Genomic DNA, 72,089 nt, shown 5'->3' with positions numbered 1-72,089 from the left:
AATGCTGATAAGTGTGAGGTGCTTCATTTTGGTAAGAAGAATCAGAATAGGACATACGTGGTAAATGGGAGAGCATTGAGGAATACAGAAGAGCAGAAAGATTTAGGAGTGATGGTACATCGTTCCCTGAAGGTAGAAACTCACGTGAATAGGGTGGTGAAGAAGGCTTTTAGTATGCTGGCCTTTATCAATCATTGCATGGAATATAGGAGTTGGGAGGTGATGTTGAGATTGTATAAGACGTTGGTGCGGCCTAATTTGGAGTTCTGTGTGCAGTTCTGGTCGCCTAATTATAGGAAGGATATAAACAGAGTGGAGAGAGTGCAGAGAAGGTTTACCAGAATGTTACCTGGGTTTAAGCATCTCGAGTATAGGGAGAGATTGGACAGATTAGGTCTTTATTCTTTGGAGCGTAGAAGGTTGAGAGGGGATTTGATAGAAGTATTTAAGATTATGAAAGGGATAGACAGAATGGATGTGAATAGACTATTTCCATTAAGAGGAGGAAAGATTAAAACAAGAGGACATGAGTTAAGAATTAAGGGGCAGAGGTTTAGAGGTAACATGAGGGGGAACTTCTTTACTCAGAGAGTGGTAGCCATGTGGAATGATCTTCCGGGTGAAATACTGGCGGCGGAGTCAATTGTATTATTTAAGAAAAGGTTGGACAGGTATATAGATGAGAAGAAGATGGAGGGTTATGGGCATTGTGCAGGGAGGTGGGACTAGAAAGGGGTGTTTGGTTCGGTGCGGACTAGAAGGGCCTAATGGCCTGTTTCCGTGCTGTAATTGTTATGTTATGTTATGAGATTCTGGTTGTAAGTGTGGATGAAGAGGAGCACAAGAGCCACCTTATCTCATTGTTTCCAAGGCTTGAGGAATGTGGCATCGTGATCAATCCCAAACAAGTGTTTCTGGTGCTTCTGATCTTGTATTTTTGAGACCTAGAGTTATGCAACATGGTATTTTGCCTGATGAATGGGAAGTGCGTGAATTTTGAGAATTTCCTCCCCCCTTTAAGGTTGGCCAGTTGTGATGGGTTTTAGGTGTGAGGAATTTTTATTGCTGTTCCCTGGTGAATGCCACAGCATCTCTATTACCTCTTACTGAATGACTCAAAGGATCTGATGTCTGTTTCAAAAAGACCCTAACTTTGAAAGACGATGCCGTGTGTGCTTTCCATGATGTGAACACTGTTCTTACAAATTCCACTAAAGTTGTACATCAAATGCCCAAGGCCTTGCTCTCTTACCACAGATGCTTCGGTCAGTGCTGTGGGACCAGTGTTCGAACAATGAGTCTGTGGGCAATTGGAAACTTTGGCATTTTTTGTTCCAGCCAAGTGGTCACCAGCTCAGGACATTTGGCAATAACTCTTATCTATCTATCTCGCAGTGAAACATTTCAGTTTAAAAAAATGTATTTATAGTTTTATATACAGTTCAATATAATAATAGAATCATATCCAAATGATACTTACAATGATCAAAATAGAATAAAAAAATAAATGTTGTACTGTACATAAAAGTGAGAAGAGAAAAAAGTATAAAAGATAAAAAATGCAGATCTAGGTGCAAAGCTCCTGTGATAACTATTCCCTCCCAAAAGGAAAGGCAGGATATTAATAAAATAGTAGAATTAAACCAACATGATAAGGTTCAACCATTATGATTAAAGAAAAGTGGTTGTGGGGTGGAGAAGTGAATACATTAGATATCCAAACCCATATCTAAATATGGTTTCCATATTTTGATGTATGTATCATACCCAGTTCTAATATAATTCACATTTGCAAAGGGAATACAATTTTGCATTTCCACACAATCAAATTTAAGCTGGGATTCAGATCTAAAACATGAATTTGAAAAATTAGGAATAAATTAATTGATGTGGCATTAAATATAATTGATGAATAAGTTATAATTAACTCATCTATCAAAAACAATAATTACTGTGCCAACAAATGTCAGACCAGCAAAAAGGGTCAATTTCAGTTCCTAAATCCAATTTCCATCTTTCTTTTAATTTATTCAAGTCTGGGTTTGGGGATAACTGTTGAAGTAATAATAAGATATAATTTGGAAATGTTTCTTTGTAATTCCCTCATGAATCCCAATTTCCAATCCAATATTTCAGCTTTTTTACTGAAGGTCATCGTTTGACCATTTGTACAGACCACCAGTCTCTTATGCATACTGTATCTCTACTTGCCAAGGGAGATTCGGCACTTGCACTTCATCCTTCAATTTTCATCGGACACACATGACATCTGAGAGAAAGCGAATGCTGTAATTGGTGCCCAATCCAGGTGCGACATTACATACAACTATTGACATCAATTTCAATGCCATGGCTCATGCACGGTGCACTGATCCCGATTTCATCCGGTGTAACCAAATCTGGTCTCCATCTTCAAGATGTGACCCTGGATGAATCGGGTGAAAAGTTGGTCTGATTTTTTTATCCCCAACAGGAAGGACTAGGCTGTTTGTGTGGGCAGCTATGAGGCAGGAGATTTTCTCTTCACAATCTATCTCTTCATGGTAGAAGAGCATCAATCAAACTGGTGAAGGAACATCTTACCTGGCTTCGTGTTAAACAGAATGTTGGATTATGGGCAAGACCTTGCTTGCTGGGTCAACGCCCTAAAGTCTCCAGGCACATGAAATTCAAGCTGGGGGATTTTGTTGTTTTGGATTCCTATTTCCAGCAGGTGCACCTTGTGGCTTGGAAGGTCCACTTCCGCCATCTCGGCAATGTACGTCTCTGCTCACGGGTGAGGACAGGACTACCAGGTGGAAGGATGAAATTCCTATCATCGGCATCTCTGCAGAGACAATTGCTAGGGCTTTTTGGATCATTGGATTCCACCTTTTGGTGTTCTAGGCACTATTACAACAGATCGAGGGTCTCAGTTCGAGTCAGCATTGGTCCGAGCTCTCATTGATTCTCTGGGCACTACCTGAATTATAGCTAAGCATTTTAGGGCCAACAGCGTCTTTGAGCATTTTCATTGACAATCGAAAGCACCATTGACAGCAGGTGGCAAATCATCGACATGGAGCGAACGTTTGCCCATGGTTCTCCTTTGCGTGACTACAGCTGTTAGGGCAGATCATGGATGTTTAGCGGCAGAGCTATTCTATGGCTCTATGCTGACCTTGCCAGGTGAGTTTGTGAATCTGAGTCCAGACACAGTGCTCCATGAACAGGTCAATTATCTTGACCGTCTTCGAGAAAATGATAAAACTCTGATGTTCTCCTATGTGGCAGCATCATCTCCAGTGGATGTGCCAAATGATTGACAACAGTGTTCTCGTGTATTTCTTTGACATGATGTTGTTCGTAAACCACTTTAGCCCATTAACAATGGTTCTTTCCAGGTCTTATGGCACCATCCATAGTGTTTTGTTATTGACAGGAATGGAAAAGGTAACACTGTTTCCATCAACAGGTTGAAGCCAGTGTATTTCGAATGTCCACATTCTGCATCAGGGCCAGAGCGAAAGGACCAGTCATACCCCTGCATCGCCTGTCTTGCAGTATCATACAAGATCAGGCTGAACTGTCAATCTTCCAGACCGCTACACTGGGGACAGTTCCATTCAGTCGCCTCCTTGCATGGCTCGGAGGCTGGAGGTGGGGGTGGGGGGAGGGGGCTGTCACGGTGATGCATCTGCCTGCTTTGGGAACGGTGCCAGTTGCCGCTGATGATGTAATTGAAGCATCACGCTGGAGGATTAGCCCATGTGCGCAGGTGTGTTAAACATCAGTATATGGGTGATTGATCTCGGATGCAGGAGGAGTAGAGAGAGAGTGTCAGGATCACCATGTGGCACTGATCCAATGAGAGGTTTGGCTGGGTGGTGTTTGGGGAGTTGAAGAATGCAATGTTGTGTCTGAGGAGGATTGCCTTCTGGAAGAAACGAGTGAGGGTATTCTTTAATTGTTTGTAAATGGTGGTGTATCAGTGCCGTTACAAATCTAACCCTTCCCTACCTCACACTCATTACCCTCTATTATTTTTCCATCCATGTATCTTAGAGTGTTTTGAATGTCCTTATTGTACCAGCCCCGATCTCCACCCCAGCAATGCATCCCAGACCCTCACTGCTCTGTAATTTTTTTTTAAGCTTGTTTAGACGATCAAATCAAAAGATGAATGGAGTTCTACTGCTACATCTTGTGATCTCATCATCATTTCTTTGCAGATTATGGGCAAATTTAGAGAAAAATGTTTGTCTTAAATAAACACTATGAAGGAGAGGGGGAAGGGTGGATCCCTTATTATATCTGCTGTGCAAATACTGCGAGCTGCATTGTTACACCTCAAAACAACACATGTATCACCTCATCATCAGATTTTTAAGAATACCGGGGAATATTAATGATCTAAAATGCCCAAACTGGAGAAATAAGTCGAGATGAATGCCTCGTATTCCCAAATCGGAATGCAATTTGGAAGGCATCATTGGGTTTTAGTGACTTTCTCATGAACCAGAATTTCTCTCACATGGGTTCTTGCTCCTGAGACCATTCTCTTGCCTCCATTTCAATAAAGTGGCTACTTTCCCTTCCTGGCTCCCATGCAAGCTCGCTGTGGCTTCTTTTGTACTGACTGTCATTATGTTGTTGCAAAGTACTGTCCATCCATCTTTTCTCAAAATCTGGACTAATCCGTACCAATTCACGAAATATTGATGCTCTCCATTTATTGACTTTCTTGATTTGAGTTTCTTCCCATCCAACGTGGTTTGACAGTGGATGGCACAATCGCAACTCTGTGCGCTGCCATTGATAGGGATGGGGTTCAAATCTTGCTCTCTCTGTGAGGAGTTTCTATGTTCTCCCTGTGTGTGCTTAGGTTTTCCCCGGGGTGGGGGAGGGGGCTCCAGATTTTTCCCACTGTTCAAAAAGTGTGGGGGTGTTGAAGGTGAATTGGGAGGCACAGGTTTGTGGGCCTAAAGGGTCTGTTACTGAGCTGTAACTAATCTTAAAGTATCGCATTGACTCTGATATGTCACTAATGTAAATCTTGGTAGTAATGGCGTGTATGATTCTGCTTTGTCTTGATCTCTGTGGCTATTGGCCTCGTCTCTCATGTGGAACCCTATAACTTGGGTGTTTTGGAATTACCTAGTTGTGAGCAGTATATCTGAATGAATAGCTTCGCTAATTATTCACCATGTTCATGTTTAAAGTCTATCTATCCTTGTCTGCCAAGTCTGCACTGGAAAATTGCAAATGTTACTCCACTCTTTAAGAAGGAAGAGAGGCAAAAGACTGTCAATTTGAGACCACATCTTCACATTAAAAAAAATAATTATCACGTAAATTATGTTATCTTTTCCAAACAAATACAAGCCTTCATTTTGCCAACAATTCATATTTAAATCCACATAATTTTTCCACGTAATAACAATACATTCCCCAACCAATGCTAATGCGAACCGAATAAACTCAATTAGAGATTTATCCATTCTTAAACCCATTGTTAAAGTTGTAATATACCCCATTTAAAAAAAGCAGTGGATCTACCATTAAAGTAGTCTCTAATAAATCTGCCTTAAACTGTTTAATTGTTATCCAAAAAGATTTACATTATCACACAACCAGACAGAATTGAAAAAAAATGTACCAATTTGAGTCCCACAATGAATACATAAATCTGAATGACTAAATCCATATCTTTTTAACTTTTCTGGTGTTTAATTCAACTGATGTAGAAAATTGTAGTTCACCAAATTTAGTCACAATATCTCACACAGAGTAGTCCATCCTTCTTGGGATAATTCTAAGGATAAATCTTTCTCCCCTTTAAGCTTTGATTTATCTCAATCCAGTTTAGCCATTTTCTCTTGCAACAAAGAATACATTTCTGAAATAAATCCCTTTCTGCCCCATTTACAATTAAATTTTTAAATTTAGTTAACTTAGGCATGTTCGATTCCCGCCCAAAACTCTTCACTACTGGAGCATGTACTTGAAAATATGCAAGCAAAGAATTTAACAGTACCTCAATTTTTTCCTGAAGCCTAACATAAGAAAACAATATCCCATCTTCAAAACAATCTGCTAACACTTGAACACCTTTCATGTTGCAAATCTTTAAATACTGAGATTATTCATCGAGAAGGATATGTATTTATCCTGATATAATGGAATTTGTAATAAAACCTTATCTCCAGTTCCTATTGACAGATTTCTTTTATACCAAGTATCACATACATGTCATAATACTGGCACATTATAATAATGCAAAAGACGAGGAGTCCATCTAAATATACACTGATGTATAATAGAATGAGAAATCTGTGATAATAACATTTTAGCCCAGTGTGGAGGTTGATTAACATCGAACATCATATTAATAAATTTTAACTGATAATTAACTATTAATTTAATGAATAATTCTGAAAATGAAGCCATTGTCGTCCCTAATGCATATTGCCATGTTAAGTTTTGCAACAATACTCGAGCCAATGAACCTTTCTATAAAAATATTCTGATTGCTGCATTACTCTTTAAAAAATATGTTTGGACACGAACATGGAATTGATTGAAAAAGATATTGAATTCAAGGAAAAATATTCATTTTTAATACAATTCACATGTGCCATTCATGTCAAAGGAAGATCTTTCCATTTAATTCAATCAGCTTTAATTTTATCAATAGAGAAACATAGTTAAACTTACACAAATGTTGATAATCTGCATCAAACATTACCCCTAAATATTTAATTTTCTTCGTCCATCTAAGCTGTGTAATCTGTTTACAAGCAGGATAATCTTCCTCTGTAATTGGTAATATCTTCCTCTTATCCCGATTAACCTTATAACCAGACATTTCTCCATATTGTACCAAACAGGTTTGCAGATGTCATAACGATTACTGAGGATTTGTTAAATATATTGGTACAAAGGAACCTTATATTCTCTTCATTTATTTTAATCCCACTAATTTTATCATTTTGTCTTATAGCTTGGGCTAGCAGTTCTATCACCAAGGGTGACAAAGGACAAACTTCCCTTGTGGAGCGTGTTAAATTAAAGGTATCTGAAATTTGTCCATTTGTCACCATCCTCGCGAAAGGATTTTTATACAAGGCTTTAACTCAACCAGTTAAAAAAGGTCCAAACTTAAATCTTCAAGTACTTTAAATAAAAAGTACCTTTCAACTCGATCAAAGGCTTTTTCTGCATCTAATGCCACGATCATTGATTGATTCAAACAATGTCTTGACACATGAATCAACGTCAACAGTCTAACAATATTTTCAGAAGAAAATCTGTTCTTAATAAAACCTGCTTGATCAACATGTATTAAACGTGGTAAATATTTTGCAACTCTATTGGCCAATACCTTAGCTACTATCTTATAAACTACATTTTATAAAGATATTGGTCGATATGAGGCAACTTTGAATGGGGTCTTCCTTTTTTGCAATAACTAAGTCTAGCTCTAGAAAAGGTTTCTGGAAATGATTTTGCTCTTCTGTAGCTTGTTTAAGAACATCCATCAAAACAGGAGACAAGACTTCATAAAATTCTTTATAAAACCCTCCTGTAAACCCATCTTCTCCAGGTGATATTCAATATCGCTTCTTCAATTTCTAAATCACTGAAAGGAACTTCCAATTCTGTCCTATCTTTATCATCCAAAACCGATAACTCCAAACTACCTAAAAAAAACTCAACACGTTCCTCATCCTGATTTACTTCAAAAGAATATAAATTCTGGTAAAATGAGTGAAATTCATCATTCATTTCCTGAGGTTTAAAAGTGACTCCTGTATTATTTCTTATCGCATTTATTGTCCTTGATGCCTGTTCAGTCTTTAATTGCCGAGCGAAAACCTTATGCGCTCTTTCTCCTAACTCATAGTAACGCTATTTGGATCATTGTATTAATTTTTCATACTTATATGTTTACATTATATTATAACAGTTTCAACTGAATCAAAAAAGTCTTTTTATCCACAGTCGAATTTAGTTGGAATTCCTTTTCTAACATTGTTATTTCCTTCTCTAAACTTTGGCTCTCTGCCAAATGCTGTATCTTAATTCTTGCAGAATAATTGATTATCAGACCTCTTAAATAAGCTTTTAAAGCATCCCACGAAACAAATTTACTTTGTACTGAATATGTATTAATTGGCAAATAAGACTGAATATGGTCTTTGATATAACTTAGAAATTTTGGTTGCTTCAATAACATCCCATTAAATCTTCAGCGATATGGGGTGTCTACATTATGCAAACCAGAACATGTGCTGGTGCATAATCCTTTATCCAGAACCCTTGGGGGAGTCATTGTGTTCTTAATTTCAGATTTTTCTGGATTTCGGAAAGCCAGATTTAAGCCCACCCGAATCATGCTGCTGTATCCACGCTCACTCCCTTCCAGTCACGCTGCCATTTTTCCCCCAGCCTTCCCCCACCTGACTTGTGCTGCCGTCTCTCTCCCCACTTGCTGGTGTTTGGAGCTTTCTGGATTTTAGATGTCTGGATAAAGGATTGTGTACTTCTACTTAACAATGAGGAATGATCAGACAAATCCTACTCTTATACTCTGCATGTATAAATCCACCCTGTAATTGTACTGACATTAAGCAAAAGTCAATTCTCGAAAAAGAATCATGTCTGGGTGAATAAAAAGAAAAGTCTTTTTCTGTCAGTATTAACTTCCTCCAGATTTCCAACAAATTCAAATCTTTCATTGAGTCTAACATCCATTTAGCTATTTTGGTTCTTTGTAAAGTTTTTGGAAATTTATCCAACACACAATTAAAATCCCCACCAACCAAAATATTTTCATTAGCTTGACCCAGATTCCAAAAAGTTTCAGAAATCGCGTCTTCATTATTTTCATTGGGTAGATAAACATTCATCAAAGTCCATGCTTCAGCAAAAATTTTACAATTCACCAACAGCTCTCGACCCAATGTGGCAGAGAATGATTCCAACTGAAACGGTATCTTCTTATGAACCAAAGTAGCAAAACACCTCGAGCTTTCGAATTAAATGAAGATGCAAAAACATGTCCGACCCAATCTCTTTTCAATTTCGTATGTTCTTTCTCAGACAAATGAGTTTCTTGCAAAAAGGCAACATCAACCTTCATTTTCTTTATATATGCCAATATTCCCTTCCTTTTCATTGAATTATTAAGTCATTTAACATTAAAGGTCACAAAATTTAAATGAGCCATAACTTAATTTCCTCCTCAGATTGACACTTCACACAGCAATTACAATTAGATATATTTTTTTAAAAACCCATACACCCCTTTCAAACAATAAGAAACCTCTGTAAAAAATGTAAAAACCTAAGAGCCCAAGAGTCGGACCCCCCTCTGTGGACCAGGTGCAGTCAATACCGCAAGTGGCAGATGACTTTAGAAGTAGCAGAGTCAATCACCACCCCCCAACCGAACATTAAAACATCCCAATGGTAACACCCACATTGAGCTTGAGCTTCATCTTCAATATCACTCACCAATTCTGATTCCAACTTCTTTTTCCCGTTCCCTTCCCAATCTCATCCTCGGACATTTTCCCCATCGATTCCTTCAAATCTGGGAAGGAATTTGCAAAAGATAATGCACCATAAGGACTCTCAAAACATTGAGACTGATCTCGCCCATAAATCACCTTAAATATCGTCGGATACCGAAAAGTAAACTTATACCCTTTCTTCCACAGAACTGCTTTGACCAGATTAAACTCTTTCCATCACTTAATAATCTCCTGACTTAAATTATCATGAAATAAAACCCTATTGCCTTGATACATCGTAGGGCTTTGATCAAGGCGAGCTTTCTGATCCGCAAGCCGCAATATAATTTCTCTATCCTGATATCACAAACATCTTAAAAGAACCGCTCTTGACATTTGACCCAGAAAAGGTTTTCTTCTTCACGCCCTATGAGCCCTATCTAAAAAGACTCGACTCCCAACAACTCTGGAATCCAATTACAAAAATAATTTTACAGGATCTGAACCATCAATATCTTCCGGCAGAACAACTATCTTAATATTATTAGACAACTTTGATTTTCTAACGAATCAATGTTTTTTAACAAATCTCTCTTCTGTAAACAAATCCTCAATGTAATCCATTCTCTCTGCATAATGTTCCACATGGTCCTTCCAGTCAATAAAAATGTCTTCTATCTTCTGCAATTGATCTTGTCCAGTATCCATTGCAGTTAAACTCTTATTAATATCAACTTGAATAAATGTAATTTCTTCACACATACCAGCCATTATTTCCTTTATACCAGCAAATTGATCATTTAAAGTTTCAAAATTTTAGGTCATAAAAGACATAATCTTTTCATTTGGTTGGATCAGTTCTGTAGACATGAGGTTGACTTCCATCCCTGTTACAGGGGCTTTGAAGACTGGGGAAGGTGTCTGTGGTGAACCAACAGCTTTCATTGGAGAAGGAGATGTTCTTAAAGTCTTAGGCCACCCTTCAATGAGTCCAACTGCAGAAAGTAGTCATTCTTGTTCTTCTTCATCTCGAACTTTTGATTTGTCCTCCTCCAACTCATACCTGGCAGCCCTACTGCAGATCTGATCCAGAATTTCCTGCATGTGAGAACATCCATCCATACTGAGAAGCTCAGTAGCACGCAGGGGAGTATCTCCAGATGGGCTGCTGCATACTGTCAGTCACCTTCCTGCTAACTTGTGCTCGCATTTGGGCACCCACCCCCCACTCTCCTTAGTCAAGCCAGACTCGGGTCAGATACCACGCTCGCACTCCCCCTGGCCTGCCGCCAGGCCAAAGATCTTGGCGACATCTTGCGTCTCTGGAGGCGCAGAGGATGCGGACGTTTCTTCCAGCTTCTCCCGAGTTCTAAGTTGAGGTTTCGGATCTATATATAACTGTTGCTGAGGTTCCTTCTGGAAGGTCAGCCTTGCTTCTTCTGCACTTTTCACAGGTTGAAAACCTAGGTTTTTTCTAAGTTACTTGTAATGAAATGTTGTATGTACTGACCAGTACAGGCACGGGCTGCTCCCCCCACCCCACCCCACCGCACCTGATGGCATCCTCTCCTGGAATCCTCCCCTGTGACCCAGGGCATAAAGGTCGAGCCACCTCTTCCTTCCCTTCACTTCCCTCACTTGGACCCGGGCCTGCAGTCTTTTGTGTAATAAAGCCTATCGTTCCCCTCAGTCTTTGTCTCTGTGATTATTGGGGCAACTGGTCGTGCCCAACACTATTTTTTTCCCTTCTTCACTTCCAGAATCCTACAGTAGAAAATTATTGTTCAAAACATTGATAAAGTCAAAAAAGTCACTACAGTTCGAGTATTGAACAGTTCAGTCAGGGTGAGGTGTCTTCTCACGTTTTTTATTGATGCCATCTTTCCACGACACCCCCCCCCCCCACCTCCCCTCAGTTGACTCCTTGAACACCATCCAATCCATGGACTCTAGGCAGCCCTGCAGCTGTCTTCCCTCCTGTGACCACCTTCTGGTTGTCCTGATCTCATAAGTGTTGTGAGCAATTTTAGGCCCCATTTCTAAGAGAGGATGTGATGGACCAGAGGTGGTTTACAAGAATGATCCTGGGGATGAGTGGAATAATGCTTGAGGAACATTTGATGGTTCTGGGTCTGTACTCGCCCGAGCTTAGAAGGATGAGGCAGGACCTCATTGAAATCTGATGAATAGTGAAAGGGCTGGATAGAGAGGATTTTGCCAGTACTGGGAGAGTTTAGGACCAGTGGGAACAACCTCAGAATAAAAGGATGTCTGCTTAACACGGAGACGGAGAAAACTTTTCATCAAGAACAGTAATTTTCAAACTCCTCCTCCACACCCCCACCCCCTGGATCATATTCCACTTAATCCCTTTGCCAGAAGTGCTCTGTTAATAAGGGATTACTTAAGGAGGAATGTAATTGAAAAGAAAAATTTCAAAAACCACTTTTTTTAATCGTACCTCATTGACTTGTTCTGTGCGTGATTTCATAACTCCCGAGGAAATGGGCCAATGACAATTTTTCTCAAGCAAAATTTTCCCTCACAATTGGGTCCACTGCAGTCTTTCTCAGCCTTTCTTCCCATTCATATGCCACTTTAAGCAATCTCCTACCCATTTTTCGACACTCCAAGGAATAAAGTCCCAACCTGTTCAACCTTTCCCTGTAGCTCAACTCCTGAAGACTTGGCAGCTTCTTAGTAAATCTTCTCTGCACTCTTTCAATCTTACTAATACCATTCCTGTAGCTAGGTGACCAGAACTGTACACAATACTCCAAATTTGGCCTCACCAACACCTTAAACAACCTCACCATAACTTCCCAACACCTATTTTCAATATGTTAATTAATGAAGGCCACGGTGTCAAAAGCTGTCTTTAGAACCCGGTCGTCCTGTGACACCACTTTCATGGAATGATGTAATTGTGTTTTATCTCTTGCTGCCGATTTGTATAACTTGGCTGTTCAATTTCATAATGTTGGCTTCTGGACTATTTTATTGTGCCCCTTGATCTAGAGAGTTCTGGCAGAGCAAAGCAATTTTGTTTTCTTTTGTCAGCTCAAATTTTGTCACATTGATCCAAAAACAAGTATTTTCACCATTCCTTCATTTCAGATTCCCTGCAGCTGTTGTATTGTACCTCACAGTGACGGCATCATGTTTGTCTTGTTTATCCTTTTCTCCTCCATCCAGACAGATGTGCTGATCAACGAGTCGACTCCACTCATCCAGCACCACTGCCATTTCTGCTGCTCGGGCTTTTCATCCCATGTATTCAGTTTGTTATTTCCCCTCTTCTTTTTCACAGCAAATAGAATCAGGTTTATTTGATCATCTTTCTGAATCCCAGTGAAAGGTTATCGACCTGATGGTTTTAACTCCGATTATTTTTCCAGTAGATGATCTGCTGAGTATTTCCAGCATTGAGATTTTATTTTATTGCCTTGGTGTATTACTGAGTGCTTGAATGGGAGAAGAAATGTGGGTTGGGTCAAGTGGAGATGTTTCGATCATGGAGTGGATTTAGAAAAATAGACGTAAAAGGGGAGGGTGTATGGAAATAGTTAATTCATCTTTTCACATTGTTTTTTGAGCTATGATTGTTTTCTCCTCTTATTGCAATTTTGGTAATTCAATTTTAGCGAGAAACTCATCTATTTTGTCTTCTTTCCCTTCAATCTCAGTTCGGTATAATTGGTCCTAGAATTCCTTAAAGTTTTCATTGATCTCTGTTGGGTTTTATGTAATTTGTTTGTCTTTTTTCCTTGATGCCAAAACCGTTCTTTTAGCTTGTTCTGTTTTAAGCTGCCAAGCTAGTATTTTGTGCGTTTTTTTCTCCTCACTCGTAATACTTCTGCTTTATTTTCATTATGTTCTTCTCCACCTTATACATTTGTAGTGTTTCATATTTTTTTTTGTCTGCCAATTCTCTTCTTTTTGTTGTATCTTTCCTTGACACTAGATCTTTTTCTGTACTTACTATTTCCCTTTCCAGCTGTTCTATTTCCCGATTGTAGTCCTTTTTCATCTTAGTTACATAACTTATTATCTGCTCTCTGATGAAGGCTTTCATTGCATCCCATAATATAAATTTGTCTTTCACTGATTCTATATTGATTTCAAAGTACATTTTAATTTGGCGCTCAATAAATTCTCTAAAACCCTGTCTTTTAAGTAGCATGGAGTTTAATCTCCATCTATATGTTCTTGTTGGGATGTCCTCCAGTTCTATTGCTAATAACAGGGGTGAGCGTTCAGATAACAATCTAGCTTTATATTCCATTATCCTAAATCTCCCTTGGATATGGGCTGACAACAGGAACAGGTCAATCCTTGAGTATGTTTTATGTCTACTCGAATAATGTGAGTAGTCCTTCTCCTTTGGGTGTTGCTTCCTCCATAGATCCAAAAGTTGCATTTCCTGCATTGATTTAACCATAATTTGGCTACTTTGTACTATCTGCTAGTCTTTTGTCCAGTTTTATCCATCTTTGAATCCAAATTAAGGTTAAAGTCCCCTCCTATCAATATATTCCCCTGTGTTTTTACAATCTTCAAAAAAATATTTTGCATAAACTTTTGATCCTCTTCATTAGGTGCATATATATTGACCAAATTCCAGAGTTCTGAATATATCTGACACTTTATCATTACATATCTCCCTGCTGGATCTATTATTTCCTCCTCTGTTTTGATTGGTACATTTTTATTGATTAATATAGCTACACCTCTGGCTTTTGAATTATATGATGGTGCTGTTACCTGCCCTACCCATTCTCTCCTTCATCTCTTCTGTTCCACTTCAGTTAGATGTGTTTCCTGCACGAATGCTATATCTATTTTTTCAGTAAATTTAATATCCTCTTCCTTTTGATTTGGTTATGTATTCCATTAATATTTATAGTCATATAGTTCAACATAGCCATCTCATACTTTGTTTAAATCTCATTTCCGATTCCTCACCACCACCTTTCCCCTTTTCCCCATTTCCATTTCTCAGTTTTCTTTTTTTGAACGCACTGTATGACAACACTTCTAAAACATAAAATATTTCCACCATTCCCACATCTATAATTCCCTTAACCCCAACTGTCCCCCATCTCTGAGTCACCCCTTGTCCCTTGCTGGGCAACCACAACTTCCCTCTCCATTCAGACTGCGAACCCGTTCGCAAGTGTCAACTGATTTCGCAGTAACTGTTATTCTCTCCCACCCAACCCCCTCCAGAAAAGACTTTTATCTTCACATTATAACAAAGCTCCTACTCGTTTCTTCTCTTTTTCTTTTTATGTTTTATTTATTTATTTGTTAACTCCTCCTCTTTTCTTTCCCCCTACTCCCTGACTTCCCTTTTCTTCCCTCCTTAAGTTCTTACTTATACATTATTTTTACATCTTTATATATAGTTTATTGTTGTTCTTTGTTCTTGTTACATCTCTTCATCTCTCTGTCTGTCTTGCAGGTGTTCTGCAAATTCTCGTGCATTCTCCAGATCCGAGAACAGTCCGTTTTGCTGCCCCGGGTAACTATTTTAAGCACCGCTGGATATCTTAACATAAATTTAAATCCTTTCTACCATAGGATCGATTTTGCTGCATTAAACTCCTTCCTCTTCTTTAGGAGCTCCAAACTTAAGTCGGGGTAGAAAAAAAATTGACCTTTGTATTCCAGTGGTTTTTTCTCTTCTCTAATTTTATTCATTGCCTTCTCCAATATATTTTCTCTTGTCATGTATTTCAGGAATTTTACTAAAACGGATCTTGTTTTTTGTTGTGACTGTGGTTTCGGGGCTAATGTTCTGTGTGTGCTTTCTATTTCCATTCCTTCCTGCATTTCTGGCATTCCCAGGACCTTTGGGATCCATTCTTTTATAAATTCTTTCATATCTTTGCCTTCTTCATCTTCCTTAGGGCCCACTATCTTTATATTGTTTCACCTACTATAGTTTTCCATTATATCCAACTTCTGGGCTAACAACACCTGTGTTTCTTTAATTTTTTTGTCACTTTCTTCCAATTTTTTTTTTAGGTTGTTCACTTCCATTTCTACTGCCATTACACGTTCTTCCACATTTTCTGATCCTTTCCCTACATCTGTTATGACCAGCTCTATTTTACTCACTTTTTCTTCTGTACTTTTCATTTCACTAAATTCTAGTGTCAGCCATTCTTTTAATGCTTTCATTTGTTCATGAAAAATAATTTTTCTATATGTACTCTCCATTCATTTTACCTCCTATTCCTCTGTGCAGAGCTTGGTGTTCTCCTTCTTCTTCTTCTGTGTCTGCTCTTGGGTTTGTGTCTTCTATTTCTCTTCCTTGTATCTGTGTCTCTTTGGACTTTCTGGTTGAGCTGCTTGTCTCAGTTTTTTGCGTTTTTTTTTCCATGGTTTCTTGATGTTGGTCCTCTTCTTCTGGGCTGTTTATCTGTTGTGTCTCTTGCTTCCTTTTTTCTTTCTCATCCCTCCCTTTCTAGTTGCTTTCTTTATCTTCCAGCTGGGAGCCCTGCTGTCGGGCATCTCACAGCTGTTGGTGCTGTGGAGTTTAACTCCACAGCCGGTCCCCCTCCCGTCAGTATGCTCCTTGTCGTGCGCATCGTGCCTGCACGATTCTTCGCGTATCCGCAGTGGTGCACCCCTGTTTGGCTCCGTGAGCCATTTTTGCTGTCCCACAGTTGGTGGGTCGCGACCCTGCGGTGTCTCCACTCACCTCGGGGAGCGGGCTCCTCTTTCCACGGTGGGTCCCTGCTTTTTCGTGCAGGTAAGGCCTTCACTTTCTCTTCTGGTGTCTTTATTCTTTTCTTCCTGTTGTTTTGGCTTTTCTTTCTGAGGAGCCATTTTCTCCACACCTTTATTTTTTATTCGTTATGATTTGTGTGTCTGGAGCTGTAATGGAGGATTAAAACCATGTGCACAGATGCTTTTTGCTTATGTGGAACTGACGACATTGGGTCCACACGCAGGTCACCTTACTTTCAGAACTAGCAGATGTAATTAAACTCAGCCATGGGGATTTATCTGAAGATAGACTTTGAAATGGAATTCCACTGTGAGGCCCAGGGAAAGCAGTTGTCAAATGCAACACTCTGAAATTGACGAATTGGTCACAACCTGTCTTGCTCGAGAAGTTTTAATAAGTCTTTGTATCTACGAGATAAACCAGGAAATCATAACATCCTGGTTCCATAATAATTAATCTTCTAAATTGTAGAATATAATGTTCAATTTTGATTTTGACTGATAAATATTAGAAGGAGTAGGCGCATGATTAATTCTTTTTGGGGTATATAAGCCTGTGGTCCTGCTACTGAAGTTTAGACTCTCCGAGGGGTGGGAACACCCCTTGTCAAGAAGGAAGAACAGCCAGAGTCCAAGCAACGTCCCGGTCGGGGGAGGTGGAGAAGCTGCTACCGGCGCCCTGACAACCTACTACAAGTGTGCAGTTGTTGCCTCGCTTCGGCAGTTGGGACCAGCCCAGGCATTGATAAGTATAGTTGGGAAGGGCTTGCATATTGTAGTATGAAATCAGCTTTTGAATTAGTAATAAACATTTGTATAAACTGAACTGCTCTCGGTGAGTGTGTGTCTATTTTCTTTCGGTGGCTCAAACACTGTGACCAATCTAAAATGAACAAAATGAGAGGTATAAGTTTACCCAAAACAGGGGCTTTGCTTTTTCTTCACTTATTTCCTTTTTTTCTGGAGAGGGCTGGTATTCTCCTACCGGCCCCTACTCCATTACATGACTCTTCCAGTTTATCTTTCTTATTGAGGGGGATTCCACAATGTAACTTTGTTATTTGAATGAATTCATCAGAATGAACATGTGATGTGATTTTTACCCGCCGTCTAACCTTGTAAGTGAGTGAGTCCCACCTTTTGACCTTGTTTTCTCATTGGAGTTCGACATTGAAAATGTTTTGTTAGTGAGTTCGACAGTGTAACCTTGTGATGTGAGTGAGTTCCAAAGAATAATCATGTTTTCTTTGTGAATCCCATATTGTAAACTTTATGTTAGTGAGTCCCACAGTGTAATCATGTCTTCTTTATGAATCCCACATTGTAAATGTAATGTGAGTGAGTTCCACAGTGTAAACTTGCTTTGTGGGAGATTTGCACGGTATAATCTTGTTTACTTAGTGAATCCCACATTGAAAATGTTATGTGAGTGAGTCCCACAGTGTAAACTTGGTATGTGGGAGATTTGCACGGTATAATCTTGTTTACTTAGTGAATCCCACATTGTAAATGTTATGTGAGTGAGTCCCACAGTGTAAACTTGGTATGTGAGAGATTTGCACAGTTTAATCTTGTTTACTTAGTGAATCCCACATTGTAAATGTTACGTGAGTGAGTTCCACAGTGTAAACTTGGTATGTGAGAGATTTGCACGGTATAATCTTGTTTACTTTGTGAATCCCACATTGTAGATGTTATGTGAGTGAGTCCCACAGTGTAAACTTGGTATGTGAATAATTTTCACAGTGTGACCTGGTGATGTGAGTGAGTTTCAAAGTGTGACATTTTTATGGAAGTGAACTTCACAGTATCAACCTGTAAAGTTCTTGAGTCTCAGAGTATAAAATTGGGATTTTAAAATGGAAAGGAACTACAAACACGAAAATAAATGCCATTTTGGGAAACGTTTAATCTTTGTTTTCACAAGCTATGAACTGTGTTGTGTATAAATTAACAGCACATGTAAAACGATTTTTCTTCAAGAAAACAAAATGTACATCAGGAAATTCACATCGACATTTCAATTTTAAATATGTGCTAAAATGTAACTACAAACACTAAAATAAATGCTATTTTGGGAAAAGTTTTATCTTTGTTTTCACAAACTATGAACTGTGTTGTATATAAATTAATTTCATATGTGAAACGTTCTCAGAGGTTGGAAAAAAATACTTTTCTACAAGAAACAAAATGTAGATCAGGAAATTCACATCCTCATTTCTATTTTAAAAAAACATAATATAAATGCTAAAATGAAACTACAAACATTAAAATAAATGCTTTTTTGGGAAATGATTAAACATTGTTTTGACATCTATGAACTGTCATGTTTAAATATTAATAGCACTTGTAAAACAGTTAAAGAAGTTGAAATATGTACTTTTCAACCAGAAACCAGAATGTAGTTAGGGAAATTTGCATTTAAGTTTCAATTTCATCAAGGATTCCACAGTGTCAATCTGTCAGGTTAGTGAGTCTCCGGCGGCTGGCGTCCCTGCGGAGACTATCGACGACTCAACGAGGCAACCATTCCTGACCGTTACCCCATCCCTCACATCCAGAACTTTATGGCCAACCTGCACGGTGCGAGGGCTTTCTCCAAAGTTGACCTGGTGTGTGGATATCACCAGATCCCGGTGCACCCTGAGGACAGACCCAAGATGGCCACATCACCCCCTTTGTCAATATAAGCATCTGTATGAGTTAACCCTTGGATTACCAAATTAATCATCCTTTGGAATGTAGCAGGGGCATTTTTCATGCCAAAAGGTAACACGTTATACTCATATAAACCGGATGGAGTTACAAAAGCCGAAATATTCTTTCCTCTCCCAGTTAAAGACAGACACCAGTAACCTTTCAACAAATCCAACTTAGTAAGAAATTTAGCTTTGCCAATTTTATCAATACAGTCATCTGTTCTCGGAATAGGATAAGCATCTGTTTTAGTTACTGAATTAACCTTCCTGTAATCTGAACTGAACCTAATAATTCCATCTGGTTTCGGTACCAGAATACAAGAAAAAAAATCTTTCTGAGTTTGAAGGTCTAATAATGTCATTTCTCAACGTAAATTCCATCTCCTGATCCATGATTTTACTCCTTAATGTATATACTATATGGGTGTTTATTCATGGGACTTGCTTCTCCCACGTCTACATCATGATAAATCACTGATATGTTTATTTTGGCACATCAGGAACAAATCTGTAAATTTCAAAATTACTTCCTTCAATTGCATCTGTTTCTTGTGATTTAAGATGACCTAACTTTTCCTCCAAATTTTCCAAAATTGCTGAGTTCGACAGGCGCTCAGGAACCATGGTTTCTTTAAGGTTACCCTCACAAGATTTTGTTGCCATAATCTTATGATCGATAACTTCTTCAACCCTCTCAACAGCAAACACCTCTGAAACAGATGGTTCTCCACTCCCCTTATCCTCATCATAAGGTTTGGTGGTGGTGCACATCTCTGCGAATGAACCGGCCCTGTTTGTACCGCTGCGCTGGCGGGGCAGCTGAAGAAGATGGCGCTGTCAGGGCTTGCTTATTGCCTCGTGGCCTCAGTTTGTGTCCCGGGCCACTTAATGACGTCACCACTGCGTGGGGCAGAACAAACGTTGGCCTTAAATTGGGGCGCTCCAAATTCAATTAAACAATTGTCCTGGAAATTCCATCAAGTCCTGTGGTGTTTTCTGTGTGTAGCGGCCATGACATTGGTGACCCTGCAGAGCCCAGATGACATCTGGTCTCAAATCATGGATTCCTCGGCGATCAGCACTGTCTCTGTGAAGCTCCCCCATTCTGGACCCACCGGCCCCGCACATGGATCAGGCAGGTGGAGGCGGAGCTTCAACTCCGGCAGATCACCATGTGTGTTCTACCACATGGTGAGTGTCCTCAACAAGGAAACAGCAGCCAGAGTTGATGATCTGATCCATGATCCCTCTGAGGAGGACAAGTACATCGCCCTCAAAACCCTCCTCCTCAGCATCTTTAGACTCTCCTTGGTCACCATTATCCCTATCCATGATAGGCCGATTTAATGCTATTAAGATGATGATCTTACCTAAATTTTTATATATATTCCAAGCTATACCTATTTTTGTTCCTAAATCTTTTTTTGATAAGGTCGATTCTAAATTGTCCTCGTATATCTGGCAAAACAAGAATCCTAGATTGGGGAAAAAATATTTACAGAAATCCAAACTAGAGGGAGGGTTGGCATTACCCAACTTTAGAATTTATTACTGGGCAATTAATATTAGTTACTTAAGGTATTGGTTGAATTATTCAGAATTATCTCTAAATCCCCATTGGGTAAATTTAGAAATTAAACCGATACAAAATTTCTCAATTAGCTCTATTTTGGGAGCTGCTCTCCCTTTTTCTCTTACTAAATTATATAAACAAATTGATAATCCAATGGCTAAACATACACTACGTATATGGTTTCAATTCCGGAGATTTTTTGGCCTAAGTCATTTTATCTTGGAAACTCCTATTGTACTAAATTTCCTTTTTCATCCCTCTCTAATTGATCAAGCTTATTTACTCTGGAAAGTTAAAGGTATAACATGCTTTTCGGATTTATTCTTGGATAACTCTTTCATATCATTTGAACAATTATCCATGAAATATGATTTACCTCGATCTCATTTCTTTCGATATTTGCAGATTAGGAGTTTCTTAGTTTCGACTTTACCCTCTTTTCCCAATCGGGAGACTACGACTGTTTTAGAGGATATACTATATTCAAAATTCCCTCCAAAAGGTGTGATATCTAAATTATAGTTACAAAAATAAATTCTGGGACTTTTGAAAAGTTTAAAAATGATTGGGAAAGAGAACTCAACCTTCATATTTCTAATGAAAATTGGAATAAAATTCTGCGACTGGTAAACTCTTCTTCTCTATGTGCAAAACATTCACTAATACAGTTTAAAGTTGTTCATAGAGCTCATATGTCTAAAGATAAACTCCATCGCTTTTATTCTCATATCGATCCTATATGTGATAAATGTCAATTGGAAATAGTTTCCCTTACACATATGTTTTGGTCCTGTCCCTCTTTACAGAATTATTGGAAGGAAATTTTTTCCATTATATCTACTGTTTTGAATATTGATTTACAACCACATCCCATTACTGCAATTTTTGGATTACCTATGATAGATTTGACTTATTTATCTCTTCCTGTGGATCGTATGATTGCTTTTCTTACACTAATGGCTAGAAGATCTATACTATTAAATTGGAAAGAGGTAAATCCTCCCACTGTTTTCCAATGGTTTACCCAAACCATACTATGTTTAAATTTAGAGAAAATTAGAAACTCTGTCTATGAATCCCCTTCTAAGTTTGAGTTAACCTGGCGACCATTTATTCAATATTTTCATTTGTGGTGAGTTGATCTGGCTCTGTTTTCTTTTTATGATTATGTATGATAATTGGGCTGTAAGATGAGATCGGAGTGATCGGCATGGTTTAGCTATATCTGTAGGTTTTTTTTTTAAGTTTTTTTAAAATTCAGATTTGTTTTTTCTTCTTTTTTGGGTTTTTTTTTCTCTTTTTTCATATATTGTTATTAATTATATCTTTTTTTTTAGAGATAGTTCACACCCTAAACTGATCAAATTTTTTTTTATGATATATTTTTATTCTGTAATATTATTGTTTAATATCTCTGTATTAATTCATTACTTACTATGTATTTTTTTATATCTCTTTGAACTGTATGTGTTTATAAATTATAATAATAATAAAAAGATTGAAAAAGAAAAGAAAGACTCTCCTGTCGGCAGCACGCAGCCAGGCTGATGCACCTCAATGGCCTGGGGGACAGACCTATATAGTATATACATTAAGGAGTAAAATCATGGATCAGGAGGTGGAATATATGTTGAGAAATTACATTATTAGACCTTCAAACTCAGAAGTTTTTTTTTCTTGTATTCTGGTACCGAAACCAGATGGAATTATTAGATTCTGTACAGATTACAGGAAGGTTAATTCAGTAACTAAAACAGATGGTTATATTATTCCTAGAACAGATGACTGTATTGATAAAATTGGCCTTGATGGACGAGATGCTTGCACTGATAGAAGGTCACAGACCCTGCCTGATGCTTGAGCAAGCCTACCTCGAACAAATGCCAGAGGACATCCCGTTCCTGCAAGCAGACGAGGACTTCTCAAATCCCAGGACAGTCGCAGCCCATGCCGATGTGTTTGGCGGACAATGAGAGAACGAGGCCACCATAAACCAGGTCACAAGCCCTGTGCCTGAATGACCACAGCCCAGACAGAAGACGGAGGAGCACCAGTCGACCTTGTGCTTCTACAGGGGCACAGTTCCTACTTCTTCAAAGCCGCCACCATCGTCCCTGGGCCGAAGAAGTCATCAGTTCTTTCCTCAGTGATGGCTGCCCTGCCCCACTTACATCTACCATCATGAAGTGCTTTGAGAGTCTCATCATGGGGCACATCAACCTCCTGTTGCTCCCCTCACTGGACCCCCTGCCATTCGTATATTGATCAAACTGCTCTATGGATTATGCCATCACCACCTCCCTCCATTTAGCCTCACCCATCTGGAAGCAAACACAGGTCTGTTGGAATGTTGTTCATTGACTTCACTTCAGCCTTCAACCCAATCAGACCTCAGTACCTGATGGAGACGTTGAACCTGCTGGGCCTAAACACTTCCCTCTGCAGTTAGATTCTTGACATCCTGTGGGGGAGATCTTAAGCATTCTGGGTCACAATCAGGACTTCCCAGATCATCACCCCTCCCCACCTCCCCCGGGCTGTGGGCTTGTCCATTGCTGTCGACTCTGCTGACCCATGGCTGTGCAACTAGACTCAGCTCAAACCATATCCTCAAGTCCATTGATGATGCGACCGTGGTGGGCCTTATCAGCAAGAATGATGAGTCAGTGTTGAGGTGCAGTTGCTAACAGACTAGTGCAGAGCCAACAGTCTATATCTGAATGTTAATAAAACCAAAGAGATGGTTGTCCACTTCAGGGAGGCCCGAAGGATCACTGTTCACTGACCACTGACGGCTCCACCGTTGAGGTTGTGAAAAGGACCAGGTTTCTTGGTGTGCGTTGGGTGGAGAATCTCCCCTGGTCCTCAACACCAGCTCCATTATCGAGAAAGCCCAGTAGCATCTCTTCATCCTCTGAAGGCAGAGGAAAGTTCATCTCCCACCCTCCATCCACACGACATCCTACAGAGGATGTATTGAGAGGATTCGGAGCCATTGCATCACACTCTGGTTTGGAAACTGTACCACCTCAGACCTTAAAACCCTCCAGAGGATAGTGGAATCAGCAGAGAATATCATTGAGGTCTCTCTTCCTGCCATGATGGACATCTACAAGGCAAGATCCACGTGGAAGGCAAATAATATGGTGAAAGACTTCACACACCCTTCTTGGAAATGGTCTCCATTCTTCCATCTGGAAGGAGCGTTTGGGCCCACTCATCCAGATTGTGTAACAGCTTTTATCCGCAAGCCATCAGGCTCCTCTATTCCGAGAACATATGTGTACTCGTATATCATGGGTTTGTTTTCGTGGGTTTTTAAAAAAAATGTCTTATGACTTAATAGTTCATTCCGATTTATGTCAATATGCTCCTTGTTCCTGGAGAAACCCTCTCTCATCTTTCCTGTGATATTAATGGCAATGGTTTGAATGATAAATAAAGGTGACTTGACCACTTGGATTTCCTTCCCTTCAGACCCCAAAGAGTACGGATTGGTAAACTCATCTCCTCCACAATCAGGAGCGGAGAGTCACAGGGTGGCCAATTCCATCTCCTGCTCTATTCTCTTTGCACCTATGACTGATTCAGAAATTACATTTTCCAATCACTTATTAGCAAATGATACCACAGCAGTGCACTGTATAAAAAGGGTCAATGGGTCAGCACACAGGACGGAGACAGAAATCTTGGCTGAAGCAATATAACACCCACTGTCTGCGTCAAAGAGCTGATTGTGGACTTCAGCAATGTGTGACAGAGTATATAGATATGTTTTTGGGAGATCAATTAGAAAAGGTTTGTTAGAGCACTATTCAGGTGTCCCAGCTATATTCATCCTTTATGAGTGACGAGCCACCTGCTGGTGAGGGGTAACAGGAAGTCCTCCCTATGGCGCTCCATTCCATCCAGTCGCTACTATGTACCATGACCAACACTACTCGTCACAAGCTCTTACTCAATTTGGAAAGTAGGTCGAGATCGAGAACAACACTCCCAACCTGGATCACCACTCCGGGTCCAGTCCTTCTCAGGAAGCATGTGAGGAGAAGCAAGAACCGACCCCCTGGTGGAAAGGGTGAACCTGCTCCACACCAATCCCACGTATGCCTTTGTGGATACCCGGATGGGAGGGAGAACACGGTCTACATCAGGACCTGTCAACCACCAGATCAAAGGGTCTGTTGCCTCAGGTGCCCTGCAAATCACGGAGCTCATTCTCACAGACCCCAGTCAGGGCCTCGGGGGATCCAGTTCAGGAGGAAAGTGCATCCCCCTCCACCATTGAGCCAGAGGACTAGCCCACCTCTCCTCCCTCACAAGGGGACCAGGAGACCCAAGGAGCCTAAGGCCCCTCCCCCCCAGTGCTAAGGTGCTCCACCAGGATCTCCAGGTCCCCGCATCGCTTAATTCTGTAAATTTGTAAATGTATATTTTTCAACTTTTCTTCTGAACCCATGATCTCTGTCTTCATTCACAGACCCTAAATTCTACAAGAAGGGGTGAATGCAGTGAATTGGGATTCACTGGTAGTGGGTCGGGAAATGTTTGTATTGGAATATATGGGTCAGCACAATGTCGAGGGCCGAAGGGCCTGTGCTGTGTTTTGCAGGAAAGTGCACAGTGATTTTTTTTTCCAAAAGATAAGGTTGTATTTGACAAAATGTGTGGTGTTTTGGGGTCAAAAACCACAACTTTGCAGGGCCAAAATCTGGGCAGTTTTCATTTAAAAAGCCCAAACTGTGATTTACAAATTGTGTGTTTTAGTTTAAAAATCATGTCTGTACTTTGCAAAAGATGAGACAATGAGACCTAGGAGCAGGTCGGCCATTCAGCCCATCGAGTCCGCTCCACCATTTCATCATGAACTGATCCATTCTCCCACCGCCCCACTCCCCTGCTTCTCCACACAGCCTTGGTACCCTGACTGTTCAGAGAGCTGGGACTGGGAGAACATGGCAGCACTGGCAGAACTGCAGACCCATGGAGAGCGGAAACCCAGGGCTCCGTTGTGGGCTCCTACCATCCAGTCTGAATGCTGTTGGATCCGGACAGGCTTTAAAAACCTGTACATTGACCTGACGCTGGTTTTATTTGAAAAATACTGCAGCCGTGGGGGCCGCCTCCAGGATAGCAGGGCCTATGATTGGCAGCAGCCAGGAGAGGTGAGAGACTTCGGGGAAGCAGAGGACTGGCTCAGGGCACCAGGAAATGAGGAGCCCACCCCGGTTTAAGAAGGAGATGCAGAGGAGGTGACCCCTGGGACAGGATCACAGAGGCAGCCCAGAGAGGGGTTCTGTCGTTGAACCCACAGGCGGGGGGGGGGGGGGGGTGGGGGCGATTCGAGGGAAGGAAACTCCTCAGGCTGTGAGCTGCTGACGAGTGCAGTTGAGGGATTCACAGGACTGCAGGAGACTGGCTCAAGACTGGCCGAAGGGGATCCAGGGATCTGAAGCAGGATGAGAGAGGGGACCGAGGTCCCTGAAGGGTTCCTCATCATGATGGGGGCTCAGATCTGGAGCTCAAGCTGCTGATGGTTTGGACTAGATTCTGTGTGGTAACAGGGGCTATGGGAGGGTTGGAAGCAAATTGACGGACGCTCAGTGACTCTGGGAAGGTCTCATTTGCTTCTCTTTCTCTGACTGTAAAGAGGTGCTTCAAGCAATTTCTGCCAATGTCAAATCTGTCTGCCCTACAGCAGATGAAAAACAAATTTTGTGTAATGTTGCACTGTCTTTATTACATGGCAATAAATTGAATCTTAACTCTTGGAAATGTGAGAGAGATCTGACTCTTTCATTTGTCCACACAGAGAGTGGTGCTGCCTGGAATGTAGTGGCGAGGGTGGTGATCGAGGCTGGGACAACCGGGACATTGAAGACTCTTTGACAGGCAGATGGATGTAAGGATAATAAAGGGTGACGGGTGTAAGGTGGGGAGGGGTTAGATTGTTATGGAGTAGGTTTACGTCGGTCAGCACAACATCGTGGACTGAACGGCCGGTCTGTGCCGGAATGTTCTGTGTTCAATGCTGTTGAGCAAATAAGGAGGGTTCCAACAGTCCCAGTCAGGATGGTGATAAAGATGGGGACAGATGTGGCTTTGGTGAGGGCCCCTGCTTCAGCTCCAACTCTTCCCAACAAAGCCTGTGCACCGTGCACATGGCTCAATGTCCGTGGGACCTTCTCTCGTGGTCTTGTATTTCCTTGTGACAGGAAAGGAGGGGACTTGAGCTCTGCTTCCCTGTTCTCTCCCAACAACTGATCCTAATTCTCCTCATATTTTTGCTGAATCATTGCAATTAAACACAGTTTGAATTTCCAGACTTTACTGTGGCATTCCCTGAAAAAAATTATTTCCCGCCACTCAGATTTTTTCACAGAGTCATAAAGTTTCCCAGCGTAGAAACAGGCCCTTTGGGCCAACTACAGATTGACTGTCGAGTTCAGTGCATGACGTCACATTCAACCCTGAGATTCTTGTTCCTGTAGGCGAGGCAGAGTTATCACTTCTTGGTCATGCCAAAAAGAACCAACTCAACCTACGCAGGGAAACAAATAAAGAACAATTGGGAACAAATGGTGCCATATAGATTCCGATTTATTGGCAAGTACACACATAAAAACTCAGAGATTCATTTTTCCTCTGGACAGACACAAATACCACTTATTGGAAGTCTAAAAAACTGTACACAACATACACATGTAAACACATGAAGAACTGTAAACAAAGTGTACAATACATTGGAAAAAAATAGCTAAAATCTAAGCATAAGAGTCCTTAAATGAGTCCCGTAAGCCAACTACCCAGAGCCGACGTAACCCCACTACCCACAGCTGCCTTAAACCCACTACCCAGAGCCGCCATAACACCGCCACCCAGAGCCGCCGTAAACCCACTAACCAGAGCCGCCATAACCCTACCACCGAGAGGTGCCGTAACCCCACTACCCAGAGCCAACATAACCCCACTACTCACAGCTGCCTTAACCCCATGACCCAGAGCCGCCATAACACCGCCACCCAGAGGTACCGTAACCCCACCACGCCATAACCCCACCATCCAGAGCCGCCGCAACCCCACCACCCTGAGCCACCATAACCCCACTACCCAGAGCTACCATAACCCCACTTCACAGACCCACCATATCCAAACTACCCAGAATCACCGTAACCCCACTACCCAGAGCCAGCGTAACCCGACTACCCAGGCCACCATAACCCCACTAAACAGAGCCACCATAACCCCACTATCCAGAGCCGTCGTAACCCCACTAACCAAAGCCACAGTAATCCCCACTACCCAGCGCCAATGTAACCCCACTACCCAGAGCCACCGTAACCCCACTACCCTAGCCACCATAACCCAACCACCCAGAGCAACCGTAAACCCACTCTCCAGAGCCACCGTAACCCCACTACCCGGAGCCACAATAACCCGACTGCCCAGAGTCATCGTGACCCGACTACCCAGAGCCACCGTAACCAAACTACCCAGAGCCACCGTACCCACACTACCCAAGCCACCGTAATCCAACTACCCAGAGCCACCGTAACTCCACGACCCAGAGCCGCCGTAACCCCACTACCCAGAGCGACCGTAACCCCACGACCCAGAGCCACTGTAACCCCATGACCCAGAGCCACCGTAACCCCACTATCCAGAGGCACCGTAACCCCACTACCCAGGGTCACCGTAGCCCGACAACCCAGAGCCACCGTAACCCCACTACCCAGAGCCACCTTAATCACACTACACAGAGCCACCGAAACACCACGACCCAGAGCCGCCATAACCCCACTAACCTGAGCTGCCGTAACCCCACCACCCTGAGGCGCCGTAACTCCACCACCCAGTGGCGCCGTCACCCCACGACCCAGAGCTGCCTTAACCCAATGACCCAGAGCCGCCGTAACCCCATGACCCAGAGACGCCATAGCCCCACTACACAGAGCCGCCGTAACCCATTACACAGAGCCGCCGTAACCCATTACACAGAGCCGCCGTAACCCCACTACCCAGTGTCGCCATAACCCCATTACCCTGAGCCGCCGTAATCCCACGACCAGGAGCCACTGTAACTCCACGACCCAGAGCCATCGTAATCCCACGACCAAGAGCCACCGTAACCCCACAACCAAGAGCCACCGTAACCCCACTACCCAGACCCACCATAACCCCACTACCCAGCGCCGCTGAAACACCACTAATCAAAGCCGCCGTAACCCCACTACCCAGAGCAGCCGTAACACCACCACCCAGAGGCGCCGTAATCCCACCATCCAGAGCTGCCGTATTCCCACCAGCCAGAGCCGCTGTAACCGCACTATCCAGAGCAGCCGTAACCCCACTAGCCAGAGCCGCCGTATCCCCACTATCCAGAGCCGCTGTAACCCCATTACCCACAGCCACCGAAACCCCACCACCCATAGCTGCCGTAACACCACCACCCAGAGCCACCGTAACACCACTACCCAGAGCCACCATAACCCCACAACCCAGAGCCACCATAACCCAACTACCCAGGGTCACCGTAACCCGACTACCCAGATACACCGTAATCCCACGACCCAGAGCCACCGTAACCCCCACGACCCAGAGCCACCGTAACCCCACTACCAAGTGCCACCGTAACCCCACGACCCAGAGCCACCGTAACCCCACTACCCTGAGCCACCGTATCCCCACTACCCAGAACCGCCGTAAACCCACTAACCAGAGCCGCCATAACCCCACCACCCAGAGGTGCCGTAATCCCACCACACAGAGAAACTGTAACCCCACTACACAGAGCCACCGTAAACCCACGACACAGAGCCACCGTAACCCCACTACCCAGAGCCACCGTAAATCCACTAACCAGAGCCACCATGACCCCCACTACCCAGAGCCACTGTAAACCCACTACCCAGAGCCACGGTAACCCCACTACCCAGAGCCACTATAACCCCAAGACCCAGAGCCACCATAACCCCACGATCCAGAGCCAGGGTAACTCCACTAACCAGAGCCACCTTAATCCCACTACCCAGATCCACCGAAACCCCACTAACGAGTGCCACCATAACCCCATTACCCAGAGCCACCGTAACCCCACTACCCAGAGCCACCGTAACCCAAGTACCCAGGGTCACCGTAACCCGACTACCCAGATCCACCGTAATCCCACGACCCAGAGCCACCGTAACCCCACTACAAAGTGCCACCATAACCCCACGACCCAGAGCCACCGTAACCCCACTAACCAGAGCCGCAGTAACCCCACCACCCAGAGGTGCCGTAATCCCACCACACAGAGACACCGTAAACCCACCACCCATAGCCGCTGTAATCCCATCACCCAGAAACAACGTAACCCCACTACCCAGAGCCGCCGTAACCCCACTACCCAGAGCCACCGTAACCCCACTACCCAGAGCCACCGTAACCCCACTACCCAGAGCCGCTGTAACCCCACTACCCAGAGCCACCGTAACGGCACTACCCAGTGCCACCGTAACCCCCACAACCCAGAGCCGCCGTAACCCCACTAACCAGAGCCGCCGTAATCCCACCACCCTGAGGCGCTGTAACTCCACCACCCAGTGGCGCCGTCACCCCACGACCCAGAGCTGCCTTAACCCAATGACCCAGAGCCGCCGTAACCCCATGACCCAGAGACGCCATAGCCCCACTACACAGAGCCGCTGTAACCCATTACACAGAGCCGCCGTAACCCATTACGCAGAGCCGCCGTAACCCCACGGCCCAGATTGCCGTAATCCCACGACCCAGAGCCGCCGTAACCCCACTACCCAGAGCCACCATAACCCCACAACCCAGAGACGCAGTAAACACACGACCCAGAGCCCCCATAACCCCAAGACCCAGAGCCGTCGTAACACCACCACCCATGGCCGACGTAACCCCACCACCCAGAGCCACCGTAACCCCACGACCCAGAGTCACCATAACCCCACGACCCAGAGCCACCGTAACCCCCACAACCCCGAGCCACCGTAACCCCACTACCCATAGCCACCGTAACCCCACCAGCCAGAGTTGCCGTAACCCCACCACCCATAGCCGCCGTAACTCCACCACCAAGAGCCACCATAACCCCACTACCCAGAGCCACTGTAACCCCACTACCCAGAGCCGCTGTAACCCCACTACCCAGAAACGCCGTAACCCCATTACCCAGAGCCGCCGTAACCCCAATACCCAGAGCCGCCGTAACCCCACAACCCAGAGCCGCCCTTACCCAACTACCCAGAGCCGCCGTAACCCCACTACCCAGAGTCGCCGTAACCCCTCTACCCAGAGCCACCGTAACCCCACAACCCTGAGCTGCCATAACCCCACGACCCAGAGCCGCCGTAACCCCACGAGCCAGAGCCACCGTAACCCCACGACTGAGAACCGCCATAACCTCATGACCCAGAGCCACTGTGACCCCACGATCCAGAGCTGCCGTAACCCCACTACCCAGAGCCGCCATATCTCCACGACCTAGAGCCGCCGTAACCCCAATACCCAGAGCCGCCGTAACCCCACAACCCAGAGCCGCACTTACCCAACTACCCAGGGCCGCCGTAACCCCACTACCCAGAGTCGCTGTAACCCCTCTACCCAGAGCCGTTGTAACCCCACAACCCTGAGCCGCCATAATCCCACGACCCAGAGCCGCCGTAACCCCATGACCCAGAGCCACCGTAACCCCACGATTGAGAGCCGCCATAACCTCATGACCCAGAGCCACTGTGAACCTATGATCCAGAGCCGCCGTAACCCCACAACCCAGAGCCGCCGTAACCCCACGACCCAGAGCCGCCGTAACCCCACTAGCCAGATCCGCCGTAACCCCACTAGCCAGAGCCGCCTCAACCCGACTACCCAGAGCCGCCGTAACCCCACTACCCAGAGCCGCCGTAACCCCACTACCCAGAGCCGCCGTATCCCCACTACACAGAGCCACCGTAACCCCACTACCCAGAGCCGCCGTAACCCCACTACCCAGAGCTGCCGTGACCCCACTACCCAGAGCCGCCATAACCCCACTACCCAGAGCCGTCGTAACCCTACTACCCTGAGCCGCCGTAACCCCACTACCCAGAGCCACCGTAACCCCCACTACCCAGAGCCACCGTAACCCCACTACCCAGGGCCACTGTAACCCCACCCTGTGCAGTGGCATTTCTAGTTGGGACGTGCCTTTGTTTTTGATCATTTGAAAACAGCTTAAATGTACTTATAAATACCACTGATATTATTATTTTACATTCTAAAAAATTCCAAATTCTGAAAGTGTCTGGTCCACAGGATGTCGGATAAATGATTGAGCACCTGGAAACAGAAAGAAGAAAGAGTTAGAGAAGAGAAATCAAACTATTATATAAACACAATATCATAACAGTCCAATGAGAACAAGGTTGTAAATTACTTCAACAATTATAACATGGCGAATTGTAAAAAGTCACAAAATTATATAATACGACAAATTCTATCCTCTCACCTTCTGAACTTCTCGGGTAAGTACAAATAATTTCACTACCATTAAAGTAAAACACAAAATAATAAAGCAAGTTTCTAGTGATCTCATAAATTAGGAAAATATTGAATAAAAGGAGCCCATAAGCAGAGAAGGATTAAATGTGATCAAGGTAGAAGAACATCGGAGATTCCCCAAACTATCTTTTCCTTTAGCAGGCCCTTTCCACATCCAGAAGGACTATTACACAGCTGACATCCGCCAGGAGGCGCAGTCCAAATCCGGCACCTGTCAGACAGACCATCCCACAACAGGCACCTGACCAATCCTCATCTGGCATCTGGGAGGTGGACTATCCACACCTGGCACCTGGCAGGTGGACCATTCCACATCTAGCAGGCAGACCATTCCACATCTTGCAGGCAGACCATCCCACATCTGGCACCTGGCAGGCGGACCATTCCACATCTGGCAACTGGTAGGCGGACAATTCCACATCTGGCATCTGGCAGAAGGACCATCCCACATCTGGCATATGGCAGCAAAGCTATTCCACATCTGGCATCTAGCAGCAGGAACATTCCACGTTCGGCATCTGAAAGGTGGACTGTTCCACATCTGGCAGGCCGACCATTCCACATCCGGCATCATGCAGCAGAAACATTCCACATCCGGCATCTGGGATTTGGAGGATTCCACATCAAGCAGGAGGAAGAGACTACTGGGGAAATGACCAACTCACACATACCAGAAGCAACACCAAATTAACAAAGGAGTCTGCAGATTTTCACGAATGTCAAATTCCTAAGCATTAAAATTCTGAGGATCTGTCATGGAGTCTCCATGGTGATGCATTCAAAAAAAGGGCTATTGGTTATACTGTGTGATATGCCTGAGGAGATTCATTATTGCAATGAAGACACACCTTAACCTCCACAGGTGTACTATGCAGATCATTCTGGTAGGTTGCATCACTGCCTGGTCTGGAGGTGCCATCTCTCAGGAAAATGATAATTTCGAGAGGGTGTTTAACTCTCCCTGTAACATCACAGGCACCAGAATTCACTCCAGTCAGAATCTATATATGACATGCTGTCTTAAAATAAAAGTCTCTATCATGGAAAACCTCCACCACACCAGACCATAACTTCCTCACTCTACTATCATTGGATAAGGTACTGGAGCCTGAGGAATAGAGGTCAATGCCACCATGTCAGTTTCTTCCCTGATGCCACCAGATCCTGTATAATCAATGAGCCAAAGACACAGCCTTGCTTTTTTGTGCACTGTTAACTTTATTTTTAAGAGTAGTTCTGAACGATGGTTATAAGATGAATGTTTGCTCCATCCTGCTGCCCCAAATCACCAAATATTAGGACATGTTCTTGACAATAAATCCTGATTCTGAACCTGACAAGATATGAAAGGTATCTTCACAAAAAGTGGAAATAGGTGCATGAGACCAAAAAATATGTAAACAATTACCTTCCCAGCAGGAGGCACACTGCACATCCGGCATCCGGATTGAGGCTCTTTCCACATCCGGCAGGAGGACTATTCCACATCCAGCATCTGGCAGGAGTCCCATTCCACATCCGGCAGGAGGCCCATTTCACATCCGGCATCCGGATGGAGGCCCATTCACATCCGGCAGGAGAACTAAGCCACATCCGGCATCTGGCAGGAGGCCCTTTCCACATCCGGCAGGAGAACTAAGCCACATCCGGCATCTGGCAGGAGGCCCTTTCCACATCCGGCTGGTGGCCCATTTCATATCCGGTACCCGGCAGGAGGCCTATTGCTTCAAAGGCATGAGGCTCTCTTTTAAAATATTTCCAGTGGCCTTTAAGAAACAGGAAACAAACAGAAGCCATTAATCAATGGTAATACATAAAAAGGAAGATTCATATAAAATACAAATTATAAAAATAATTGATCATGTCTAACCATTATATCATAACAAACAGAAATAAAGTGATAAACATTTAAACAATTATAACATATGTCTAATAGAACATGATTTAAAGAGTATACGATACTCCAAATTCCTTCCCCTTCCCTTCTGAAGTTCTTTAGTGAGTACATAATATTTCACTATCATTAAAGAAACACAAACATATAAAGCAAGGTCCCAATGATTAAATGTTACAAAAATGTTGAATTAAAGGTGCCCATGGACACAGAATGATTAAATGTGAATCTGTGGAAGAACATCTGATTAATTCAAAGTAAGGCCTGCCACCAAATTACAGCGTAATGTTGTGTTTTTAGGGGCAACAGCATATTTCCAACTCATCAATATTGAACGTCGAGCAACAAGGGAGGCAAAAGAGACGACATGTGGTTAATTCATAGTTCAATTCATTTAGGTTGTCTCTGTTGATCCAAAAGGAGCAATTTTGGATGAGTTATCAACTTCAGGACGTCCTTCAATACCATTGTTCCCTCAGTGCTGGTCAAAAAGCAACTAACTCTATCCCTCTGAACCTCACTCTGCAATTGGATCTTCGACAATCTCATTCGAAGACTACAGTCAGGACGAATTGGAAACAAGGTCTCTTCCCCACTGATCATCAACACAGGCGCAGTCCAAGGATGTGTGCTTAGCCCCCTGCTCAACTCTCTGTAAACCCATGACTGTGTGTGGTGAGCCATAATTCCATTGCTATCGACATGTTGGCGGATGACACCACAATTGTCAGCAAACAATAAATCGCAATGATGAAGCGAAGAAGGAAGGACATAGATCACCTGATTGAATGCTAACAAATCAAACTTTTCACTCAATGTCAACAAAACAATGGATAAGATTTTGGATTCTGCAGGAAGTCAAAAGAACACGACCCAGTCTTCATGGAGGTCTCAGGAGTGCAGATGTTCGCGAACGTCAAATTCCTAAGCATTAAAACTCTGAGGATCTGTCATGGCGCCTCCATGGTGATGCTTTCACAAAAGAGCCTCACCATTGGCTATACCGTGTGATGTGCCTGAGGAGATTCATTATCGCAATGAAGACACTCCTTAACCTCCACAGGTGTACTATGCAGATCATTCTGGTAGGTTGCATCACTGCCTGGTCTGGAGGTGCCATATCTCAGGAAAATCATAATTTCGAGAGGGTTTTTATCTCTCCCTGTAACATCACAGGCAGTAGAATTCACTCCAGTCAGAATCTATACATGACTTGCTGTCTTAAAATAAAAGTCTCTATCACAGAAAACCTCCACAATCCAGACCATAACTTCCTCACTCTACTATCATTGGATAAGGTACTGGAGCCTGAGGAATAGAGGTCAATGCCACAATGTCAGTTTCTTCCCTGATGCCACCAGATCCTGTATAATCAATGAGCCAAAGACACAGCCTTGCTTTTTTGTGCACTGTTAACTTTATTTTTAAGAGTAGTTCTGAACGATGGTTATAAGATGAATGTTTGATCCATCCTGCTGCCCCAAATCACCAAATATTAGGACATGTTCTTGACAATAAATCCTGATTCTGAACCTGACAAGATATGAAAGGTATCTTCACAAAAAGTGGAAATAGGTGCATGAGACCAAAAAATATGTAAACAATTACCTTCCCAGCAGGAGGCACACTGCACATCCGGCATCCGGATTGAGGCTCTTTCCACATCCGGCAGGAGGACTATTCCACATCCAGCATCCGGCAGGAGTCCCATTCCACATCCGGCAGGAGGCCCATTTCACATCCGGCATCCGGATGGAGGCCCATTCCACATCCGGCAGGAGGACTAAGCCACATCCGGCATCTGGCAGGAGGCCCTTTCCACATCCGGCTGGTGGCCCATTTCATATCCGGTACCCGGCAGGAGGCCCATTGCTTCAAAGGCATGAGGCTCTCTTTTAAAATATTTTCAGTGGCCTTTAAGAAACAGGAAAAAAACAGAAGCCATTAATCAATGGTAATACATAAAAAGGAAGATTCAGATAAAATACAAATTATAAAAATAAATTGATCATGTCTAACCATTATATCATAACAAACTGAAATAAAGTAATAAACATTTAAACAATTATAACATATGTCTAATAGAACATGATTTAAAGAGTATACGATACTCCAAATTCCTTCCCCTTCCCTTCTGAAGTTCTTTAGTGAGTACATAAAATTTCACTAACATTAAAAAACACAAAATATAAAGCAAGGTCCCAGTGATTAAATGTTACAAAAATGTTGAATTAAAGGTGCCCATGGACACAGAATGTTTAAATGTGAATCTGTGGAAGAACATCTGATCAATTCAAAGTTAGGCCTGCCACCATATCACAGAGGAATTGAGTATTTTTAGGGGCAACAGCATCTTTCCAACTCATCAATATTGAACGTTGAGCAACAAGGGAGGCAAAAGAGACGACATGTGGTTAATTCATAGTTCAATTCATTTAGGTTGTCTCTGTTGATCAAAAAGGAGCAATTTTGGATGAGTTATCAACTTCAGGACGTCCTTCAATACCATTGTTTCCTCAGTTCTGGTCAAAAATCAACTAACTCTATCCCTCTGTACCTCACTCTGCAATTGGATCTTTGACATTCTCATTGGAAGGCCATAGTCAGGACGAATTGGAAACAAGGTTTCTTTCCCACTGATCATCAACACAGGCGCAGTCCAAGGATGTGTGCTTAGCCCCCTGCTCTACTCTCTGTAAACCCATGACTGTGTGTGGTGAGCCATAATTCCATTGCTATCGACATGTTGGCGGAAGACACCACAATTGTCAGCAAACAATAAATGGCAATGATAAACCGAAGATGGAAGGACATAGATTAGCTGGTTGAATGCTAACAAATCAAACTTTTCACTCAATGTCAACAAAACAAAGGATAAGATTTTGGATTCTGCAGGAAGTCAAAAGAACATGACCCAGTTTTCATAGAGGTCTCAGGAGTGCAGATGTTCACGAACGCCAAATTCCTAAGCATTAAAACTCTGAGGATCTGTCATGGCGCCTCCATGGTGATGCTTTCACAAAAGAGCCTCACCATTGGCTAAACTGTGTGATGTGCCTGAGGAGATTCATTATCGCAATGAAGACACACCTTAACCTCCACAGGTGTACTATGCAGATCAATCTGGTAGGTTGCATCACTGCCTGGTCTGGAAGTGCCATATCTGAGGAAAATCATAATTTTGAGAGGGTGTTTATCTCTCCCTGTAACATCACAGGCACCAGAATTCACTCCAGTCAGAATCTATACATGACATGCTGTCTTAAAATAAAAGTCTCTATCATGGAAAACCTCCACCACCCAGACCATAACTTCCTCACTCTACTATCATTGGATAAGGTACTGGAGCCTGAGGAATAGAGGTCAATGCCACCATGTCAGTTTCTTCCCTGATGCCACCAGATCCTGTATAATCAATGAGCCAAAGACACAGCCTTCCTTTTTTGTGCACTGTTAACTTTATTTTTAAGTCTAGTTCTGAACGATGGTTATAAGATGAATGTTTGCTCCATCCTGCTGCCCCAAATCACCAAATATTAGGACATGTTCTTGACAATAAATCCTGATTCTGAACCTGACAAGATATGAAAGGTATCTTCACAAAAAGTGGAAATAGGTGCATGACACCAAAAAATATATAAACAATTACCTTCCCAGCAGGAGGCACACTGCACATCCGGCATCCGGATTGAGGCTCTTTCCACATCCGGCAGGAGGACTATTCCACATCCAGCATCCGGCAGGAGTCCCATTCCACATCCGGCAGGAGGCCCATTTCACATCCGGCATCCGGATGGACGCCCATTCCACATCCGGCAGGAGGACTAACCACATCCGGCATCTGGCAGGAGGCCCTTTCCACATCCGGCTGGTGGCCCATTTCATATACGGTACCCGGCAGGAGGCCCATTGCTTCAAAGGCATGAGGCTCTCTTTTAAAATATTTCCAGTGGCCTTTAAGAAACAGGAAACAAACAGAAGCCATTAATCAATGGTAATACATAAAAAGGACGATTCAGATAAAATACAAATTATAAAAATAATTGATCATGTCTAACCATTATATCATAACAAACAGAAATAAAGTGATAAACATTTAAACAATTATAACATATGTCTAATAGAACATGATTTAAAGAGTATAGGATACTACAAATTCCTTCCCCTTCCCTTCTGAAGTTCTTTAGTGAGTACATAAAATTTCACTATCATTAAAGAAACACAAACATATAAAGCAAGGTCCCAATGATTAAATGTTACAAAAATGTTGAATTAAAGGTGCCCATGGACACAGAATGTTTAAATGCGAATCTGTGGAAGAACATCTGATTAATTCAAAGTTAGGCCTGCCACCATATCACGGAGTAATTGAGTGTTTTTAGGGGCAACAGCATCTTTCCAACTCATCAATATTGAACGTCGAGCAACAAGGGAGGCAAAAGCGATGACATGTGGTTAATTCATAGTTCAATTCATTTACTTTGGCTCTGTTGATCCAAAAGGAGCAATATTAGATTAGTTATCCACTTCAGGACGTCCTTCAATACCATTGTTTCCTCAGTTCTGGTCAAAAATCAACTAACTCTATCCCTCTGTACCTTACTCTGCAATTGGATCTTTGACATTCTCATTGGAAGACCACAGTCAGGACGAATTGGAAACAAGGTCTCTTCCCCACTGATCATCAACACAGGCGCAGTCCAAGGATGTGTGCTTAGTCCCCTGCTCTACTCTCTGTAAACCCATGACTGTGTGTGGTGAGCCATAATTCCATGGCTATCAACATGTTGGCGGATGACACCACAATTGTCAGCAAACAATAAATGGCAATGATGAAGCGAAGAAGGAAGGACATAGATTAGCTGGTTAAATGCTAACAATTCAAACTTTTCACTCAATGTCAACAAAACAAAGGATAAGATTTTGGATTGTGCAGGAAGTCAAAAGAACACGACCCAGTCTTGATGGAGGTCTCAGGAGTGCAGATGTTTGCAAACGTCAAATTCCTAAGCATTAAAACTCTGAGGATCTGTCATTGCGCCTCCATGGTGATGCTTTCACAAAAGAGCCTCACCATTGGCTATACCGTGTGATGTGCCTGAGGAGATTCATTATCGCAATGAAGACACTCCTTAACCTCCAAAGGTATACTATGCAGATCATTCTGGTAGGTTGCATCACTGCATGGTCTGGAGGTGCCATATCTCAGGAAAATCATAATTTCGAGAGGGTTTTTATCTCTCCCTGTAACATCACAGGCAGTAGAATTCACTCCAGTCAGAATCTATACATGACTTGCTGTCTTAAAATAAAAGTCTCTATCACAGAAAACCTCCACCATCCAGACCATAACTTCCTCACTCTACTATCATTGGATAAGGTACTGGAGCCTGAGGAATAGAGAGAGGTCAATGCCACAATGTCAGTTTCTTCCCTGATGCCACCAGATCCTGTATAATCAATGAGCCAAAGACACAGCCTTGCTTTTTTGTGCACTGTTAACTTTATTTTTAAGAGTAGTTCTGAACGATGGTTATAAGATGAATGTTTGCTCCATCCTGCTGCCCCAAATCACCAAATATTAGGACATGTTCTTGACAATAAATCCTGATTCTGAACCTGACAAGATATGAAAGGTATCTTCACAAAAAGTGGAAATAGGTGCATGAGACCAAAAAATATGTAAACAATTACCTTCCCAGCAGGAGGCACACTGCACATCCGGCATCCGGATTGAGGCTCTTTCCACATCCGGCAGGAGGACTATTCCACATCCAGCATCCGGCAGGAGTCCCATTCCACATCCGGCAGGAGGCCCATTTCACATCCGGCATCCGGATGGAGGCCCATTCCACATCCGGCAGGAGGACTAAGCCACATCCGGCATCTGGCAGGAGGCCCTTTCCACATCCGGCTGGTGGCCCATTTCATATCCGGTACCCGGCAGGAGGCCCATTGCTTCAAAGGCATGAGGCTCTCTTTTAAAATATTTTCTGTGGCCTTTAAGAAACAGAAAACAAACAGAAACCAAAAATCAATGGTAATACATAAAAAGGAAGATTCAGATAAAATACAAATTATAAAAATAAATTGATCATGTCTAACCATTATATCATAACAAACAGAAATAAAGTGATAAACATTTAAACAATTATAACATATGTCTAATAGAACATGATTTAAAGAGTATACGATACTCCAAATTCCTTCCCCTTCCCTTCTGAAGTTCTTTAGTGAGTACATAAAATTTCACTAACATTAAAAAACACAAAATATAAAGCAAGGTCCCAGTGATTAAATGTTACAAAAATGTTGAATTAAAGGTGCCCATGGACACAGAATGTTTAAATGTGAATCTGTGGAAGAACATCTGATCAATTCAAAGTTAGGCCTGCCACCATATCACAGAGGAATTGAGTATTTTTAGGGGTAACAGCATCTTTCCAACTCATCAATATTGAACGTCGAGCAACAAGGGAGGCAAAAGAGACGACATGTGGTTAATTCATAGTTCAATTCATTTAGGTTGTCTCTGTTGATCCAAAAGGAGCAATATTAGATTAGTTATCCACTTCAGGACATCCTTCAATACCATTGTTCCCTCAGTGCTGGTCAAAAAGCAACTAACTCTATCCCTCTGTACCTTACTCTGCAATTGGATCTTTGACATTCTCATTGGAAGACCACAGTCAGGATGAATTGGAAACAAGGTCTCTTTCCCACTGATCATCAACACAGGCGCAGCACAAGGATGTGTGCTTAGCCCCCTGCGCTACGCTCTGTAAACCCATGACTGTGTGTGGTGAGCCATAATTCCATTGCTATCGACATGTTGGCGGAAGACACCACAATAGTCAGCAAATAATAAATGGCAATGATGAAGCGAAGAAGGAAGGACATAGATCAGCTAGTTGATTGCTAACAAATCAAACTTTTCACTCAATGTCAACAAAATAAAAGATAAGATTTTGGATTCTGCAGGAAGTCAAAAGAACACGACCCAATCTTCACAGAGGTCTCAGGAGTGCAGATGTTCGCGAACGTCAAATTCCTAAGCATTAAAACTCTGAGGATCTGTCATGGAGCCTCCATGGTGATGCTTTCACAAAAAAGCCTCACCATTAGCTATACTTTGAGATGTGCCTGACTAGATTCATTATCGCAATGAAGACACACCTTAACCTCCACAGGTGTACTATGCAGATCATTCTGGTAGGTTGCATCACTGCCTGGTCTGGAGGTGCCATCTCTCAGGAAAATCATAATTTCGAGAGGGTGTTTAACTCTCCCTGTAACATCACAGGAACTAGAATTCACTCCCGTCAGAATCTATACATGACTTGCTGTCTTAAAATAAAAGTCTCTATCGTGGAAAACCTCCACCACCCAGACCATAACTTCCTCACTCTCTCACTCTACTATCATTGGATAAGGTACTGGAGCCTGAGGAATAGAGGTCAATGCCACAATGTCAGTTTCTTCCCAGATGCCACCAGATCCTGTATAATCAATGAGCCAAAGACACAGCCTTGCTTTTTTGTGCACTGTTAACTTTATTTTTAAGAGTAGTTCTGAACGATGGTTATAAGATGAAAGTTTGCTCCATCCTGCTGCCCCAAATCACCAAATATTAGGACATGTTCTTGACAATAAATCCTGATTCTGAACCTGACAAGATATGAAAGGTATCTTCACAAAAAGTGGAAATAGGTGCATGAGACCAAAAAATATGTAAACAATTACCTTCCCAGCAGGAGGCACACTGCACATCCGGCATCCGGATTGAGGCTCTTTCCACATCCGGCAGGAGGACTATTCCACATCCAGCATCCGGCAGGAGTCCCATTCCACATCCGGCAGGAGGCCCATTTCACATCCGGCATCTGGATGGAGGCCCATTCCACATCCGGCAGGAGGACTAACCACATCCGGCATCTGGCAGGAGGCCCTTTCCACATCCGGCTGGTGGCCCATTTCATATCCGGTACCCGGCAGGAGGCCCATTGCTTCAAAGGCATGAGGCTCTCTTTTAAAATATTCTCAATGGCCTTTAAGAAACAGGAAACAAACAGAAGCCATTAATCAATGGTAATACATAAAAAGGAAGATTCAGATAAAATACAAATTATAAAAATAAATTGATCATGTCTAAACATTATATCATAACAAACAGAAATAAAGTGATAAACATTTAAACAATTATAACATATGTCTAATAGAACATGATTTAAAGAGTATACGATACTCCAAATTCCTTCCCCTTCCATTCTGAAGTTCTTTAGTGATTACATAAAATTTCACTACCATTAAAGAAACACAAACATATAAAGCAAGGTCCCAGTGATTAAATGTTACAAAAATGTTGAAATAAAGGTGCCCATGGACACAGAATGATTAAATGTGAATCTGTGGAAGAACATCTGATTAATTCAAAGTAAGGCCTGCCACCATATTACAGCGTAATTGAGTGTTTTTAGGGGCAACAGCATCTTTCCAACTCATCAATATTGAACGTCGATCAACAAGGGAGGCAAAAGAGATGACATGTGGTTAATTCATAGTTCAATTCATTTAGGTTGTCTCTGTTGATCCAAAAGGAGCAATATTAGATTAGTTATCCACTTCAGGACATCCTTCAATACCATTGTTCCCTCAGTGCTGGTCAAAAAGCAACTAACTCTATCCCTCTGTACCTCACTCTGCAATTGGATCTTTGACATTCTCATTGGAAGACTACAGTCAGGACGAATTGGAAACAAGGTCTCTTCCCCACTGATCATCAACACAGGCGCAGTCCAAGGATGTGTGCTTAGCCCCCTGCTCTACTCTCTGTAAACCCATGACTGTGTGTGGTGAGCCATAATTCCATTGCTATCGACATGTTGGCGGATGACACCACAATTGTCAGCAAACAATAAATGGCAATGATGAAGCGAAGAAGGAAGGACATAGATCAGCTGATTGAATGCTAACAAATCAAACTTTTCACTCAATGTCAACAAAACAATGGATAAGATTTTGGATTCTGCAGGAAGTCAAAAGAACACGACCCAGTCTTCATGGAGGCCTCAGGAGTGCAGATGTTCGCGAACGTCAAATTCCTAAGCATTACAACTCTGAGGATCTGTCATGGAACCTCCATCGTGACGCTTTCACAAAAAAACCTCACCATTGGCTATACTGTGTGATGTGCCTGAGGAGATTCATTATTGCAATGAAGACACTCCTTAACCTCCACAGGTGTACTATGCAGATCATTCTGGTAGGTTGCATCACTGTCTGGTCTGGAGGTGCCATATCTCAGGAAAATCATATTTTCTAGAGGGTTTTTATCTCTCCCTGTAACATCACAGGCACTAGAATTCACTCCCGTCAGAATCTATACATGACTTGCTGTCTTAAAATAAAAGTCTCTATCATGGAAAACCTCCACCATCCAGACCATAACTTCCTCACTCTACTGTCATTGGATAAGGTACTGGAGCCTGAGGAATAGAGGTCAATGCCACCATGTCAGTTTCTTCCCTGATGCCACCAGATCCTGTATAATCAATGAGCCAAAGACACAGCCTTGCTTTTTTGTGCACTGTTAACTTTATTTTTAAGAGTAGTTCTGAATGATGGTTATGAGATGAATGTTTTCTCCATCCTGCTGCCCCAAATCACCAAATATTAGGAAAATGTTCTTGACAATAAATCCTGATTCTGAACCTGAGCAGATATGAAAGGTATCTTCACAAAAAGTGGAAATAGGTGCATGAGACCAAAAAATATGTAAACAATTACCTTCCCAGCAGGAGGCACACTGCACATCCGGCATCCGGATTGAGGCTCTTTCCACATCCGGCAGGAGGACTATTCCACATCCAGCATCCGGCAGGAGTCCCATTCCACATCCGGAAGGAGGCCCATTTCACATCCGGCATCCGGATGGAGGCCCATTCCACATCCGGCAGGAGGACTAACCACATCCGGCATCTGGCAGGAGGCCCTTTCCACATCCGGCTGGTGACCCATTTCATATCCGGTACCCGGCAGGAGGCCCATTGCTTCAAAGGCATGAGGCTCTCTTTTAAAATATTCTCAGTGGCCTTTAAGAAACAGGAAACAAACAGAAGCCATTAATCAATGGTAATACATAAAAAGGAAGATTCAGATAAAATACAAATTATAAAAATAAATTGATCATGTCTAAACATTATATCATAACAAACAGAAATAAAGTGATAAACATTTAAACAATTATAACATATGTCTAATAGAACATGATTTAAAGAGTATACGATACTCCAAATTCTTTCCCCTTCCCTTCTGAAGTTCTTTAGTGAGTACATAAAATTTCACTACCATTAAAGAAACACAAACATATAAAGCAAGGTCCCAGTGATTAAATGTTACAAAAATGTTGAAATAAAGGTGCCCATGGACACAGAATGCTTAAATGTGAATCTGTGGAAGAACATCTGATTAATTCAAAGTAAGGCCTGCCACCATATTACAGCGTAATTGAGTGTTTTTAGGGGCAACAGCATCTTTCTAACTCATCAATATTGAACGTCGAGCAACAAGGGAGGCAAAAGAGATGACATGTGGTTAATTCATAGTTCAATTCATTTAGGTTGTCTCTGTTGATCCAAAAGGAGCAATTTTGGATGAGTTATCAACTTCAGGATGTCCTTCAATACCATTGTTTCCTTAGTTCTGGTCAAAAATCAACTAACTTTATCCCTCTGTACCTTACTCTACAATTGGATCTTTGACATTCTCATTGGAAAACCACAGTCAGGACGAATTGGAAACAAGGTCTCTTTCCCACTGATCATCAACACAGGCGCAGTCCAAGGATGTGTGCTTAACCCCCTGCTCTACTCTCTGTAAACCCATGACTGTGTGTGGTGAGCCATAATTCCATTGCTATCGACATGTTGGCGGAAGACACCACAATTGTCAGCAAATAATAAATGGCAATGATGAAGCGAAGAAGGAAGGACATAGATCAGCTGTTTGATTGCTAACAAATCAAACTTTTCACTCAATGTCAACAAAATAAAAGATAAGATTTTGGATTCTGCAGGAAGTCAAAAGAACATGACCCAGTCTTCACAGAGGTCTCAGGAGTGCAGATGTTCGCGAACGTCAAATTCCTAAGCATTAAAACTCTGAGGATCTGTCATGGAGCCTCCATGGTGATGCTTTCACAAAAAAGTCTCACCATTGGCTATACTGTGAGATGTACCTGACTAGATTCCTTATCACAATGAAGACACACCTTAACCTCCACAGGTGTACTATGCAGATCATTCTGGTAGGTTGCATCACTGCCTGGTTTCGAGGTGCCATCTCTCAGGAAAATGATAATTTCGAGAGGGTGTTTAACTCTCCATGTAACATCACAGGCACCAGAATTCACTCCAGTCAGAATCTATACATGACCATAACTTCCTCACTCTACTATCATTGGATAAGGTACTGGAGCCTGAGGAATAGAGGTCAATGCCACAATGTCAGTTTCTTCCCTGATGCCACCAGATCCTGTATAATCAATGAGCCAAAGACACAGCCTTGCTTTTTTGTGCACTGTTAAATTTATTTTTAAGAGTAGTTCTGAACGATGGTTATAAGATGAATGTTTGCTCCATCCTGCTGCCCCAAATCACCAAATATTAGGACATGTTCTTGACAATAAATCCTGATTCTGAACCTGACAAGATATGAAAGGTATCTTCACAAAAAGTGGAAATAGGTGCATGAGACCAAAAAATATGTAAACAATTACCTTCCCAGCAGGAGGCACACTGCACATCCGGCATCCGGATTGAGGCTCTTTCCACATCCGGCAGGAGGACTATTCCACATCCAGCATCCGGCAGGAGTCCCATTCCACATCCGGCAGGAGGCCCATTTCACATCTGGCATCCGGATGGAGGCCCATTCCACATCCGGCAGGAGGACTAAGCCACATCCGGCATCTGGCAGGAGGCCCTTTCCACATCCGGCTGGTGGCCCATTTCATATCCGGTACCCGGCAGGAGGCCCATTGCTTCAAAGGCATGAGGCTCTCTTTTAAAATATTTCCAGTGGCCTTTAAGAAACAGGAAACAAACAGAAGCCATTAATCAATGGTAATACATAAAAAGGAAGATTCAGATAAAATACAAATTATAAAAATAATTGATCATGTCTAACCATTATATCATAACAAACAGAAATAAAGTGATAAACATTTAAACAATTATAACATATGTCTAATAGAACATGATTTAAAGAGCATACGATACTCCAAATTCCTTCCCCTTCCCTTCTGAAGTTCTTTAGTGAGTACATAAAATTTCACTACCATTAAAGAAAACAAACATATAAAGCAAGGCCCAAGTGATTAAATGTTACCAAAATGTTGAATTAAAGGTGCCCATGGACATAGAATGTTTAAATGTGAATCTGTGGAAGAACATCTGATTAATTCAAAGTTAGGCCTGCCACCATATCACAGAGTAATTGAGTGTTTTTAGGGGTAACAGCATCTTTGCAACTCATTAATATTGAACGTCGAGCAACAAGGGAGGCAAAAGAGACGACATGTGGTTAATTCATAATTCAATTCATTTAGGTCGTCTCTGTTGATCCAAAAAGGGAAATCATAGGGCAAAGGAGTTAAGGGTTATGGGAATAAAGCTGGAAAGGGGTATTGATGGTAGTGATCAGCCAGGATCTGTAAAATGGCGGTGCTGGCTCGACGGGCCGAAGGGCCCACTCCAGCTCCTATTGTCTATTGTAAATATCAGATTGACCCTGAGAACTAAAGTGTGCTCTTCATTGACTACAGCTTGTCCTTCAAAACTGCTATCAACTCAGAGCTGGTCAAGAAGTAAAATCTCTCACCCCCCTGGACCTCACTCTGCAATTGGATACTTAACTCTCTCAACCAAAGACAACAGCCAGTATGAATGGGAAACTACGTCTCCTCCCCACAGTTTCTCAGCACAGGCCCACTCTAAGGATTTGTACTTTGCCCACATCGCTCTCATTATTGTTAACACGTGACCATGTGGCGAGGCACATTTCCATTGCTTTCTGCATGTTTCCCGATGACAGGACAAATCTCGGCCAAATAACAAATGGAATGACAAAGTGTACAGGAGGGACGTAGATCAGCTTGGCTAATGTGTAACAACGACATCCTTTCCCTCAATGACACCAAAACAGAGGAGATAATTATGGATATCAGGGTGAAGTCTGCAGACCACGATTTGATCTTCATGGAGGATTCAGCAGTGGAGATGATGAAGAATCTATTCAGAAAGAAGGCTCGCCAGTGGCTATACATTCTGAGGTGTATTAGGTGCTTTGGTATTTCATCCAAGACACCGGTTAACCTCCACAGGTGAACTTTGGAGAGCATTCTGGCTGGTTTCATCACTGCCTGGTATAGAGGCGCCAACTCTCAGGAAGTTCACCCTGCCACATCATCGGCTGCAGAATTCACTTCATCGACAACATCTACGTGAGGCGTTATATTAAAAAAGAATCCTGTATCAGCAAAGACCCCCACCACCCAGACCATAATGTCTTCACTCTGCTACCCTTCAGAGAAAGGTACTTGAGCCTAAGGACAAGCAGCGCATGCCACGAGGACAGCTTCTTCTCCGATGCCACCAAATTCTTGAATAATCAATGAGCCAAAGACACTGCCTTGTTTTTTTCCACTGTTAACTTCATTTTTTAAAGCAATGTTAAAAGATGGTTATAACATGAATGTTTGCACTATTCTGCTACCCCAAATCACTGAAATTCATTACTTGTTCTTGACAATAAATTCTGATTCTGAATCAGAAAACATATGTTAGACTTCTTCACTAAAAAGTTCAGAGAAGAGTGAGAGAAAAAAAAATGGAACAAAATCTTCTCTTTAAAATCATCTCTTCAGAATTTAGCTTAAACTATAATGGGCACCCCCTCCTCACACGCACGCACGCACGCACGCACGCACGCACGCACGCACGCATTCATTTGCACATTGTGGGGTTAAGTTACATTTATGTTTAGAGTTAAGGAACAAATGATAAACTATAAATAAATAAAACGATTGTTTGGAAGATATTGTTTTCTTTGTGAATTTCTATTGCTGCTGGTCTCGTATTTAACACATTCCCTGGCTTTCTTCCTATAAACCATGATTCCCTGACAAATCCTATACATCTCAATCTCTGCCTTAATTACTCCCAATGACCTCACTTCCACAATCGCCTTTAGCAACAAGCTTCACAGACTCGTGAGCCCCGGACTAAAGAAATATTTTGCATCTCTGTTTTAAATTGACACCCTTTTATCCTGACATTATGCCCTCTTATCCTACAATCCACTGTCATGGGAAACATCCTTGACACATCTACTCTGGCTCGGCCTTCCAGCATTTGAACTGCCTCAATAAATTTCCCCTCATCCTCTGTACTCTATCAAGAACAGCCAAAAAGCTTAAAACGATTCCTCAAATGCTAACCCTTTGAATCCTGGTATCATTCCAGTCAATCATCTCTTAACCCTCTCGTCTCCTAAATGCAATTCTACGATTAATGGTCCAATAGACAGTATGCCTTGTTAATCACAGAATCAACCTGAACAGCTTTTTGGAGCCCCCTATGGACTCAAACCACAAGATCCCTGTGATCCTCCACACTGCCAAGAGTCTTACCATTAAAACTAAATTCTGCCATCATATCTGACCTACCAAAATGAACCAGTTTGCATTTCTTTGGATTGAATTCCAACTGCCACTACTCAGCCGGGGTTTTGCTTCCAAACAATGTCCTGCTGTAACCTCTGACAGGCCTCCACACTATCCACAACACCCCAAATCACTGTGTCATCTGCAAACTGACTAACCCATCCCTCCACTTCCTCATCCAGGTCATTGATCCAAATCACAATGGTTCCCAGAACAGATCCCTGAGGAACACCACTGGGCACCTACCTCCATGCAGAATAGGACCCGTCCACAACCACTCTCTCCCATCTGTGGTCAAGCTCATTCTGCATCCACAATGCAATGCCCCTTTGGTTGCTTTGCCTCCATACCTTCTCAATAACACTTGCATAGGGAACCTTATCAAATGCCTTGCAGAAATTCATATACCCAACATCTCCTGCTCTTCCTTCATCAATGGGTTCAGTCACAGCCTCAAAGAAATTCAATCAGGCTCGTAAGGCTCAACCTGCCCTGGACAAAGTCACGTTGACTCTTCCTCATTGTATTCCACCTCTCCAAATGTTCATAAATCCTGCCTCTCATCATCTTCTCCATCAATTGACCAACCACTGCTCGATCATTTCCTGGGCTACCTCTACTCACTTTCCTGAATAAAGAATCAACATCCTCCGGAACCTCTCCCGTCCCATCGATGATTCGAAGATCGTTGCCAGAGGTTCAGCGATCTCCTCCCTCACCTCCTCCAGTCGCCTGGGATCCATCTCATCTGGTCCCAGCCACTTCTCCCACTTGATGCTTTCCAAAAGCTCCACCACATCCTCTCTCTTTTATCTCCAGGCTCAAGCTTTTCAGTTTGCTGCAGGTCATCACTTCAATCACCAAGATCCTGTTCCATCGTCAAGTCTTCATCAACCCCTCTGCTATTTCCTCACTTCCCCATTGTTACACTTGATAGGTCCTATTCTTTCACGTCTTATCCTCTTGCTCTTCACCCACTTGTAGAATGTCTTGATGATGTCGTGGTCTTACAGTTCAAAAATACACGCCACTTTTGAACAAATCTGCTCCTACAGCCCCACTTATCTCCACCACTGTGTCAGCAGGATCAAGGCCTGTCCGACATGTCCTGTGCTGGGAAGGGAGCTGAATCTCATGCTCGGAATCAGAGATTGACAAGAATATGTGTCACAAATTTTGCTGAAACTGAATAACATTAATATTGACTTCTCTGGCTGTCGTTAAGCTCCCCACTTCAATTCTCCCCCATCACCTTCCCCAAGATCTGTCTCTCTCCCCTTTCCCTTTCTCCTTTCCCACAGACATCATCAATGCTCACCTCTCTGTTGGATATGACACCATTACGTGTATGAAATGATTTATACTGAACATTTGGTAGTCATTTCTGTAGTATGTAATGAATAAAGCATTGAGTTAGTTGGCATTGACGATATGACTGTCATTATTTACAATGGGGGGCTCGAACATAACAGTGGCGACGAGGATTCAAGAACTCACTCAACCATGACACATTTATCATTTCTACTCCAGAAGACAGTGAGATGACGGCAGCAGTTCCTGCAGCTCCCTTAGACTAATCCAATGAAGATGAAGACACGTGGGAAGCTTATGTAGAAGGTTTTGATGATCATTGTATTGCACATGATATGACTGAAAATCCTACATCCAATAAAAACGGGCATTGTTTTTAACCCTAATGGGAGGAGGCACCTGAGCTCTTAAGATCGCTGACGAGCTCACATATGCCTTCAACAAAAACATCTGCTGAAATCTGTCAAGTGATCGCTCAGCACCTTAACTCCCCACCTCCAGAGATGACAGAAAGTCATAAATTTTACCGACATCAACAACAACACAGAGAGTCTGTCCCCAATTTCATGGCTGCATTATGTAAACTCTCTAGATACAATGCAGTTGGACAGATCAAAGACGTCAAGAGATCAATTCATAATGGGTTTAGCTGAACAAACGACCCGAGGAAAACAAATTGAAACACAAAATCTGACACCTGAACTGGAGTTAGACATTGCGACTGCCGCCGAGACAGTGGGAAGCAATGCAGATGTCTGTCCGAGAGACTTGGCTATCAATAAATCTTGGCGCCAAGATTCTTCCCGCCAGGAACCTGCCCGCCAAAAATGTTTTCGCTGTGGGAAGACGAATCAAAGTCCCAATATTTGCTATTTCAAAAAGCCAAATGCCACAAATGCAATGTGAAGGGGCACATCAAAGCAAGATGCCCATTGATTAAACTGAGGAAAGATTACCAGCCAGCCTCCTGAAAAGTACATTTTGACCAAGAGACGGGAAAAGCCAGACACTGAAATCCAGATACCAATGAATCAGAAGTGGAACCAAACCAAAGTGAACATGTTATCCATCCGTGGGCCACAAAGAGCCAAATTTTTACATCCATGTCCACATGAACAACAAAATGATATGGATGGAACTCAATACAGAAAGAGCGGTTTCCCTCAGGCCCAGAACAATGAAGGAGGGCCAGCTACCACACACAGATGCTCCATCTTAAAAACAGTTATAGGGGAGGAAATACAAGTTCTTGCCAAGTGCCATTTACACGTTAAGTACAAGGATTAATCGAATCAGTTGCCCCTCTATATCACCGAGAGGCCAGAATTGCTCGGTCCTCATGGTTAACAACTTTCAGCTGGATTGGCAAGAAATAGGGAACATAATCAGTCAAAAGAACAAAGAAAAGTGGGATGAACACCTGCAGCAAACCACACACCTCAAACTGGCTCCAATTTTAAAATGTGATGGTAAGGAGATCAAAGCAATCCTGGTGTCTCACCAAGGTTTAGATAATTAAAATAAGAAAATATCGCTCCTGTCCAGGTGAATGCAAGACTATGGAGCAGAAATAGTCTATTCAGCCCCACTACCTGGCCTTCTCCCCTTGATGCTCTGACTAATCAAGAATCTCTGCCGATGACCTGGCTCCATAACTGCCTGTGGCAACAAATTCCACAGATTCACCACCCTCTGGCTACAGAAATTCCTCCACATTTCTGCTCTAAGTGGAATTCCTTCAATCCTGAAGTTGTTCCTTCTCTTCAACTCTTCCACCATAGGAAACAACTGTTCTACATCCACTCTGACTATGCCTGTCACCATTCAAAATGTTTCAATGAGGACCTTCCCCCCCACACATTCTCCTAAATTCTAACGAGTCCAGGCCGAGAGCCAGCAAACGTTCCTCATGCCATGTATCCCACACACTTGTAGCACCAGGCTGTTAGTTTTCCCACAGCTTCCAAGTCCTGCACCATTCCTACTTGGAAATATATTGCTGGTCCTTCATCATCCTTGGATTTTTATCCTGGAAGACCCCCCTCCCCCACCCTCCTGCCTAAAAGCAGCTTCACCAGAAAGATGGCTGCAGTTCAAGAAGGCAGTTCAGCCCCACACTCCCCAAAGCTGAGTGGTAAATACTTGCTTTCAGATCAGATTAGATACGATTTATTGTCATGTAATCAAACAGAAATGTAATATTACACATCATCAACAATATTACAGCAGCTATCATCAAGGATCCACACCACACAGCACATGTTCTGTTCTCGCTGGATAGGGTGTAGGGGCCACAAGACTCACACCACTAGGTTCAGGAACAGCCGCTCCCCCTCCACCATCAGACTCTTCAACAACAAACTCAATCAGGGCTTCATTTAAGGACTTTACTTTGCCACTTTATTGATTTTTCCCACTTCTCTTTATTGCACAGTTTGTTTCCATTTCTTTATTTGTTTCCGCAGTGTCCAGTTTTTTCTTGCAATTCCAAGAAGTGGTCATTTGGCCTGGCCCACAAGATAACAAATCTCAGGGTTGTATGTGCGATCATTCATGTACCTTGACTATAAATCTGAATCTGAAATCATTGCACTCAGTCTGACAATAATGCAGACAAAGATTCACTGTGAGCCTGAACATTGACTGGCTCCCCTTACAGTCAGGCAAAGAGAGGTCAAAGAGAGTCCCTTCACAGTCATTGGGTGACCGTGGATTTGTCTCCGATGCTCCCGCAGCCTCTGCCAGACTCCTGTTCAGTTCAAATCGTGGCCCGTTCCAAACCTACAGCACAGTGAGGAAGTCTTCAAAGCCCAAGGCATACAAAACATGGATGTTAAACTGATTGGAATCCAGCATCTGAGACAACAACTCATTTGTACATGAGAAATGACATCTATTCGAGTTGACTTGTTCATGTGAAGTCTTGTTTGACGTCTATCATTTCCATTTCTTAAGAAAGTGCATCCAGAAATGTGAAAAGCTGAGACATGAAACAATGTACCTCAAACAAGTTTAAAGGGATGTCCATCAAATTTATATTCAAGAATATGCCTTAAATATTGTACCTCCCCATGGTAAAATTCCAATGAGATTCTTGTATTAGCCAGGTGACACTGTCCACCTGACATTAATACTACTTATTCCCGCTGGTGTGACTCGAATTAAAGCCGTGTCTTGTACTTTGTGGTTCTGTTGGGATTTTTGAAACTCACAGGAGGCACAATGATACAAGGGCAGTTCTATTGTGTCTGTTTCTTCATGGGACTTCGTGTAACCCTTGCTTGGGTTTTTTAAATCATTGGGGAAGAAAAACGTCCTGAAATTTCCATGCAAGAGTGGAAAATCAGTCATATGAAGAAACAATTCTTTGGAAGCAACTTGACAAGAAATTTGTGAGTTTTGAGGTCTGATGGCTCACGCTTCCTCCATAATTGCTTTTGAACAGCAGTAAAGACTATTTTCAACACAAAAATTTCTAAGACTGAACATTAAAATCATCTCTTCAGAATTAAGCTTATAATTTAATAGTTTGGGTTTTGTCCCATGCGCGCATGCACACAGATTTGCACATCATGTGGATAAGTTAGATTTAAGTTTCGAGTGAAGTAAGAGATTATTAATAAATAAATGATTGTTGTGAAGATACCCTTGCCTTTGTGAATATCTATTGCTGCTGGTCGAATATTTAACACATTCCCTGGCTTCTTCCCTTAAACCAAGATTCCCAGACTAATACAAAGCATAGCAATCTCTGCCTTAAATACTCCCAAAGACCTCGCTTCCACAGCCGCCTGTGGGATCAAGCTCCACAGATCATGAACCTCTGGCTAAAGAAACTTTTCTGAATCTCGCTTTTAAATTGGCATCTTTTCTCCAGAAATTATACCCTCGTCCTAAAATCCAGGCCATGGGAAACATCCTTTCCCCATTTACTCTGGCCAGGCCTTTAGCATTTGAACTGCCTCAATATGTTTCCCCTCATCCTACGTAATCCAGCTGAAAACCATTCCTCATAATGTTAACCCTTTCAATCCTGGTCACATTCCAGTAAATCTTCTCTCAACCCTCTCCGAAGCCAGCACTTTGTTTCTCAAATAAGGCACCAAAACTGTCCCCAATACTCCAAGAGAGGCCTTACCTGAGCTTGATGGAGTCTCAACATCACACCCCTGCTCTTGCCTGCTGTCTCTCTGGAAATGAATCCCAACATCGCATTCACCCTGTTTATAACAGAATGGAATGTTCTAGAACTCATCAGGATGACCAATGGCCTTCATCGCAATCCGTCAATAATGGTGATTTCAGGTGGGATTGTGATGAATAAATTAGAACTTCCCTGGACATTCCATGTTGTCTTTTGAATGTCCCTCTTGTTCCAGCCTCCATCACCACCCTTGGCAATGCATTCCAGGCACCCACCACACTCTGTGGAAAATAACATCTGGCCTCTGTTATCACCACTAAACTTTCCTCTGAATCTACATTTTCATAAAATTGAATTATTCCCAATCAACTCACATGATCCTATATATGACAATATACCATTTAAGATTGTTTTTTTATAATTTTTTTATTTTTCACACCATAAACCACATTGACCAAGATACATACATTTTCCTTTTCAAATATATAGTGTCATTTTCTACCCCACCCCTCCCTCCTCCCATCCCACCCTCCCTACCTCCCCCCCACAATTCATTTAAAGTACAGAATCTAAGTAAGATACATTAAACCAGTCAAACAATGTTGTCATTCAATAAAAATAAACAAGAAATTCCACTGAGTCAATTCTTTTCATTTCCTTCTCCTTTCGTTAATTTAGGTGGTAGATGTCCCTGGTAGGTTTTCTCTATTATGTTTCATGTATGGCTCCCATATTTGTTCCAATATTTCAATATTATTTCTTGATTATATGTTATTTTTTCTAATGGAATACATTTATTCATTTCTATATACCATTGTTGTATTCTCAAATTATCTTCTAATTTCCAGGTTGACATAATACATTTTTTTGCTACGGCTAGAGCTATCTTAACAAATCTTTTTTGTGCATCCTCCAAATCAATTCCAAATTCTTTGTTTTTTATGTTACTTAGGAGGAAGATCTCTGGGTTTGTTGGTATATTGTTTTCTGTAATTTTATTTAATATCTGGTTTAGATCTTCCCCAAATTTTTCAACTTTCTCACATGTCCAGATTGCATGAATTGTTGTTCCCATTTCTTTTTAACAACGAAAACATCTGTCAGATACTGTTGTGTCCCATTTATTTAACTTTTGAGGTGTAATGTGTATCCAGTGTAATGTGTATCCAGTTATATTGTATCATACGTAACCTCGTGTTTATTGTATTTCTCATAGTTACAGAGCATAAATTCTCCCATGTTTCCTTCTTTATCTTTATGTTTAAATCTTGTTCCCATTTTTGTTTAGTTTTACCATTTGTTTCCTCATTCTCCTTTTCTTGCAGTTTAATATACATATTTGTTATACATTTTTTGATTATCATTGTATCTGTAATCACATATTCAAAATTACTTCCCTCTGGTAACCTCAGACTGCTTCCCAATTTGTCCTTCAAGTAGGATCTCAGTTGGTAGTATGCCAACACTGTATCTTGAGTTATGTAATATTTATCCTTCATTTGTTCAAAGGATAGTAATTTATTTCCTGAAAAACAATTTTCTAATCTTTTGATTCCTTTTTTCTCCCATTCTTTCAAGGAAAGGTTATCTATTGTAAAAGGGATTAACTGATTTTGCATCAGTATTAGTTTTGGTAATTGGAAATTTGTTTTATTCCTTTCTACATGAATCTTCTTCCAAATATTGAGCAGATGATGTAATACTGGAGAACTCCTACATTGTACCAATTTTTCATCCCATTTATATATGTTCAGGTATCTTCTCCCCTATTTTATCTAGTTCTAATCTAGTCCAATCTGGCTTTTCCCTTGTTTGATAAAAATCTGATAGGTATCTTAATTGTTCGGCTCTATAATAATATTTAAAGTTTGGCAGTTGTAAGCCTCCTTGTTTATACCATTCTGTTAATTTATCTAGTACTATCCTCGGTTTCCCACCTTTCCATAAAAATTTCCTTATTATTTTCTTTAACTCCTTGAAGAATTTCTCTGTCAAGTATATTGGCAATGCCTGAAATAGGTATTGTATCCTTGGGAAAATGTTCATTTTAATACAGTTTATCCTTCCTATTAGTGTTAGTGGTAAATCTTTCCAATGCTCTAAATCGTTCTGTAAATTTTTCATTAGTGGATAATAATTGAGTTTATATAGATGGCCGAGGTTTTTATTTATTTGTATACCTAGGTATCTTATTGCTTGCATTTGCCATCTGAATGGTGATTCCTTCTTAAATTTTGAGAAATCTGCATTATTGATTGGCATTGCTTCACTTTTATTTGCGTTAATCTTGTAACCCAACACTTCTCCATATTCCTTCAATTTCTTATGTAATTCTTTTATTGACAATTCTGGTTCTGTTAAGTATACTATAACATCATCTGCAAATAAACTGATTTTATATTCCTTGTCTTTTATTTTTATCCCTTTTATTTTATTTTCTGTTCTTATCAATTCTGCTAGTAGTTCTACAGCTAACGCGAACAATAAGGGTGATAGTGGGCATCTCTGCCTTGTTGATCTGCTTAAATTAAATTACTTTGATATATATCCATTTACTGTCACTTTCGCCAATGGACCCTTATATAATGCTTTAATCCAATTAATATATTTCTCTGGTAAACTGAATTTTTGTAATATTTTGAATAAATAATTTTATTCTACTCTGTCAAAGGCCTTCTCTGCGTCTAAAGCAACCGCTACTGTTGGAGTTTTATTTCTTTCGACTGCATGAATTAAGTTAATAAATTTACAAATATTGTCTGTTGTTCGTCTTTTTTTAATAAATCCAGTTTGGTCTAGATTTACCATTTTAGGTACATAATCGGCTAATCTGTTTGCTAATAGTTTAGCTATTATCTTATAATCTGTGTTAAGTAATGATATTGGTCTATATGATGCTGGTGCGAGTGGATCTTTCCCTATCTTTGGTATTACTGTATTTATTGCTGTTTTGCATGAATCTGGTAAGCTTTGTGTTTTGTCAATCTGGTTGATTACTTCCAGGAGGGGAGGAATTAATAAATCTTTAAATGTTTTATAGAATTTTATTGGGAATCCGTCCTCTCCTGGTGTTTTATTATTTGGTAGTTTTTTTTATTATCTCTTGTATTTCTACTATTTTAAATGGTTCTGTTAATTTATTTTTTTCCTCTATTTGTAATTTTGGTAGTTCAATTTTAGTTAAAAATTCATCTATTTTCCCTTCTTTCCCTTCATTTTCAGTTTGGTATAATTGTTCATAGAATTCTCTGAAGTTTTCATTAATCTCCGTTGGATTTTATGTGATTTGTTTGTCTTTTTTCCTTGATGCCAATACCATTCTCTTAGTTTGTTCTGTCTTAAGCTGCCATGCTAGAATTTTGTGCGTTGTTTCTCCTAGTTCATAATATTTCTGTTTTGTCTTCTTATGTTCTTCTCCATCTTATATGTTTGTAGTGTTTCATATTTTATTTTTTTTATCTGCCAATTCTTTTCTTTTAGTTGTGTCTTCCTTCATTGTTAATTCTTTTTCTATATTTACTATTTCTCTTTCCAACTGCTCTGTTTCATGATTGTAGTCCTTCTTCATCTTGGTTACATAACTTATTATTTGCCCTCTGATGAACGCTTTCCTTGCGTCCCATAGTATAAACTTATCTTTCACTGATTCCGTATTTATTTCAAAGTACATTTTAATTTGTCTTTCAATGAATTCTCTAAAATCCTGCCTTTTAAGTAGCATGGAGTTTAATCTCCATCTATACATTCTTGGATATTGTCAATATCAAAGGTGAATGGTCCGATAATATTCTAGCTTTATATTCTGTTTTTCTTACTCTGTCTTCCATACGAGCTGAGTATGTTTTATGTCTACCCGAATAATATGAATATTCCTTTTCCTTTGGGTGTTGTTTCCTCCATATATCCAATAGTTGAATTTCTTGCATCGATTTAATTATAAATTTGGTTACTTTGTTCTTTCTGTTAATTTTTTTCCCAGTTTTATCCATATTTGAATCCAAATTAAAGTTGAAATCCCCTCCTATTAATATGTTTCCTTGCGTGTCTGCTATCTTCAAAAAAATATCTTGCATAAATTTTTGATCTTCTTCGTTAGGTGAATATACATTAAGTAAATTCCAAAACTCCGAGTATATCTGACATTTTATCATTACATATCTCCCTGCTGGATCTATTATTTCCTCTTCTATTAAAATTGGTACATTTTTACTGATTAATATAGCTACTCCTCTAGCTTTTGAATTATATGACGCTGATGTTACATGTCCTACCCAATCTCTCATTAATTTCTTATGCTCCATTTCAGTTAAATGTGTTTCTTGCACGAATGCTATATCAATTTTTTCTTTTTTCAGTAAATTTAGCAGTTTCTTCCTTTTGATTTGGTTATGTATTCCGTTAATATTTAAAGTCATATAGTTCAACGTAGCCATTTCATACTTTGTTTATCTTCCCTTTCCGTTTCCTCATCATCACCTTTCCTTCTTATCCATTTCTGCTTTCTTGTTTTGAACACTTTATAAGACAACATTTCTAAAACATCAAACATTTCCCTTATTCTCCTATCTAAAATTTCTTTAACCCCTCTATCACCTCCCCTTCCTGAGTTGCCCTTTATCCCTTTTTGGGCAACCACATCTCCCCTCTCCATTTGGATTTGCGAATTCACTCGCAAGCATCAACTGATTTCGCAATGACTGTAACTCCTCCCCACCCAGCCCCCCCGGAAAAGTTTTCAATTTTCATATATAACAAAGGTCACTATTTTAATTCCCTCCTTATTTCCTCTGTTCCCTTTCATTCCCTTATTAATTCTTATCTATACTCTATATATTTTCCTCTAAATACGGATACACTCATGGACACACATATATACATACACATCTATATATATATATATATATATATATATTACCCATATACACACATACATATAGTTCGTGGTCATTTTTACTCTTATTACATGTCTTCATCTCTCTGCTTGTTTTGTAGTTGTTCTGCAAATTTTCGTGCTTCCTCCGGATCCAAGAATAGTCTGTTTTGTTGCCCTGGAATAACTATTTTAAGTACCGCTGGGTACTTTAACAAATTTATATCCTTTTTTCCATAAGATCGTTTTTGCTGTATTGAACTCCTTCCTCTTCTTCAGGAGTTCAAAACTTATGTCTGGATAGAAAAAAAAAATTTGACCTTTATATTCCAGTGGCTTTTTGTCTGCTCTTATTTTCTTCATTGCTTTCTCCAATATATTTTCTCTTGTTGTATATCTTAAGAATTTTACTAAAATGGATCTTGGTTTTTGTTGTGGTTGTGGTTTCGGGGCTAGTGTTCTATGTGCCCTCTCTATTTCCATTTCTTCCTGTAATTCTGGTCTTCCTAGGACCCTGGGGATCCAATCTTTTATAAATTCTCTCATATTCTTGCCTTCTTAATCTTCCTTAAGGCCCACTATCTTTATATTATTTCTTCTATTATAGTTTTCCATTATATCTATCTTCTGAGCTATCAGCTCAAGTGACTCTAACTTTTTTATTAGATTCTTCTAATTTATCTTTTAAGTCCTCTACTTCCATTTCTACGATTATTTCTCGTTCTTCCACATTATCCACTCTTTTTCCTATCTCTGATATGACCATCTCTATTTTATTCATTTTTTCTTCTGCACTCTTAATTCTTCTTTTTATTTCATTAAATTCTTGTAATTGACATTTTTTTACTGATTCCATATATTCTTTAATAAAAATGTATCCATTGTCCTGCCTTTCCCTTCTTCTTCCATTTCTCTATGTTCTTCTTCTTCTTCCTCTGGGTTGGCCATCTGTTGTTTCCTTGTTTTCTTTTTACCCTCTTCTTTCTTGTTCTTGTTGTTTTCTGTGTTCTCTTCCTGTTGCTGTGTTGCAGCTGTCACTCTCAGCTGTGGACATCGACTCCTCAGCTGTTCCCCCCTCCCGTCAGTGTGTTTTTTTTCATGCGCATACGCGGTTGCGCACTTTTACTCGGCTCCGCGAGCCATTTTTGTAGTCCTGAGCTTGGGACTTCCACCGACCTTAGGGAGCGGGCTTCTCTCTCCGCGGCGGGCCTCCTCGGACAGGTAAGGCCTTCACCTTCTTCTTCCGACGTTCTTTCTTCTTCTCTTCTTCCCGTTGCTTTCGACTTTTCTCTCTTCGCTGCCATTTTCTTCTCACCTTTACTTTTACTTTGTTTTAATTTTTATTCTTGTACCTTTGTGTTTTGTGTGTTTTTTTTTCAACTTTTCCAGAGATGGCTGGAATTCTCTGACCGGCCACTACTCCATCACGTGACTCCTCCACCATTTAAGATTGTTAAAGAGCATTTTATTTATTTAGGTGTTAAAATCACCAGGAATTTTAAAGATTTGGTTAAATTAAATTTTGCTCCTTTATTTGTTTTTGTGAAGCAATCTTTTACTAGATGGGCCCTGTTGACTTTGTCTTTGGTTGGCCGTATTAATGCTGTTAAAATGATAACATTATTTAAAGTTTGAAATCTATTTCAAGCTGTCCAAATTTTAATTCCGAAATCTTAATTTGATGATATTGATTTGAAGATTTAATCTTTGATGCACCATCAATAATCGCATAAGACTGAAGTGAAACTGATGGGCTTTTATTAACTATAGACTGGAACAGCCGTCACCCTCATTGACTGATCGAGACAGAGTGGATTGGGGAGCAAACAAAGAATTATGGGTAGGATCGGTCTTGGGAGGCATTTCCTGTCAGCAGCACCCAATCACAGCACGACATCGGTTTACCACACCATTATATTTGGAATGGTGAAGGCATCAGATTGGGCTTCACTTCCAGAAACCTAAGAAGGATGGTGGTCTGATTTTACTATTGGGCACTTAATATTTCTTGTCTGATTTTTTTTGGATTTATTACTTGGATAAATTTGAGCGTCCACACTGGGTAGATTTGGAATTGAAATCTGTGTAGAATGATTCCTTCACTTCTTTGTAGGGTCAGCATGACCTTTTAGATGACCTCAGATCAGTAAGTAGATTTCCAAACCCGTGTCCTATTGTTGCAACCACTTCAACCCAGAGATAAAGCCTCTGACTATCCAACAATCAATGCCTCTCATTATCTTAAACACCTCTATCAGGCGCCTCTCATCCTCCGTCAGTCCAAGGAGAAAAGGCTGAGTTCACTCACCTGCTTTCACAAGGCACGTTCCCTAAACCAGGCAACATCCTTGTAAACCTACTCTGCACCACATCCTTCCAGTAGTGAGGTGACCAGAATTGAGCACAGTACTCCAACTGGAGTCTGACCACGGTCCTATAGACAAAGGACCACCCTTGGCAATGCATTCCAGGCACCCACCACACTCTGTGGAAAATAACATTTGGCCTTTCTCATCTCCACTTAACTTACCTCCACTTGCCTTCAACAGGTGCCCTCTGATTTTTGCTGTTGCTGCCCCAGGGAAGAGGTGTTGGTTCTCCATCCTATCTAAGCCCATCGTCATCTTATGTACTTCTATTAAGTCTCCTCTCTTCCTTCGAGAGGTTCTGTGGTGAGGAGCCAGGAGATGAGTGATCAGCCGTTGTTCTTGGTACAGAGTAACAAGATGGTCAGCGAGGCAAGAGAAAAGTGGGGAATGTCTGGAATGAATCATTCAGGAAGTGATAGCAGGCCATCTAACGTGATGGTGGGATGAGACAGAGGCGATGGAAATGGTGTTGGATTCAGCTATCCAGTTCTTTTGAGGATGTCATTGTCAGATTAGATGAGTGGGAGCCAGATTGGGTGTTGATCCATTTTAAGGCATTTGGAAAGGTGCTTCACGAGAGACGATGAAACAAAATAGGAGAATGGGTGATTGTGATTGAGGACTATATACTGACATGGAGTGTGGGTTAGTTCATGGACAGAATATGGACAGTATGGCTGTTCACCAGTCTTTTGCAAACTGGTGAAGGGCAGCTGGTATCATCCCAACTGTTCATAATTCATGTCAGTGATGTGGTAAAGAGGTCCAAATGGAGGGAGGTAGCATTCGAACCTTTGATGACATGGTGGGAGACAGGGTGGTTGGGAGAGATGTGGCCAATGCTGTGCCACAGGAATCAGTGTTGGTCACTGAGGCATGGCTTTAAGATGGGAATGAACATTTGCAGTGCCTGAGGAACAATTTGTTACTGAGAGGGCGATCCATATCTGGAACAAGCTGCTAGAGGAAATTGTGGGGGCAAGTACAATTATGATTTTAATAGATATTTAGACAGATATATGGATGGGAAGAGCTTGGAAGAATCTGGGCCAAATGCAGGAAATGGGACAAGCCCTTAATCCTAAGTTGGTCGAGGGGAACAAATTAGATGGAAGGACCTGTTCCATGCCGTAGTTCGCCAGGATTAAGTCAAGTCCAGTTTTTTGGCATCTGACTGTACAAGCACAAGCTGACGAAACGGCATTCTCTGGTCCTCGGTGCAAACATTCTGACACAAAACCAGACATATCACACATAAAAACAAACGATACATATGGAGAAGTATTTTTCTCTGAAGGAAATACTATTTTGTCCAAATTAGAGCCTTGGATGTTAGTGTGAGCAGATCCTTTGGTCATTCACCATTCTCACCACCTGTGGGAAGGAACTGTTCCTCAGCCTTTTATGACCATATAACAATTACAGGATGAAAACAGGCCACATGGGCCATTCTAGGCCGCACTGATTTAAGTGAACTCCACTAGTTCCACCTACCTGCTCACTGCCAAAAACCCTCACATCCATGTACTCATCCAACCTCCTGTTAAATGACAAAATTGACCCTACTGTAACGACCTCTTCCGAAAGGTCATCCCACTCAGCCACCACTCTCTGAGTGAAGAAGCTTCTTCTTGTGTTACTTCTAACATTTTGCCATCTAACCCTTAACTTATGACCCCTCGTTCCAATCTCTCTTACCCTCAAGGAGAAGAGACTATCTGAAATAGGTATATGACAAAGTAATGTTATCATTTTAACAGCATTAATACAGCCAACCAAAGACAGTCAACAGGGCCCATCTAGTAAAAGATTGCTTCACAAAAACAAATAAAGGAGCAAAATTTAATTTAACCAAATCTTTAAAATTTCTGGTGATTTTAACACCTAAATAAATAAAATGCTCTTTAACAATCTTAAATGGTGGAGGAGTCACGTGATGGAGTAGTGGGCGGTCAGGGAATTCCAGCCCTCTCCGGAAAAGTTAAAAAAAAACACACAAAACACAAAGGTACAAGATTAAAACTTACAATAAAGTAAAAATAAAGGTGAGAAGAAAATGGCAGCGAAGAGAGAAAAGTCGAAAACAACGGGAAGAAAAGAGGAAGAAAGAATGTCGGAAGAAGAAGGTGAAGGCCTTACCTGTCCGAGGAGGCCCGCCGCAGAGAGAGAGACCCACTCCCTCAGGTCAGTGGAGGTCCCGTGCTCGGGACTACAAAAATGGCTTGCAGAGCCGAGTAAAAGTGCGCAACCCCGCATGTGCGAGGAGTCGCGCATACGCAATGCGCATGAAAAAAAAACACACTGACGGGAGGGGGGACCAGCTGCGGAGTCGATCTCCACAGCTGAGAGAGACACCTGCAACACAGCAACAGGTGCAGAACACAGACAATAACGACAACAAGAAAGAAGAGGGTAAAAAGAAAACAAGGAAACAACAGATGGTCAACCCAGAGGAAGAAGAAGAAGAAGAGAAAGAAGTGGAAGAAGAAGAGAAAAGCAAGACAATGATGAATCTTTTTTTAAAGAATATATGGAATCAGTGAAAGAATGGCAATTACAAGAATTTGATGAGATAAAAAGAAGAATAAAAATGCAGAAGAAAGAATGAATAAAATGGAAGTGGCCATATCAGAATTGGCAAAAAGAGTGGAAAATATGGAAAAATGTGAAACATTTGTAGACATGGAAGTAAAAGACTTAAAAGAGAAATTAGAAGAATCTAATAAAAAGCTAAAGAAGCACAGGAGCTGTTAGCTCAGAAGATAGATATGATGGAAAACTATAATAGAAGAAATAATATAAAGATAGTGGGCCTTAAGGAAGATGAAGAAGGCAAGAATATGAGAGAATTTATAAAAGATTGGATCCCCAGGGTCCTAGGACGACCAGAATTACAGGAAGAAATGGAAATAGAGAGGGCACATAGAACTTTAGCCCCGAAACCACAACCGCAGCAAAAACCAAGATCCATTTTAGTAAAATTCTTAAGATATACAACAAGAGAAAATATATTGGAGAAAGCAATGAAGAAAGTAACAGAAGACAAAAAGCCACTGGAATATAAAGGTCAAAAATTTTTTTTCTATCCAGACATCAGTTTTGAACTCCTGAAGAAGAGGAAGGAGTTCAATACAGCAAAAACGATCTTATGGAAAAAAGGATATAAATTTATGTTAAAGTACCCAGCGGTACTTAAAATAGTTATTCCAGGGCAACAAAACAGACTATTCTCGGATCCAGAGGAAGCAAGGAAATTTGCAGAACAACTACAAAACAAGCAGAGAGATGAAGACATGTAATAAGAGTAAAAATGACCACGATCTATATGTATGTGTGTAAAGGGGTATATGTGTGTATATATATAGTGTGCATACATGAATGTATCCGTACTTAGAAGAAAATATATAGAGTATAGACAAGAATTAATAAGGGAGGGAAATGGAATAGAGGGAATAAGGAGAGAATTAAAAGAGTGACCTTTGTTACATATGAAAATTGAAATCTTTTCTGGGGGGGGCTGGGTGGGGAGGAGTTACGGTCACTGCAAAATCAGCTGACGTTTGCGAGTGAATTCGCAAATCCAAATGGAGAGGGGAGATGTGGTTGTCCGACAAGGGATAAAGGACAACTCAGGAGGGGGAGGGGAGAATGGGGTTAAAGAAATTTTAAATAGGAGAATAATGAAAATGTTTGATGTTTTAGAAATGTTGTCTTATAAAGTGTTCAAAACAAGAAAGCAGAAATGGATAAGAAGGAAAGGTGATGATGGAGAAACGGAAAGGGAAGATAAACAAAGTATAAAATGGCAACGCTTAACTATATGACTTTAAATATTAACGGAATACATAACCAAATTAAAAGGAAGAAACTGCTAAATTTACTGAAAAAAGAAAAAAATGATATTGCATTTCTGCAAGAAACACATTTAACTGAATTAGAGCACAAGAAATTAAAGAGAGATTGGGTAGGACATGTAACAGCAGCGTCATATAATTCAAACGCAAGAGGAGTAGCTATATTAATTAGTAAAAATGTGCCAATTAAAATAGAAGAGGAAATAATAGATCCAGCAGGGAGATATATAATGATAAAATGTCAGATATATTCGGAGTTTTGGAATCTACTCAATGTATATTCACCTAACGAAGAAGATCAAAAGTTTATGCAAGATATTTTTTTGAAGATAGCAGATACGCAAGGGAACATATTAATAGGAGAGGATTTCAACCTGAATTTGGATTCAAACATGGACAAAACTGGGAAAAAAATTAACAGAAAGAACAAAGTAACCAAATTTATAATTAAATCGATGGAAGAAATGCAACTTTTGGATATATGGAGGAAACAACACCCAAATGAAAAGGAATATTCATGTTACTCGGCTAGACATAAAACATACTCAAGAATAGACCTATTCCTGTTATCAGCTCGTATGCAAGATAGAGTAAGAAAAACAGAATATAAAGCTAGAATATTATCGGACCATTCACCCTTGATATTGACAATAGAGTTAGAGGACATCCCTCCAAGAATGTATAGATGGAGATTAAACTCCATGCTACTTAAAAGGCAGGATTTTAGAGAATTAATTGAAAGACAAATTAAAATGTATTTTGAAATAAATACGAAATCAGTGAAAGATAAGTTTATACTATGGGATGCAACGAAAGCATTCATCAGAAGGCAAATAATAAGTTATGTAACCAAGATGAAGAACGACTATAATCAGGAAACAGAGCAGTTGGAAAGGGAAATAGTAAATATAGAAAAAGAATTAGCAATGAAGGAAGATACAACTAAAAGAAGATAAGTGGCAGATAAAAAAATAAAATATGAAACACTACAAACGTATAAGGTGGAGAAGAACATAATGAAGATAAAACAGAAATATTATGAACTAGGGGAAAAAACGCACAAAATTCTAGCATGGCAGCTTAAGACAGAACAAGCTAAGAAAATGGTATTGGCATCAAGGAAAAAAGACAAACAAATCACATATAATCCAACGGAGATCAAGGAAAACTTTAGAGAGTTCTATGAACAATTATACCAAACTGAAAATGAAGGGAAAGAAGGGAAAATAGATGAATTTTTAACTAAAATTGAACTACTGAAATTACAAATAGAGGAACAAAATAAATTAACAGAACCATTTGAAATAGTAGAAATACAAGAGATAATAAAAAAATTACCAAATAATAAAACATTAGGAGAGGATGGATTCCCAATAGAATTCTATAAAACATTTAAAGATTTATTAATTCCTCCCCTCCTGGAAGTAATCAACCAGATTGATAAAACACAAAGCTTACCAGATTCATGTAAAACAGCAATAATTACAGTAATACTAAAGCAAGGGAAAGATCCACTCGCACCAGCATCATATAGACCAATATCATTACTTAACACAGATTATAAGATAATAGCTAAACTATTAGCAAACAGATTGGCAGAGTATGTACCTAAAATGGTAAATCTAGACCAAACTGGATTTATTAAAAAAAGACGCACAACAGACAATATTTGCAAATTTATTAACTTAATTCATGCAGTAGAAGGGAGTAAAGCGCCAATAGTAGCAGTTGCTTTAGACGCAGAGAAGGCCTTTGACAGAGTAGAATGGAATTATTTATTTAAAGTATTGCAAAAATTCAGTTTACCAGAGAAGTATATTAATTGGATTAAAGCATTATATAAGGGGCCATTGGCGAAAGTGACAGTAAATGGATATATATCAAAGCAATTTAACTTAAGCAGGTCAACACGGCAGGGATGCCCACTAACACCCTTATTGTTCGCGTTAGCTATAGAACCACTAGCAGAATTGATAAGAACAGAAAATAAAATAAAAGGAATAAAAATAAAAGACAAGGAATATAAAATCAGTTTATTTGCGGATGATGTTATAGTATACTTAACAGAACCAGAATTATCAATAAAAGAATTATATTAGAAATTGAAGGAATATGGAGAAGTGTCAGGTTACAAAATTAACGTAAATAAAAGTGAAGCAATGCCAATGAATAATGCGGATTTCTCAAAATTTAAGAAGGAATCACCATTCAGATGGCAATTGCAAGCAATATGATACCTAGGTATACAAATAAATAAAATTCTCAGCCATCTATATAAACTCAATTATTATCCACTAATGAAAAAATTACAGGACAATTTAGAGCATTGGAAAGATTTACCATTAACACTAATAGGAAGGAAAAACTGTATTAAAATGAACATTTTCCCAAGGATATTATACCTATTTCAGGCATTGCCAATACACTTGTCAGAGAAATTCTTCAAGGAGTTAAAGAACATAATAAGGAAATTTATATGGAAAGGTGAGAAACCGAGGATAGCACTAGATAAATTAACAGAATGGTATAAACAAGAAGGCTTACAACTGCCAAACTTTAAAAATTATTATAGAGCCGCACAATTAAGATACCTATCAGATTTTTATCAAACAAGGGAAAAGCCAGATTGGACTAGATTAGAAGTAGATAAAATAGGGGAAAAGATACCTGAACACATATTATATAAATGGGATGAAAAATTGGTACAACGTAGGAGTTCTCCAGTATTACATCATCTACTCAATATTTGGAAAAAAGATTCACGTAGAAAGGAATAAAAGAAATTACCAATTACCAAAACTAATATTGACGCAAAATCAGTTAATCCCTTTTACAATAGATAACCTTTCCGTGAAAGAATGGGAGAAAAAAAGGATCAAAAGAATAGAAAATTGTTTTTCAGGAAATAGATTATTATCCTTTGAACAAATGAAAGATAAATACAATATAACTCAAGATACAGTGCTGGCATATTACCAATTGAGATCCTAATTGAAGGACAAATTAGGAAGCAGTCTGAGGTTACCAGAGGGAAGTAACTTTGAATATGTGATTACAGATACAATGATAATCAAAAGATTTATAACAAATATGTATATTAAACTGCAAGAAAAGTAGAATGAGGAAACAAATGGTAAAACTAAACAAAATTGGGAACAAGGTTTATATATAAAAATAAAAAAGGAAACATGGGAGAAGTTATGTTCTGGAACGATGAGAAATACAATAAATACGAGGTTACGTATGATACAATATAACTGGATACACAGGCTATACATTACACCTCAAAAGTTAAATAAATGGGACCCAACAGTATCTGACAGATGTTTTCGATGTAAAAGAGAAATGGGAACAACAATTCATGCAATCTGGGCATGTGAGAAAGTAGAAAAATTTTGGGAAGATCTAAACCATATATTAAATAAAATTACAGAAAACAATATACCAAAAAATCCAGAGATCTTCCTCCTAAGTAACATAAAGAACAAAGAATTTGGAATTGATTTGGATGGTGCACAAAAAAGATTTGTTAAGATAGCTCTAGCCATAGCAAAAAAATATATTATGTCAACCTGGAAATTGGAAGATAATTTCAAAATACAACAATGGTATATAGAAATGAATAAATGTATTCCATTAGAAAAAATAACATATAGTTTAAGAAATAATATTGAAATATTTGAACAAATATGGGAGCCTTACATGAAACACAATAGAGAAAACCTACTGGGGACATTCACTACCTAAATTAACGAAAGGAGAAGGAAATGAAAAGAATTGACTCAGTGGAATTTCTTGTTTATTTTTATTGAATGACAACATTGTTTGAATGGTTTAATGTATCTTAGATTTTGTACTTTAAATGGATGGGGGTGGAGGTAGGGAGGGAGGGATGGGAGGAGGGAGGGGGGGAGAAAATGGTACTGTATATATTTGAAAAGGAAAATGTATGTATCTTGGTCAATGTGGTTTATGGTGTGAAAAATTTAAAAAAAATTAAAAAAAAGAAGAGACTATACACATCTACTATCTATTTCCTTCCTAAATTTATATACCTCTATCAAATCGCCTCTCAACCTTCTGCATTCCAATGAATAAAGACCCAGTCTACTCAAATTTTCTCCGTATTCTATATACTGCAATCCAGGGAACATTTTAGTAAATCTTCTCTGCACCCTCTCTACCTTATTGATATCCTTCCTATAATTTGGAGACAAGAACTGCACACAATATTCCAAACCTGGCCTCAACATTTCCTCCCACCTCCTATATTCTATGCTACGATTTATAAGGCCACCATACCAAAAGCCTTCTTCACCAGCCTATCTACATGAGTCGCCACCCTCAAAGAACGCTGAACCGTTATTCCAAGATCTCTTGGTTCTTCTGCATTCATCAACACCCCCTCCCCTTCACTTCATTTTGTGTATTTTTCCCAAAATGAAGTACATCTCTCTTCTCTACATTAAACTCCATCTGCCACCATTCAGCCCACTCTTCTAAGCCGTCCAAATCCTTCTGCAGTCCACAAAAACCCTCCTCACTATCCACAACACCCCCACTTTTGTATCATCCACATATTTACTACCCAATTTACCACGCCATCATCCAAATCATTCATGTAAATAATGAACAATAAAGGACCCAAAACCGATCCCTGAGGCACACCGCTGGTCACTGACTTCCATCCTCACAGACAGTTGTCCACCATGACTCTCTGGTGCCCATCTGACTACCTCAACATCTATCCCTAGTGACTGAACCTACCTCACCATGTGGAACCTTATCGAAAGCCTTACTGAAATCTAAACAGACCACGTCTACTGCTCTACCTTCATCAACTTTTCTATTCACTTCCTCAAAAAATTCAACAAGATTTGTCAAACATGACTTCCCATCACAAACCCATGTTGGATGGCGCTGATCAATCCCTGCCCCTCTCGATACTTATACATATTATCCCTAAAAATACTTTCCATTAGTTTACCCACCACCGATGTCAAAATTACTGGCCAATAATTGCTGGGCCTACACCTTAAGCCCTTTTTAAACAGAGGAACCACATTTGCAACACACCAATCCCACGGCACCACACCCTCCTCCAGTGACTGTGGAAAAATCACTATCAGAGCCTTTGCTATTTCCTCCCTGACTTCCCTTAAGGTCCTGGGGAAAATTCCATCGGGATCTGGAGACCTATCCAGCTTTATATACCTCAGAAGTTCGAACACCCCCTCTTTGCTGATCCCTATGTTTTCCATAACTACCCCTTTTGCTTCACTTATCCTACACAATTCCATAGCCCTTTCCCTAGTGAATACCGATAAGAACTCATTCAATATCTCTCTAATCTCATTTGGCTCCTTACATGCTCCGATTCTCCAGTGGACCAATTCTATCCTTCACTCTCCTTTTGCTATTCACATAGCATAAACCCTTCGGATTTACTTTCACTCTATTTGCTTTTCCCACCTTGTACCTTATTTTCGCTTTCCTAATTTCCTTCTTAAGCTTCTTTCTACAATCTCTGTATCTTTCAAGCATCTCGTCCATCCCTTGCTTCCCGTATTTAATGTAAGCCTCCCTCTTGACTTGAACCAACTTCCTAATCTCTCTTGAAAACCATAGCTCTCTTGAACATCTGGCCCTGTCTTCTATCCTTACAGGAACATAAAGATTCTACACCTTCAAAAACTCACTTTTAAATGTCCTCCAATTCTCCTCCACCTCCTTCACAAAAAAAAACAAATCAGCCCAAACCACACCCTCCAAATCCCTTCTCATTTCATCAAATCTGGCTTTCCCCCACTCAAAGACCTTCATCATCGGACCAGACCTATCCCTTTCCATAATTATGCGGAAACTAATGGTACCATGATCACTGGATCCAAAGTGCTCCCCAACAGTAGGTCCAACACTCCCCCCTCTCTCGAGGATACCTCAACATATTGCTGCATCAAGCTATCTTGCACACATTTGACAAATTCTAAGCCACCCAGGCCTTTCACTGACGGCGTCTCCCAATCTATATTAGGAAAATTAAAATCCCCAACTAACACAACTCTGTGCTTATTGCACACCTCAGCTATTTCCTTCCACATTTGCTCCTCTAGTTCTCACTCCCCACTAGGTGGTCTATAATACACCCCTATAATTGTAACCTCACTTTTTCTATGTTTTCATTCCACCCACACTGCCTCCCTCGACGAGCCCTTCAATCTATCACGCCTCACCACTGCTGTAATATTTTCCCTGACAAGTAATGCCACACACCCCCTTAACCCTCCCCCCCCTTACCCCTCCAATTCTCTCACATCTAAAGCAGCAAAATCCTGGAATATATAAGTGCCAATCACATCCCTCATACAAACACATCTCACTAATATCCACCACATCATATTGCAAAGTGTCGATCCCACCTTCAGCTCGTCCACCTTACTTTTGATAGAGTTGAATGGAGATACTTGTTTGAAATTTTGGAAAGGTTCAATTTTGGTTTTGGACTGAATTCCTGGATTAAGTTACTTTATTTGAAACCAACTGCAGTAGTTATTACGAATGATCTCAAATCTTCGCCACTCACATTGTTTCGATGTACTAGACAAGGCTGTCCCCTCACACTTCACTTTTTAATCTGGTGTTAGAACCCCTTGCAATTGCACTCCGTAATTCAAATGAGATTCAAGGAAGAGATGAAGGACATCGTCTCTCTAGATGCAGATGATCTTCTAGTCTCTATTTGAGATCCTGCTCGTTCTATCCCTGCGATGCTCGCTTTACTATCACATTTTGGGAGGGTTTTCTGGATATAAACTACATTTTCATTAAACTGAATTATTCCCAATCAACTCACATGATCCTATTTATGACA

At 41.0% G+C, this 72,089-nt stretch overlaps 2 protein-coding genes across 2 annotated transcripts; one reads left to right on the top strand and one right to left on the bottom strand.

Moving 5' to 3' along the window:
• Positions 1-27,089: 27,089 nt before the first annotated feature.
• Positions 27,090-33,809, bottom strand: LOC138750357 (ice nucleation protein-like). Its single transcript, XM_069912429.1, has 2 exons — positions 33,463-33,809; positions 27,090-31,832 (listed from the first exon to the last, which is right to left on the bottom strand). The coding sequence occupies exon 2, from the start codon at positions 31,714-31,716 to the stop codon at positions 30,298-30,300; it is 1,419 nt and encodes a 472-aa protein (XP_069768530.1). The 5' UTR covers positions 31,717-31,832; positions 33,463-33,809; the 3' UTR covers positions 27,090-30,297.
• LOC138750361 (spermatogenesis-associated protein 31H1-like) lies at positions 27,292-30,292 on the top strand. Its single transcript, XM_069912430.1, has 7 exons — positions 27,292-27,300; positions 27,574-27,795; positions 27,909-28,106; positions 28,268-28,418; positions 28,577-28,752; positions 29,420-29,618; positions 30,282-30,292. The coding sequence occupies exons 1-7, from the start codon at positions 27,292-27,294 to the stop codon at positions 30,290-30,292; spliced, it is 966 nt and encodes a 321-aa protein (XP_069768531.1).
• Positions 33,810-72,089: the final 38,280 nt, after the last annotated feature.

The sequence above is a fragment of the Narcine bancroftii genome, unplaced genomic scaffold, assembly GCF_036971445.1.
Source record: "Narcine bancroftii isolate sNarBan1 unplaced genomic scaffold, sNarBan1.hap1 Scaffold_122, whole genome shotgun sequence".
Lineage (NCBI taxonomy): Eukaryota > Metazoa > Chordata > Chondrichthyes > Torpediniformes > Narcinidae > Narcine > Narcine bancroftii.
This window is presented reverse-complemented; position numbering and strand designations above follow the sequence as displayed.

Excerpts from the sequence above, each read along its gene's own strand:
- LOC138750361 (XM_069912430.1), top strand. Across the intron at positions 28,419-28,576 it reads CCCAATGACCCAGAGCCGCC|GAGCCACTGTAACTCCACGA; the intron begins GTAACCCCATGA and ends TCCCACGACCAG. Across the intron at positions 28,753-29,419 it reads CCCCACTACCCAGAGCAGCC|AGCCACGGTAACCCCACTAC; the intron begins GTAACACCACCA and ends CCCACTACCCAG.
- LOC138750357 (XM_069912429.1), bottom strand. The coding sequence starts at position 31,716 with ATGATCAAAAACAAAGGCACGTCCCAACTAGAAATGCCACTGCACAGG.